This window comes from Neoarius graeffei, chromosome 17 (genome assembly GCF_027579695.1).
Source record: "Neoarius graeffei isolate fNeoGra1 chromosome 17, fNeoGra1.pri, whole genome shotgun sequence".
NCBI classification, from domain to species: Eukaryota; Metazoa; Chordata; class Actinopteri; order Siluriformes; family Ariidae; genus Neoarius; species Neoarius graeffei.
The window spans coordinates 15,290,153-15,362,241 of NC_083585.1; the positions used below are offsets into that span (position 1 = coordinate 15,290,153).

General features: G+C 41.7%; 3 protein-coding genes and 1 long non-coding RNA gene across 6 annotated transcripts in view; 1 reads left to right on the forward strand and 3 right to left on the reverse strand.

Moving 5' to 3' along the window:
* Positions 1-6,535: 6,535 nt before the first annotated feature.
* auts2b (activator of transcription and developmental regulator AUTS2 b) lies at positions 6,536-19,556 on the forward strand. 2 transcript variants are annotated; one of them, XM_060943766.1, is made up of 13 exons: positions 6,536-7,267; positions 14,403-14,715; positions 14,820-15,037; positions 15,253-15,297; positions 15,481-15,576; positions 15,846-15,917; positions 16,172-16,201; positions 16,286-16,357; positions 16,525-16,666; positions 16,966-17,046; positions 17,135-17,218; positions 17,337-17,526; positions 18,204-19,556. In XM_060943766.1, exons 2-13 carry the CDS (start codon positions 14,622-14,624, stop codon positions 19,300-19,302), a joined length of 2,223 nt encoding a protein of 740 aa, XP_060799749.1. In that variant the 5' UTR covers positions 6,536-7,267; positions 14,403-14,621; the 3' UTR covers positions 19,303-19,556. The 2 variants fall into 2 exon arrangements, with proteins under 2 accessions (XP_060799749.1, XP_060799750.1); XM_060943767.1 differs by having other exon boundaries at positions 14,820-15,016.
* Positions 15,722-19,517, reverse strand: LOC132901408 (uncharacterized). Its single transcript, XR_009656851.1, has 2 exons — positions 17,317-19,517; positions 15,722-16,691 (listed from the first exon to the last, which is right to left on the reverse strand). It is a non-coding gene; the product is annotated as an uncharacterized LOC132901408 (long non-coding RNA).
* A 48-nt stretch (positions 19,557-19,604) lies between the features above and the next one.
* Positions 19,605-35,616, reverse strand: zgc:112083 (uncharacterized protein LOC550461 homolog). Of its 2 annotated transcripts, none has more exons than XM_060943769.1 (10): positions 35,096-35,446; positions 31,890-32,046; positions 30,310-30,536; positions 30,067-30,178; positions 29,822-29,974; positions 26,182-26,256; positions 25,606-25,726; positions 25,364-25,502; positions 25,144-25,271; positions 19,605-20,418 (listed from the first exon to the last, which is right to left on the reverse strand). In XM_060943769.1, the coding sequence occupies exons 2-10, from the start codon at positions 32,038-32,040 to the stop codon at positions 20,016-20,018; spliced, it is 1,509 nt and encodes a 502-aa protein (XP_060799752.1). In that variant the 5' UTR covers positions 32,041-32,046; positions 35,096-35,446; the 3' UTR covers positions 19,605-20,015. The 2 variants fall into 2 exon arrangements, with proteins under 2 accessions (XP_060799752.1, XP_060799751.1); XM_060943768.1 differs by lacking the exon at positions 35,096-35,446 and adding an exon at positions 35,477-35,616 and having other exon boundaries at positions 19,606-20,418.
* Positions 35,617-58,696: 23,080 nt separating this feature from the next.
* The window catches only part of map6b (microtubule-associated protein 6b), a 22,850-nt gene continuing 9,457 nt past the window's right edge, over positions 58,697-72,089 (reverse strand). The window contains exon 3 of the mRNA XM_060898040.1: positions 58,697-58,928. Coding sequence (XP_060754023.1) covers positions 58,725-58,928 — 204 coding nt within the window. The 3' untranslated portion in view covers positions 58,697-58,724. The remainder of the gene's footprint in view (positions 58,929-72,089) is intronic.

The window sequence follows — 72,089 nt, forward strand, 5'->3', positions numbered from 1 at the left end:
GGACCTTGAAATTGATATTGGGCGGGAGGACTCACAAGCTCTTTTATTCCCCCATCCACCCACCTACCCCAAAATCCACAGGCAAAACGCAGAACTAATTTCCAAAGGAGTTTTTGTTATTTCACATATATCAGCCTGTTATTACCATAAATGGCATGCTAAAATGGATGCCCAGGTTTTTGTAATTGTAGACTCTATCACTGAGAAACATTCAATATAGCACTGACCTTTACAAAATTCATTGAACAGAAAGAGGATGAATGGAAAAGTTCAAGGTCATTCATAAGAACTGGTTGAAGTTGATCATTTCTTGTGTATTAACAAGAACCTAAACAGGCAAAAACTGGGAACAACTTCAAGATCAATATGGTAAATCTACTGGGATATACAGTGATATATGGTGATGTCTAGTCCTATCTGGTCAAATCCATTTTGTGTGTGTGTGTGTGTGTGTGTGTGTGTGTGTGTGTGTGTGTGTGTGTGTGTGTTTCTCACAGGCTTCAGTTCACAGAGTATGTGTGCTGCCAACTGACAGAGGGGAAGAAAGAGCTTTCCCAGTCTGTCAGTTCATGATTTTTCCCCTGTGTTTTCATCGACAGTACACCAGAGGCCATTGTCACAGATGACATATCACCATTTGCATGATTTTGTTTTTTTCTAGGGCTATTTGAATGTACTTGGACCATAATTTGTTCTTGGCTGATAATATGACCCTTAGCGAAGCAAGATCATGGGGCGACTGAAGTGATATTTTCTGTTAATGACGGTCATAGATCATTTTTGACGGCAAGGGTTTAGAGGCTAGCACATCGCCGTGGCCTCCTCAGGGACTCAGCTGCCATAAAGCAGCGAGACATAAGGACCCTGCGGAGAGCAGAGCAATTTCACAAGCTTATCCGGAGACCTCAGTGGCTTGAGGCTGTGCCTCTCACTGTCCTGGTGATTAATACCTCCCAAGTCCCATCATCTTTCTTCATGCTCTCCCTGGGCTGGTGCACTGCATTAGCGCTGGTCTAGATGTCCTCAAGGTGGAATGCTGCAATCATTTTCAGCATATAGGGCTACTAGCAGGGGAATGTGCTGGGATGTGAAATATGGAGAGATCAAGCCATAGCACTTTAACTCCAGTGGTGGAAAAGGAAGAGTGGGCCACCTCCATATGCCAAAGAGCAAGGGTACATAGCATCCCAGATTGAAAAGCTTAGGATGCAAAGGTGAGGGTTAACTAAAAAGCTTTATCACAGCCTGCAGCAACAGTTGCTCAATCTGCAGTTTACGGCTTCCCACTGATTGATGATCAAGCCCAGACTGGAGTGTGTGTGTGTGTGTGTGTGTGTGTGTGTGTGTGTGTGTGTGTGTGTGTGTGTGGGTGGGTGGGTTGCAGCCAAGATTTAACTGCAATGGAAAGGTGAAGGTGTACCTTACAACCAAAATGACTTTAAAATATTACATGGTTGATAGTATTATTTATGGCCTGCCTCTTTTCTAAGCTTAAAATCTCTTATTCTCTATCTTTCCCTATCCACATTGTCTATTGGGTTGTTGGTTTTTTTTCTGAAACCTTACTATCCGGGGGGGGAGCTGAAGATTTCATCTCTTTGCTGTCTCTCCTCTTCTATCTGCACTCATGACTGCAATGGGAGCTGCGTGATTATGATGGAAATCTCACAAGCCATTACCATGAAGAGGCCAGGCCCGATGCAGACAGCTTAATGGGCTCATTTGTAATTGGTAGGGGGCAATGACTAAGCTACCATGCTCTTTGTCTGATGGAGTATAGAGGCATGCATGCAAATGTGACAAATGAATAGGGATGGAGCCTCTCAGGTTTTTTTCCCCTTCTTCATCTTTCCAAGCCAGCAGAGTGACCTTGAGAGACTGTGCAATAGGTGTTAAGAATCAGCATAAAGGGCTGTTAACACTGGGGGTAATGAATGGAAAGGAGCAATTCAGGACATCTAAAGGGCCATATTCATTAGCTGTCACATGTACTACCTCCAAGAAGATGGCTGATGTGCAGAGCAGCCAGTAAAACACGATGGTCATACATCTATGTTCATACTGCATATGCCATCAGATTGTCACATATGCCTGCTGCAACACGTCAAATGCCAATAAGTTAACAGATTCAACACTGAATATACAATTGGACACGTCTGCTTCATCTGATGGCAAAAGGAATGGGGTGAGGTCCTCACAAAAGTTAGAAATATTTCACTTGTCAAAGGCGCACATAGCAAATGATTAAAATAAGACCAGCATTTTTTTTTTATCATTATGCTCCAAGGAACATATGGATTGGTGAGAATATTCAGGGTTTATTTTTTAAACTTCGTCATGAATAATCTTGTAAATGTTGTTCATCAGCCTGGCAGGCAGGAAAAATACGCTCCGTTGTGAGAAGTGCTTTTTTGTGTGTGTGGCATTGGAAGAGAGCCTGTTCATCACAGATGTCCAGGGAAAATTACACAAGTGGCTCGTTAATGAACGGCTGAGCGGTCTCAGGAGGAGGCCACTGAGGCAGTTCTTTAATGAGCTGGGAACCTAAACACTGCCAAAGTTTACGCTGACCCTGCCTCTTAGTCCCGGGTCAGTCGGAAGAGCGATTCAATTCAGGGCCACTGAAGCAGAGGGGAATGGCATCACGCTGATTTTCCCCTTTCAGCTCCCAAGGCAGGAATAATGCACTTTTGTGCCACGCATCCTTGGGAATTATGGCTCCTAATTTGATTAGGTGAGATTTGATTAACTGGAAAATGGGGATTTCACTAAAACTTTCACATGCTTAATTTATCCCGAGCAGAGCAGACGCAACATTGTATCATCCAAACCAAAGGGCATATGGGAAGCCTTTTCAGTTGTTAGATGGGCTTTGAAATCCAAGAGGACTGGCGTTTCGCTATGGTTCTCAAAGAAGTCCAAATTCCTTTGATTTACTTAGGCTGGCGTTGATAATCATTTGGCAGTGCCATTTTCTGTAGGCCAGAGATGCTCTGCAGTCATTTATAATGCATAAAAGAACCTTTGCTGACCAGGGTCTTAGCGTACATTCACTCCTGATGATGGATTAGGGCAAGAATTTTAATTTGTAGGAAGCTAGAAAAGCAGGTCATTTGAATCTTGTCCTGAGTTTAGCCCATGCCTTACAATACACAGGGCTGATATACTTCTTATCAAGGCTGACTGGCCATTAATAATAGTCAATAAGAGTCACAGGCCATTACAGCAGAGCGTTTATGGAGGACATGTGCTACTCCAGAGGGCCACTATGTCCATTAACAGTTATCTACTTTAATCAGCTCTCCCTCTCTTTGGGCCATCAGGCCAGACCTGCATGCTGAAATTAATAGCCAAGCTCAAGCTGAAGGCTAAGACATCAGTTTACTCCTCCTCCAGACAGAAAATCGGTGAAAACAATCAGGCCAAGCTGCACTAATGACTTTGCCTTTGAGGCAGGTCTATAAGATTTGCCTCATATTTTTTTCATACAGATGAGTATGTTGTGTTTTTTGGTGAGTTTGAGGGTGTACTAAACTGCATGCGACATTGTTATGAGACCATTCTGGTTCATTATCATAAAAACATGATTTAGAAAGGATTCATGCAAATGGGCACTCGGCTCATCAAGAGACTTGCGTACTCTCTCTGCAGCTCAATTTCTGTGATTATGTGTGCCTCAGGTTTGCAGCCTTTGAGAATAATTACACATTTATTAGAAACTGACAGTTTTGAGACATGCAGTTGTTTCCTTGAGGTATTAAAACAAATGTTGAAGAAATAGGGCTATTGGAAAGTTTTGTCCTTAAGCCTCAGTGTGTGATGAATAAACCTAAACTTATTCAAGGTCTAATAGCTAGTCTAAAAAAGATGCTAGCTTCAAACTAGCTGGTTTGCACACCAGTTAAGCATCTTCTCTGCTTAACATACAGATAAGATGAATTAAAAGTCACTGAACTTCATGTCTTGGTTTCTGACCAGACCAGAGTTAGGATGCAACACGAACATAAATGACTATTGTTTTAGTTGCCAAATGCACCAGTTGTATTCACACAGTACAAGGTTGAGGGGTCTTTAGTTTATTACTCATTTGCATTTCTTTTGCATACAATCAGAACAACCAATGCCAACAACTGATTGAAAAATTCTGCCTTCAATTATTTACTGATGTTAATGTTCATTTTCAAGTGTTCTTACACAAGCACTCTCCAGCATAGAACCTGGCTGGTGAACATTATCCACTTTTATCCCAATCACATGCACAAAGAACAGGAACAAAGTTCAGCATACAGTATAACACCACTGTATAACAGAATGTGGTGTATTGACAAATAAACACTTGTATGTTAAAATGCACATTTGCCATGATAGGAATAAATGCATCCTCTATCAGAATATTTTTGTTAGATAGATGTGTATTTTCCTTTTACAAAGAAAAGATTTTGAATGATCACAACCATGGTATTATTGCTAACACCTTTTATTGTTAATTGTTAATATTATTATGAAGTGACAGTTTTTATAAGATGCAAACCGTCATGCCATCAGCAGCACACAAGGTTTTGTATGCATGTTCATTTATTGTTTTCAATAAGGTATTTATGATTAAACTCTGATTATAGCAGATCTGATGATGCTGGACAGACTGGTTTCAAATCCCTTGTTGTCACTCTGATCTTTTCCACTCTAAAAGCTGAACAGCAAATCAACTCTGCCATCAGTCATGCCTCCGGCAAATAAAATTGGAACCATTTTCTTTGGTGATGGAAGGAAATGGCAGCCACCTGCCGTTCTCTATCCTTTTTTCCCCTCCCTTCTTGATCAGCCTCCCGGTGTGCGCCATCAGCCGAAGGAAGTGGAGGCCATTTTTCCTCAGGCCTGCCGACTCGCCGAAACTCTGCGTCCCGCTGAGGAGTCGCGAATAACAGCCCCTGTCTCAGCAGGAGAGACCACGGCGCCTCCAACAAGGCCTCGCTCTGTTCAGGGCCTTGGCGAGATGCAATTAGACACCCCCACAGGGCCTGAAAGAGAGAGAGGGAGGGACCTCCCTGCTGGCCTGGACAGCCTGAGGGCTTTGAAGTCCTCCGCCATCTCTCTTCTGCTCTGAGAGGGGCGCCATTCGGGACGAGAAGCCGTGGGCAAACTGCTGCGCATGCAGCTTGCCTTTAATCTTCACCTACGGCCTTTTTTTGGTTCGATGTTATTTGACCACAGGCTCATTTCCCTGTGGAGAAACTGAGGGGGTATTGTGTGATCATGGCCTACTTTGTGTTTTTATATGCAAAGTCTAGTAGGAAGGAGTCCAGAACTTGTGGCCTGATCTTTAAGAGAGTTGGCTACTCATCCAAGGAGTTTCATCAGCTCTGCATGAATGAGTGGTCTTGCATCTTTCAGGTTACACCTCAAGTCCAATAAAAATCTAAAAACGCCTTTTGGGTAACTACAACCTTCATTAGCATATTTCTGAAATGCCCTTTTCAGCCAGAAGCCACTATCATAAGTCATACTTCAGTGAGAAGAAAGAGTATGTGTATGTGCAGGGCTATATGAGTGAGTAGTTAGGATACATAGGAGTTATATCGGCTACACAGCATGCTTGAATGCCTTGGTGGTGGACATACAGAAACACATTACCTTTTTCACTGCCAGCTCAGCACACCACTATTAATTATCGTGTGACGCTGGGTCACTTGACTGAGAGGTGTCTTTTCTGAGTGAACCAGAATGTCCTCATCACCATATGATGAGGCTGTAAACACTCCCCTCAGGCCATCACCTCCCTCTAATGAAAGAGGACAGACCCAGTCTACAGTGTACCTGTGTGTGGCATTGTTTTGTTTTTTAAATATATATTGGTGGGGGGGCGGCACAGTGGCGTAGTGGTTAGCGCTGTCGCCTTACAGCAAGAAGGTCCGGGTTCGAGCCCCGTGGCCGGCGAGGGCCTTTCTGTGCGGAGTTTGCATGTTCTCCCCGTGTCCGCGTGGGTTTCCTCCGGGTGCTCCGGTTTCCCCCACAGTCCAAAGACATGCAGGTTAGGTTAACTGGTGACTCTAAATTGACCGTGAGTGTGAATGGTTGTCTGTGTCTATGTGTCAGCCCTGTGATGACCTGGCGACTTGTCCAGGGTGTACCCCGCCTTTTGCCCGTAGTCAGCTGGGATAGGCTCCAGCTTGCCTGCGACCCTGTAGAACAGGATAAAGCAGCTAGAGATAATGAGATATTGGTGGGGACCAAAATCTAAAAATGTCCCCACAAGGATAGGAAAATCTGACAGGTGTAGCCCTGTGGGGACTTCACGTCTGTCCTCTTCCTTATTGTTACTGAGATTAGGGTTAGGGTTTGAGTCAGGTGTAGACATATCATCAATTAGCTTCATGTCAAAGGAAGATCCTCATAAGGAGAGAGAGAGAGAGATAAAGGGCATGACTCGGAGCAGGTGTCTGCTGTGCGGCTCGGTGTAGTGCGCTGTCTGCACCCTGCTGGGCGGAGTGAAAGAGGAAGAAAGAGGGAGGGAAGAGCACTAGTGAGGGTGGAGATCGAGACGGAAGTGCAGAACGAAGCACGGTTTTTTCACCAACCGATCGTTTGTCCGTCTGCGTCCAGCAGCCCGACCTGCCCGCCCGCCCGGCGGAGACACGCTTCGGCGGGAAAAGCGCTTCCTCGAGCGTTGGGCGCACGCGCACCTTCGCGTAAAAGAAGGAGGGCGGCCTCACGCGCTGCCTCTGCCGCTTCTTCTTCGGATCCGTTTTTAATCTGTTTCACTTGTGAGCGAGCTGTGTGTCTGAGAGAGAGACCCGAGTCTGCGCCACTCCAGGGAATATATATATATATATATATATATATATATATATATATATATATATATATATTTTTTTTTTTTTTTTTTAATTAAATGGATACGAGCTTTCTTCACGATGGACGTGGTAATATAAAACGCCGTTTTCCGGTCACGATGTCCTCGTAAACCCGAGGAATAACCGAAGGAGGAAAAGTCATTTAAGAGTCTGCGGAAACTCTTCGACTTCTGAGCGGCTTCTTTTGTCCTTCTCACCACCGCACCAACTTTCTTTCTCCACTCGTGGCTACGTGGGCTAGCTCGAGTCAGTTCGCCTGGAAAACACACACACACGCGGGGAGCCACACCGAAGGCTTGAGAATAAATCTCCAGCCCACTCTGCTGGAATGAGTTGTGTGTTTGTGGATTATAAACGCTGAGGAGGAGCAGCCGGGACGTCATGTTCCTCTTTGTACTGTTTTGTCTGTGAACTGGGTAAGTAAACATAATCAAAATGGCTTCAGTCAAGTCGAGAAAACTAGACGGTAATGGTAACCGGAATACATCGGTATTTTAATATCGAAAGAATCATATTCACGTCATCAAGCAGGGCAGAAGCTAAAGGAGTGAAAAGGCTGAAAGAAAGCGGTTTTGTAAGCAGCATCAGACCTGATGTGCAAATCTACTTCAGTTTACTTGACAGTTCAATGTGCTGAAAACCCTGTACAACTACTAACCTAACCAATTTTCCTGTCTACATGTTCTACATTATAATAATAACAACCTATAGATGTATCCTTTGACTCTCAACCTGCACTCCTTTTCTCTTTTATTCAATGCCATTTCTTTGTCGTTAGTTTTCCTCCTGACGGCATGCTGTAATAGTAGATCATTTCTTACAGCTATGGGAAATTTAAGAAACCACTTTTAATGATCACCATTAAAATGGATCTTTTCATTTTTTTTCCATGTCTGTGTATATTTATGCACAATTTTTTTTTTTACTTCAATGTCTGGTAATACTTTTGTTATAAACACCAAAGAAAGCCACCAATCTTGGTTATCTAACTGCACCTTGCATACACGGTGCCTTTCCATGGATTCAATAGGAAGCAGTGTATTGTATAATCTAATGGCTCGTGTTTAACCGATTTTTACACATGCAGGTCATGACTTGGTTTGAGTTTTATTATCAAATCAATTCAGGTACATGGAACTCCAACACGCCCTTATTTCCCAAACAGGATTTCACTGTATGTGACATGCATCATATTAGAATAACATGCGAACTTACTCGTTTGTTTATTAAAAGGTTTGTTTCTTCTTCTTCTGAGAATAAAGAAATGCACACAGCCTGTCAAATTGTCATCTCACAAACCCAGTTAGCTGAAATTGTCATCACATCTGCAGTCAGTATTAGCACAGGTTTTCATGTAGCACACAAGATTCCTTGTTATAACCTGAACATCCATTAATGGTAAGGTCTTTCAGTAGTTCTTCATTATGGTCAGTTATTTTGATTCTTGTTAACCAAGGACAGCGCTTAGCTGAGGTTTAACCTTAAATAAACAGACTAGTTATGCATAGACAATCATTTAATCATTGTTCCTTTCGGTGTAATTTATGAGGCCCTGAACCCTCACTAAAAGCTGTAAACATGGTGCTACTTAGGATGTGTGATGTGTTTTTATGAAGGCATTTAATATTTCTGTAGATTATGAAGCAAGGACTAATGGTTTGACATGGCTATAATAATGTTTCCACTTGATTGATTGATTGATTGATTGATTGATTGATTGATTGATTATTCACCGGACAGCTTATTGAAGACAGTCTCTCAAAGTACATAACATGGCGGTTCTTGCCCTGACTAAAGAAAAGCCAAACTCAGACACCAGACATTATTCCATTCGACTCAAAACATTTCAGATCTGTAATGTTATTGTATGCCTGAGTGCTGCTGAAATACAGAAACGTTATATCTCCTATTAGCTCTGAACAGATGGCATGGTGAGAAATCCCCAAGGACCAAGGAGAAGACTGCAAAATGCAATATCTTGTTAACCAATTAGTGTCCTGATAACTTAAGGAAGTGTATATGGTGAGCTAAGTGTATGCTAGTAATCGCTAAAATAATTGGATTAGAAGACAGCACCATTACCATGAATCATGTCAACATTATTGAAGGTTACAGAGACTGTGTTACTCATGACATTTTGATAAATGCAGTTACTAAAATGCATTTAATAGACAGTCATAAGAGGTAAAGTACGACCGCTGATGTAATACATTAACATTCGCTTTGTGTTGCCTTTGCCCTTTAAGACTGTGAAAACTGAAGCACTTAAGAACATAAAAAAAGATTATGGTTATACAGTCTCCAGTGTTAGTTAATGGTATTTAGGTCTCTAATTTAGAGACGGTGCTTTAGAAAAGGTGCTGCCTAGCGCACATTTCAGCAGGAACCCAAGCCTGGCTTGCGACCCCAAACACCGATGGCGAGGCCTGCTGGGATTCTGGGGTCAGGGGTGATCGTTGACCTGCTGAGCCAGGGCTCCAAATGAAATACTAGTAGATGTGGACACCTTTCTTTCGCAGATGACACCTCAGAGGTGTGAGGCATTAAAGCCCTTCCTTGTGACTAAATGCCACTGTGCATATTCTAAAACTGGAGGCAGAATCCAGGCTAACTGGAAAGCGTTTTTTTTTTTTTTAATGGATGTATCCAGTTGCATCATATGGTGCATCTGTGCCTTGCAAAGCCTATGGGCCATAATCATTGTGCACTTGAGTTAAAGGACACTTGCTACAATTGCAAGCGGATTCCCCTCCTCCTCCGAGTAGTTCTTGGAATCCACTTTAACAGGACAGCTGGGACAATTAGCAAGTTTTAAATCTAACTAACAGTAACCATTTCTCAAATGTAATCTTGCATGATGTAACATTTTACTACCAAAGTTGTATGACTCCAGTTCAATTATCCCCAGGTTTTGATATCTAATATCACATGGTGCAGCAACTGTAACAGCGTAACTGAGCAATGTTGCTCGCTCTGTGACTGATAGCACTGATCTCTAAAGCATGTAAGCTTTAAAAGGATTAAAAGTCATGGGTTCGTGCCCTGGTTGGGGATGGCCTAGTTACATTAGCATGTTGATATGGGATACGTGTCTGTGCTGTTGGTATGGTGCTTCTGCTGAGGTACCATTAAAGTAAGATAAGGTCCCAGCGGAGCTAAACTGCAGCTCATCCACTTGGCTGAAACCCAGCTGTCAAATGCTGACAGCTTCCCTCAGCGCAGAAGTCTTACCTTGTCAGTGCCTGGAATAACTGGAGCGGCTATTTGTGGAGCTGTTTTTGGCCCCAGCCTCGGTAATGCTCACATTGTGTGGCAGCCAGCCATGGTCAAAGGTTTTTGCACCTTTGTAACTCCTGTCATCTATGTTTATAAAAAGGACATCCCAGAATGTACACATTCATGCAGGCACACAAGGTTTCTACGTAATCTGCTGCTTTAGGAATTGAAATCTCACATGTCCTGCCATGGACACCATCGATGTTATTGCAGCCCAATTGTAGCTGCTTGTGTATTCTATTTTTGTTTTATTACTTTGTCAACATAAATTCTTTGCAAAGGACTTTTGAAGAGCTTGTTAAATACCGTATGTCTGAAAGCTTTTGATGTTAAAATCCATTTCCTGCACATTCAGGGCTCAAAATTTTCCAAGAACTATTGTGAGGCATTCCAAGAAAGTGAGGCATTTGGCCTCTGCAAATTCATAGGCAGAGCTCTTAATGCGGAAAAACCAACATGCAGTGGAATGTCAAACCTCATTTAAAAGCTATGAATGGCCTACTCATACTGGAACTGGTGCAAATATGTACACCAGTAAAACGTATGCTTGAATGTTTAACGGGGGGATTTTTTTTTAATACATATATATACGTGTATGTGTTTATATATATATATATATATATATATATATATATATTTTTTTTTTTTTTTTAATATTAGTGTGTGTGTGTCTCCAAAAATCTACATACATGTATATGTATGCATATTGCTCACAAAAGCTTTCTGTTGCCAGGTCAGGAAGGCAGAGCTTTAAGTGCAGACTTAATTGCAACTGGCTCATAGATGATGCATAGGAAATAACCCATCCAAGGCCACTGCATGATATATTAATTCGCAGTCCAGCACAGACATGGGTATGAATGTTAGTACAGACAGGTCCTGAGAGACTGGGGAGCCTGCACAGGGTTCACATTGTTCTCGTGGTAACCTGAGCTGAGCCAGGCATGAGTGGAAGGGAGGGAGGAATGGTGTACAGCCAAGGTGGACTCTGTTGAGAGATCGGCAAGACAGCTGCCCATTCGGGAGCTTTCAACGCAGCTCAAATAAATACTTTGACTACCCAACTTACGAGCATTAAGATCCCACACACACGTTAGAGCTGCAACTGCAGCAGCTCGTCATGTTGGCCCTGTGGAGGCGGCCCAGCCCTTTCGCATTTGTAAGGTCATTCTTTAAAGCCATCCGTTATAGGGAAGGAGTGGAGGGAGTCCCTGGGGTCCTCTGGGCCGCAGATTGTTATACTACTGTGCTAGGGGGATTGGTTTCTAGGAAGCAGGCGGCATGACATATCCCAGAGGCATTGACAGCTATTGTGTGCATGCCCGCCCTACATCACTGCCGCTAATCTCTAACTGAGAGAAACCTGACCGCTAAATAATGGAAGAGCTCAATGCCAGCGCACTCACCTATTTCCTGGCATGGACCGATTTGCTTGCCGCGATTCATGTGTTCTTTTCAAAGTCTGCTGTCTTACATGGTACATTGAGAAAAGGATTATCTTCGATGCCAGGGCTGTCTTGCTCAAATAACACAGTATGTTTTATTGAATGCAGAGTTATCTTAGATCTACACATAAGGTTCGAGACTATATTACATGTTAATCTGTTAACAACTACAGGACAAGCTTGTTAAATTGTTTGAAAATTTCTTATTTAAAACATTATATAAAAATGTGGAAGAACTCGATGCCTTATATGTGATGATTGATGTTAGTAATGTTCTGTGGTGCATTCACCATCAAACAGGTTGGGGGGGGTGTTTGCCAGAGAGAGAGAGACATAAAGGAAGTCTTCGCTTAGACTGTGTGTTATCCTACACCACAGACGGTGAACTTTCAGACAGAAGTAGAGTATACAGAAAGGGCTCCCTGGTGCCTTATTTGAGAGCCATAGAAATCCACTGGAGGAAAATTTCATTAACTCAGCTCGTTACACTCTAGCTGGACTGCAGACTTTCCGCACTTAAAGTGGTAGCGCTGCATAGATGTATAGGTTGCATTGCAGTGGATATCTGTGGAGGACTCATAGCTGTTGATTAAAAAAAAAAAAAAATGTAAAGCCTCGTGTCTCAACACATTTTCTTCCTTACTTTTTAATTTATTTCCTCTTGTTCTCTATTATATTTTGAAGTGTAGAACGAAGGTTATTGTACTGTTTGAAAAAGAAATGCTGGGAAGTATCTGCTGCATTGGAATGTTGTAACTTTGTGTAATAGTCAAATGCTGGACTAATGTTGCTGCATATGTGAGCACAGTTATGGACCAGATGCCCCTTTAGCTGCCTGGGCCTTGTTCAAAGCTAAACTAAAAGCAACTTGAGAAACTATCAGTGTGCAAGAACAACTGTTTCTCTGTTTCAGTCATTTGCCAGTTAGACTCAGGCGTTGCTATCCACAAACCGCAATGTTGCGGGAGAATTTACAGGCCGTCCTTTGTCTGCCATTGCCAGCGTAAACACTTTCTGACTTTTTCCTCTCTGTCTTTCTGCAAGCATACCTCAAACCATTCCTGAATCCTCCATCTTTTTTGTGTACACACAAACCTCTTCCAGTGGCTCCGTCACGATTTTCCTGTCACTCTAAGCAGGACAAAAACGTCAAGAACAAGAGTATTTAACCTTCAGTTAATCTCACCTTTGTGTGTTTTGGAGGGATTAGGCCATTAGACTCAGCATGCCTGGGAGGTTTAGCTCAGTAATGGGGTTGATGAATGACAAAAACTGCTTGGACAGGAGAGGTGCTGATTGAAATAGGAAGACACATTTGCTGGTGGGCTGACAGCTTGAGAAGCTTAACCCTAATACCTAACCTGCATCAAAGGAACATTAATGTACCATGACTCAAACTGGAAATAAGCACTTAGTCACAATCAGGAATTTCAGTAAGAGAAAGTGGCAGCTTTGAATTTTCTAAATCACTAAAATGGCTGTAGTAATATTTGTCATACTGCTTGGTGCTGAAAGTAATGCATAGAACTCCATTTAAAATGTTTAAATGGTTTGTTAAAAAAAAATGCATGATGTTAGCTCAAACTATATTAAGTAAATGTCATACATTTTTCAAAATGTCTATTAAAAACCCTAATTGGGCTTGATTAAACATGCATATTTAAAAAAAAGTGCACTTTATAATTCGTCTGTACAAATCAGTTATTTTATTAAAAGGCAGTGTAAATGCCACAAATTAACCAACGCCACAATTACACAAGCACCACAAATCCACCAGCTCAACACTTACACAAGCGCCACAATTACACAAAGACGCACTGAAGATTATTCTGTGGTCTATATCTCAAGTGCTTTGTCGCACAAAGGCATGTTCCTTGAGGCAGCAGTGCTCTTGTCTGCTGTTCTTCCTGGCATTACCATGCTCACCCCCCTGTGGTTGCATCACCCCGCTCAATACAAACTGTTCACCAGGGGAGAAGCGACGCTCTGCTGAGGAGGAATAAGTTGTTCCTACTACTCCCTCCTCCATGGACCCCTGCTGCTTCCCAAAAGGAGCTTTACTCCAAGAGAGCCTAACCATCCATTATGGACCTCTCAAAAGACCTTTCACTCTAGATACAACAGGCTCCAGGGGGGAAAAAGGCCCGAATTGACAGCCCTACACAAAGGAGATTTACTGCTTATCTTCATGTGCATGAGTGGCATTCAAAAAGAGGTAATTGCAGGTTGTATACATCGGCAATCCTCCTGGGATTTCAGGCCTCCGCCCCATTTGCATTCACTATTGCCGCTCCCCTGGGAAGGTCCAGTAAATGTCAAAGTGACACCAACATTAGCCATTAAATGCTAGGTTTACTTTGAGTGCAGCAGAATTAAAAAGAGCACAGCAGCATAATGTCATGGAAAAGGTGCTGCAATAAAAGCAGAAAGGCTCGCTTTTATTTTCCTTAACCCCTGCTTTATTAGCTCTTTCAAATGACATGGCCCTCCCTGCCATACGCTACTCTCTGTTGCTTTTGTTCTGGCTGCATTACTGCAATGTGCGCTGCCCTGTTTAACAACATTAAACAGATAGCATTATACTGACATCCTTTCTTGGAACAACATGCTATCAAATGAAATTAGTAGATTATTAGTGGCCTCATCCTAAATTAGTTTATTGTCCATAATGCAGTCTGACTACACTGGATGTATTTTTTTTGTTGCAATACTAGTCCACAGAGATGGTCAGTAAACACAATGAAGGGAGATAAATTATGATACTTCACTAAAGTTGCACTGAAGGTTGTAAAATGTTTCCACTGATGAGATCTCGTTTTGTCTCTTGCAGATATCCGTGATGTTAATGATACTACAAATACAAGTCCATACGAAATTGGGTTTGGAGATTTTACGAGAGGAAGACTAAAGTTCAATCCTCTTGCCTGGTAGTAAAAGGCAGCACGGGAAAGCGTAAAACATCTCTGCACACTAACTGTGCAAGAGAACCTTCCAAGTAAAAGCTGTCATACACCAGTCCCTGTGCTATTGGGATCAGCAGGATTACACCATGTTTTCTCCAACTGCAGCCTTGGCTCCTCCTCCACTCTTAACAGGAAATGCCCTCGCTGTGCCTGGTTCTTCTCCTGCAGGTCCCTACACAGGTGCATCACTCTGTGCTTTCGTTTACATATTCTAGACACCAGATATTTCAATATTTGTGAAATATTGCATTTGTGTAAGCTGTGCATTATTATTGAAATTACAGAGCAGGACCTGCTGCGCCAAGAACTGAACTCGCGCTTCCTGGCCTCCCAGAACGTGGATCGAGGAACCCCTCTGGCTGCTCCATCATACTTGCGCACCGAGTTCCACCAGCACCAGCACACACACCAACACACACACCAGCACACCTTCACCCCTTTCCCTCATCCGGCCATCCTGCCAGGCCCTGTAGCACCCCTGGTGCGTACCACCACCAGACATGTGAGGATGAGCTAACGAGGCTGCTTTTTATTCTCCTAATGGCCACATTTGTAAATGTAACATTTAATTTGATCATGCTGGAGGACTCATGTGACCATAGTTAGTGGTTCTGTAATAGTCACACTCTAGTGTATTTGTTGTTGCATATTTTTACTCCAGATACTTTGTATTGAATCTCTTCTGTCTGTAAAATAACCTTTTCTTCTTCTCTTCAGTTTGACAAATACCCACCAAAGGTTGACTCGTTCCACAGGCACAATGTACGTCTTGCACTTTTCATGCTTCGTATAGTGGGTTTTCATTAATGACGCGACCAGTGCATTTTTATGTTCATTAATCTTTCTAAACAGCATTTGTAGTGTTTTTTTTTTCTTTTTAAATGAAAATTTTTATTCTCCCTCACCTCATGGAGTAATGATCCACTGTCCCATCATCTTTTGCAGTTACTTCAGTCATATCCTTCGGTAATGCCAGGAATGTCTCCCATGGTACCCCCAACAGGGATGTTCAGTTCTCTGCAGGGAGCCTTCCAGCCAAAGGTACTTCAGCTCCATATACACAGATCAACCCAAGTTATTTTCTTTTTAAAATATTAAAAGAACTTGTTGCTCAAAATTAAGTTTTGCCATATTTAATTTTGGAAGTGCTTATAAAATATTAAAAGAATAAAGTTTGGAAGATTAATTCATAACCTTTCTGTGAGAAATTTTATTGGCTGGCCAAAAGAATCAAAAAGACCAATTTAAAAATATTTTGGTGTATTCCATTATACAGTATGCTTTGTGTGACTTGTGATTTGTAACACTAGGCCTCCAACCCACTCGATGTAGTTCCTGGACCAGGAGCAATGCCTCGTCCACTCATACAGAAGGAATCCAGAGTAAGCTTTTGCATAATATTGGCATGTAGCTACTTATAGCTTTAGTATGCAGTTACTATACACAGCTGTGAAATTGGCTCATTACCAAACTAAACTGATCATGGTACTTCTGCTCCGAGAACATGTTTAAATGAATAAATCTACTATTTGAACAATGTAATGTATATGTCAAGGAACATTTGGATAATTTCAGTGAAGTTGATTTAACGTACGCAGGGGCCACGGAGTAAATATTATTTATAATCCTTTTTCAGTTGTTGGATTCGGCGTGTCCTACACCAAAGGTAAGAGCTGTCTCCCAGATAAAGCTTTATTCAGCTGTCTGTACAAATTGGAAATACAGTAATTTCCTTGTATTTGTTTTACAGAAGCCGGGGAAATGGTGTGCGATGCATGTTCACATTGCATGGCAGGTGTACCATCATCAGCAGAAAATGAAAGTATGTTAGCAGATCAAACACTGGCACTGTAGCACGACTCTTATGTTTGTTTTGGAAGCTATTGTTCCTTCCGCCTTTGTCCATCTGTGTTTACCAGATCGCTGAGCTTGGGATTCTGTCATAGCTACTAGAACGTTAAGCCCCTTTCTTGTCTGTGTGCTTTTCAGAAGCAGATGCAAAATGAGCCACACAAGCTAGACTTTGGGTTGAAGCCAGAGTTCCTGATTCGACCTTCTGGTTCAGGCCTCTTAGGAATGATCCAGCACCCACGTGACTTACCCCGCCCTTCCACCATCTTTTCCAGTGCTGGTAAGTCATGGGGCTCTGTTATATTCTGTGACACAAAAGCAGACAATCAGTAATGGGCATTTACTCTGGGAAAGGATTTACTGCAGAGCTAATAAGTCAAGATAATTTTCACATTAGCCTTGCAACATTTCTAGATGAACAAATCTCAGGATCACTTCTCTGCTGCCCAAAATGTTCAGTGAATCAGACATGGAAAATGATTTGGGCAAAATATTAAAATATAATCTGTCTGGTAAATATAATAAATGATAGAATAAAAATACATTTTGTTCTATATTTACAAGGGTTTCTTTTGTCAGGTTCCACACACCCTTCAGTTTCTCCCTATGGATACTTACCCCATCCTCACACCAATCTCCACACCCCCCCCTCTCATCATGGTAAGACTGGATTCCCATGTGATTACTGTGTCATTCTCAGGTATCACTGAACATACATTAAAACAGTGTATCGTTTTGAAATACGTAGACCCTCTGAGTAAGCCACCAGCATTTGGAGGTTTAGGAATACTGAGCTCCACAGCATTCGGAGGGCTTGGAAATCCAACAATAAGTAAGTAATCAAAACCTGCCTTTTTTTTTTTTTTTTTAAATAGGCCTTTATCTATGTTATTGGATCTAAAGCAGAAAGTTGAATCTAAAAATACTCACTCAATCTTTGTTCCAAACAGCACCAAGTTCTGCACATGGCAGTAAAGATAGTAAAGCAGCTCCATCTTCAGCAGGACCCCAGGAGCCCTGGAACAGGCTGCAGCAGACACCCTCCTCTTTCCCTACACCCCCTGCTTGGCCCCAGCCCCCTGAACTGGAAAGAGTAATGGACAAAAGAGACTTTGTATTTAACAAAGAAGAGCATGAAAGGTCTCAAATTATTATTTTTTTTTACCCATTCTGTTTAGTGGGAATGGACACCATAGGCACTCATCTGTACATGTTGAACATGACATCACATTTAGTTCCCTCTTTGCTGTTCTAATCACCTCCTCTATTCTGGGAAGGCTTTCCACTAGATTTTGGAGCATGGCTGTGGAGATTAGCCCATACTGCCATAAGATAATTCATGGGGTCAGGTATTAATTTGGGGTGAGGTGATCTGAAGGGTGTTCCAGTTCATCTCAAAGGTGTTCACTGGAGTTGAGGTCAGGGCTCTGTACAGGTCACTTGAGTTCTTCCACTCCAACCTTTGAAAAACCATGTCCTCATGGGCTTTGCTTTGTGCACAGGTGCACTGTCCTACTGGAATAGGTTTGGGCCTAGTAGTTTCACTGAAGGGAAACTGTAAAGCTACAGCATGCAAAAAGCATCCTATACAATTTTGTGCGCATATGCTTTCAAATTTGTGGAAACAGTTTGGGGAAGACCAGCATATGGGTGTGATGGGAAGGTGTCCACAAACCTTTGGCCATATAGTGTTTGTTTCCTGTTTGTACTTTTGACACAGCTCAGTAATATAGAATTGTGTATATAGGTTTTTAGTAGTATTAATAGACTTTGACCCACACATATTGTGCTTATATTGCTTTACCTCCTTTTTGCAGGGACACAAAAGAGAAGTTGAATGTGAGACACCTGTCACCTGCTAACACAAGCCCACAGAGTCATAAGCAAACAGTACCCTCTTCTAGAGACACTCCTGAGCCAAAAGACAAAGACAGAGCTCGAGAACGAGTACAATCCCAGGAACCCCCTACTCAGAGTGGAGAGACAGAGGATCAGAGGCACAAGGACAGTCAGCCAGAGAAGAAGGAGAAAACTGCTAAGGGTGATCAGCATCCTACAGAGGAGAAGGCTACTTCTGAGAACACATTGTCCCCACAGCAACAAAGAATTCGAGTTGAGAGGCGCAGTAGTGATGGATCACAGTGGGAGCCAGATGCAAAGAGGAGTAGACTAGAACATGAGCATACAAAGAGTGTCCATGTTAAAGTAAAGGAGGAGAGGAGAGAGAATCGGGACTCTCCTGAAATTAAACCACCTTCTAAAGTCTTGGAAAAACCAGTGCAGGACCGAAGAACCCCAAGCATGCATCCTTTGTCCATGTCATCCATTCCTGTGCCTCTAGGAATGACAGGATTTCCAACCAGCCTGGAAAGGACTCGCTTAATGACGCCCCTTGTTGGGATGAGCCCACTGTCTGGTACTGAGCGATTTCCATACACTCCACAGCATTGGGATCCAATTCGGAGTATGAGCCGTGGTCTGGACATATCTCAAAAAGACCCCGTTGCCAAGGACCTGCTGCTGAGGGGTGACCCACTGCAGCGTGTTTACCCACGTGAGCCGCTCCTCCACCCGCTGGTGCTGGAACAGCAGCAGAGGTGCCAGCTGGAGGAGCGCCATCGCCTGGCACTGCTGCGTGAGGAGAGCGAGAGGAGCCGCCTGCTGGCACTGCACCACCACGCCACCCTTGAGACCCAGCTGGCACATCCCGGCCTCCTGCCCGCACCCTATGCCAGCCCGCTGTTCCCACGCCTGGCACTGCCTCATGCTGCACCCTATGGCACTCTGAGCAAGACTCTGCCTCCTGCAGGCTACATCCATGCCCCTCCGCCCCCGCTGTTGCCTGGAATGCCCATGCGGCCCCCTTCTCCCAGACGGACTACGCCATTGGCGGACAGAAATGTCGACGCGCCATGAGTGGGACATAATGAGGGTCTCACTGAGGCCAAGCCAAGCACTTCATGTCAAATATGTGATAAATATGGAAATGTACAGGGGCAAAAGCATCTGGGCTGTTGCCTGGATCCAGATTAAGTCTAGATTTTCATTTAATTGCAGTGTCAGTGGTGATTTCAGAGCGTTTTTTTTTTTTCCCCCCTCCCCCCAAACTTCTGCTACTCAATTCATTACCAGGAAACTGGCCCATTTTTTTGTGAAAAAAAATTAAAAAGAATTTTAAGGAAAAAAAAAAAAAAAAAAAGGCTCATTTATTTTATTTGTTTTTTGGTTGGATTAATATTGATAACAATTGTTGTAGCATCTACAAAAAGAAAGTCAGCAACTGTAAACTGACTTAAATTTCTAACTTCTTTTTTTACAAGTATAACAAACACTGTAAAAACAAATCAGCCATCAGCTAAAACAACTGCAAAATGAATTGATGTAGATGGATGGACTGTAAACACTAAATTCTACAATCAGCATTAGAACCAGAGGTTATTTCCAAGCTGAAACAATTATAAAATCAAATTTATCAAAAGAGCATTTAAAAAGGGAATATTTTACCCTAAAATTGCTAACTTGCTAACAATCCAGAATTTTTGCTTTGCTTGTCTATGACTTCATGTGTGATGCAAATCAGATACAGTACAACAGTAATGGTGGTTTGGAGTGTTGTGTGGAATTTCTCCTCACACTACATCCATACCCAGCCCTCGAGCTACAGCAGTCAGTGCTCTCACTGCCCCCGACTCTGTCCCAGAGTCTGCAGTGTTCCCTTGATCCCCAGTCGCCGTGTTCAGTATACAATACGCTGGTGCTCTGTCCTTTACTGCACCATCATCTTCATTCACAAGCATGGTCATTGAAGAGGAGGAGGAGGAGGAGGATGAAGCAGAGGGGTAAGGAGACGCTGTAGGAACATCATTCATGCTCTCGGTTTGTAGCGCTGGTCTCTTAGTCTGAGCACTAGAGCCTGAAAGCTTGCGAGGAGTGCGTTTCTCTGCCATGTTCTTTATCAACTCTTCTGTTACCTCAACAGTCTCGAAGCGAACCATGTTCAGGCGCAGGTAGCCGTCCTCATCTTCTTTATACCTGATCATCAGAGAGAAATTATTAGTCAGCTGGAGTACAAAATTACAAAATCAGACTTATTACTACATAAACAGTACACAATGTGAAGTGTTTTATTTTTATTCTAAAGTGATGTACTAAAAGTCAGCTAGTGGACCATGGTCCAGATGCAGACCCTGCAAAGTATTTCAGTGGTGAAACCCAATAAATAAAACTCCACCACACCTCCTAACACCATACTGTATCAGAGCTGATGAACACTTGAAAAAAAATGGCCACAATACAGGAACCCTAGGTTTTGTGTTTTGTTTTTTTAAATATGAGGTCAGCTTGGTTTCTCTGTTGCATCTTGTCTAATCTGCTTATCATCTAACATGTCTGTCAATTATTTAGCTGAAGACAACTCATCAGACCAAACAGAGTAGCTACAGTGCTGTGACACTGCCTGACCAGAAAGCGAGAGGGGGAAAAGAAGAAAAAAAAAAAAAAAAATCACGTGCACTAATTTTGTTAACCACGTTTAGCTTTAATTATGGTGCACATTCACCATAGCATTGTTTCTACAACCTTGTGCAACAGCACATTTATTTTCATCCATTTTTCACAGAGATCTTTTACTGATTATAGAGTGGTTTGATTCTCCCACCAAGTCTTCTCCAGCACATCCCAAAGACTTTCAATGGGGTTGGGACTCTGTGGTGGCAAGTGTGTGTGAATCCTCATACTACCTGAACCACTCTTTCACAATTTGAGCCTGATGAGTCCTGGAATTACTGTCCTGGAATATTCCTGATCCATCATTCCACTGATGATTCGGTACATTCAGGTCATCAGCTGACATCACTTTATTACCACATTGTTGTTGAGCCTCAACCCGATCAACTGAAGCAACCCCAGATCATAACACTGCCTCCAAAACGCTTGTACGGTGGCCACTATGCATTATGGATGCATCACTTCATGTGCTTCCCATTGACCCTGACACACCCATCACTCAGGAAGAGAGTAAATCTGGATTCAGACCACATTACCTTTTTCCGTTGCTCTGGAGTCTGATCTTTATGTTCCCTAGCAAATTGAAGCCTTTTCTTCTGATTAGCCTCACAAACAAGTGGATTTCTTATGGCCATACAGCTGTTTAATCCCAATCCTGTGAGGTCTTGTCACATTGTGCATGTGGAAACTCTCTCTATTAAACATATCTGTGAGTTCTACTGTCAATTTTTTACAATTCGACTTTAAGCATCCAAGTGACCTCCAATCATAGTCAGTTAGGATTTTTTTTTTTTTCAAACCATGCTTCTTCTGTGAAGTTCACGGTTCACCACTAACTTTCAGGGTTTTTTTTTTAAAAATGTGTGTTGGACAGTTCTTAACCCAATTCCAGTCATTTCAGCAATTTCTTCAGGTGTTTTCTTTACTTGATGCAGGCTAATAATGTGATATTTCTGAAACACAGTAACATCTTTTCCACAGCCAGGGGATACACCTTCTGACGTGGTTGTTTAAGAAATGAGAAGCTACTCACTGCATCAGTTAGGCTTAAAAGAACTGTTGCCAGCTGAAATGTATATTAAGTCACTGCAGCAATTATCCAGTACTTAATTGGATAAGTATTAATACTTAAGTACTTAAATATTTGCTTATTTAAATCCAAATGGCAACATGTATCAAGACATCTGATTATCTTGTTACAGTGGCATATATTACACACACAATGATTGACTGGGTAACTGCATCAATGAGCAGGTGTGCAAGTGTATTTGTGCACACAAGTGTTCTCTCTCTCCCTCTGCGTGTGAGATCTATATCACACACCCTCTCCATGATTATAGGCACCAAGCATATTTTTATATATATATATATATATATATATATATATATATATATATATATATATATATATATATATATATATATATCTTTTGGTAAAGTAGCTTCATCTTACACTTAAAAAAAATGAGAAAAATCTAACCTTTCACTGAAAAACATACTCAGGGAAAAACAAATCCCATCAAGAAATAATTATTTTCAACAAAAACCATGTGCCACTATTATTTCAGACCTAATAAATAAATTGTATCCCTTATCAATTAGTTCAAAGTCTTAATTTTTCTGTAAAGCTGCTTTGCGACAATGTCTATTGTTAAAAGCACTACAAATAAACTGATGACTATCGGCACACCTGCATTTAATACTTTGGGCAACTTTCCTTCAGCAATAAAACAGCACCAAGTCTTCTCTTATACGGCTGGAGATACAGAGCAGGGCATCTGAGACCATTCCTCTTTACACAATCTCTCCAGATCATCCAGGGTCCTCGGCCTCCTCTTCAGCTCACCCCACAGGTTTCAATGGGGTTAAGGTCAGGGGACTGAGATGGCCATGGCAGAAGCTTGAGTCTGTGGTCAGAGAACCATTTTTGTGTTGATTTGGACACATGCTTCAGATCATTGTCATCAAGTGATGACCCAGTTTTAGTTTCCTGGCAGAGGAGCCAGATTCTGATTTAAAATGCCCTGGTATTTCATGGAGTCCATGATGTCATTTACCCTCACAAGGTTTCCAGGGCCTTTGGAGGAAAAACAGCCCCACATCACAGAACTTTCATCATATTTTACAGTTGGGATCAGGTTCTTGGGCAGCATGGTGGTGTAGTGGTTAGCGCTGTTGCCTCACAGCAAGAAGGTCTGGGTTCGAGCCCCATGGCCGGCGAGGGCCTTTCTGTGTGGAGTTTGCATGTTCTCCCCGTGTCCACGTGGGTTTCCACCAGGTGCTCCGGTTTCTCCCACAGTCCAAAGACATGCAGGTTAGGTTAACTGGTGACTCTAAATTGACCGTAGGTGTGAATGTGAGTGTGAATGGTTGTCTGTGTCTATGGCTACGTTTACACTAGACCGTATCTGTCTCGTTTTCTTCGCGGACGCACTGTCCGTTTACATTAACCCCCCTGAAAAAGCGGGGAAACGGGAATCCGCCAGCGTCCACGTATTCAATCTAGATCGTATCAGCTCCGGTGCTGTGTAAACATTGAGAATACGCGAATACGCTGTGCTGAGCTCTAGCTGGCGTCTCATTGGACAACGTCACTGTGACATCCACCTTCCTGATTCGCTGGCGTTGGTCATGTGACGCGACTGCTGAAAAACGGCGCAGACTTCCGCCTTGTATCACCTTTCATTAAAGAGTATAAAAGTATGAAAATACTGCAAATACTGATGCAAATACTGCCCATTGTGTAGTTATGATTGTCTTTAGGCTTGCCATCCTTCCACTTGCAAGTAATAAGTGATCTGCGCTGGGATCTCACACACAGCGGCTCAGTCCCGAATCGTGGCTTGTTCACTTCACTCGCGCGCTCTGTGAGCTGCGCAGGGCCGGAGTGCACACCCTCCAGAGGGCACTCGCTGTTCAGGGCGGAGTGATTTGGAGCGCAGGATGCCTGCGGAGCCGAGCGTATCCGCGTATTGGTGTTGCTGTGTGCACGGCTAACGGTTTTAGTGTCAACGCGAATCGTTTTAAGAACGTTAATCTGATGATCCGCTGATTCGACGTAATGTAAACGTAGCCTATGTGTCAGCCCTGTGATGACCTGGCGACTTGTCCAGGGTGTACCCTGCCTTTCGCCCGTAGTCAGCTGGGATAGGCTCCAGCTTGCCTGCGACCCTGTAGAACAGGATAAAGCGGCTAGAGATAATGAGATGAGATCAGGTTCTTTTCATTATATCCATCCTTTTTACACCAAACCCACCTTGAGTGTTTATTGCCAAAAAGCTCCATTTTTGTTTCATCAGACCATAAAACACAGTTTCAGTCAAAGTTGTAGTAGTGTTTTGCAAACTTCAGATGCTCACGTTTGTAGTTCACGGACAGAAAAGGATTTTTTTCCTGGCATCTTCCAAATAATCTGTTGGTATGGAGGTGGCATTTGATGGTGGTTTTGGAGACTTAGAAACCCTAAGACTTGACTTTTTCTTGTAATTCACCATCAACAATCCTTGGGGATTTTTTTTGCCTCTCTTACCCTCCTCCTCACTGTACGTCAGGGCAAAATAAACTTGGGTGCTCTTCCAGGCAAGTTTTAACAGTTCCAGTTGATGTCCACTTTTTTATTATTGCCCCGACAGTAGAAATGGGCATTTTCAGGTAAAGAGCTTTTAAAAAAAAAAAAACCCACAGTCAGTCAATCGGAGACGTGGACCTACCATCTGGTCGGGACTGCTTACACTTTGACCTACTCTGCAAACTCAGCCAAGATGGCAGATTTCAATGCAACCAAATTTAGGCTTCAAAACCATATAAATGGAGTCAATAGTGCCATGATGTCTACTCATATACAGCCATTGAAATAGAGACATTAATTCAGAAAGGGCAGAGTTTTAATTTTAGAAATCGTGGACATGACTTGTTAAAATTAAACAACGAAAACTGCATATTTAAATGTGAATAGAAGTATGCGTTCATGCTCACTGCATCACTTTCAAAGCGGATGTGTCTCATCTGTCCAGAGTGTGTGGGGCTTGTGTGATGTGCCACTACAAAAAAAACAGCCACTTCAAGTTCATTTGTGGCTGTAAATAAGGCAATCATTAATGGTTAAGCATTAAAAGGTAAAGGTTGTCACCATTCAGTCAGGTTAGTTACTTATGTGCACCTTTATAAGCAAAAAAAATGTAACTGAACCATCACAAATTCGTTGAATACCACACAATAAGCTGAGGCAAATCACAATCACGTGCAGCATACCTGAAGCGGGAGTGTCCCGATGGCCATTTGAGCTGATGCTTCTTTCTCAGGTGAAGGGTCAGGGTGTAACACCATGAAAAGTTCTTGTCACACAGATGACATTTATACCTGGACACCGTGTTCCCTTCCTGGAACAGAAATAACATGCCACTTATAAAGACTGGTATGAGAAATGGAAGAAAACTGACATGCGAGCTTATGGCGCCCCCTGTTGGCTGACCTCGTGTACTCTCTTATAATGCTGCTTCATGGTGTGAGCCATGCGAGAAGAGTAACCACAGCCCTCTACTGTGCAGTGGTAAGCTGCTCCTTCATTGTGGGTCTCCATATGCTTCCGTAAATCATGCTGATTCTTGAAGCTGAAGAACAAAAGTAAATTTTTTCACTCCAGTCCCGTTCTTTTTATAATTTTACAGAATAAGAAAGAAAGGAGGTGAAAATAAGTTGAACATAATTTGCTACCTGCTCTCACAGAAGTCGCAGGCGAACGGGCGCTCGTCACAGTGGCGGAATTTGATGTGTATCTTCAGGGTGGAGAGAGATGTACAGGTCATGTCACACAGTGGGCACTTTATGTGATTCACTGGACGGGAAAAAAAAAAAAGATAAAGGACAAAGGTTCATACAAGGAATGCCCATATAAATACTTTTTATTTTTAATTTCACTGAAATGGTTTAATACAGTGGTTCTCATTTCTGGTCCTGCTCTGTAAAATTTAGTATTTTCACCTATTATTAGTCATACAGTCAACATTTACATATGATTACACAACATTTCTGCAATAACAAGGAGAGAATAACATCAGGAGATCATTACGTACCTAGTTTTGTATACATTTGATAACTTATTGCATGCTGACTTGCCATGTTCAATCAGGTGGCTGGAAGCACCATTGTTTCATCTCAAGTTTGATGATACCATATTTCTACCAAAGACATCCCCAAAACACCATAACCCCCCCATATCCTATTACTTGAATCACTAAGAAATAATACAAAACGTTCTAAACTGAGGATTAACACGCCCTGGGAACACACCATGCTGCCGAACGTGGTCTCTCAGCAGTCTCTCATTAGCAAAGCCTTTGTCACAATGGGCACATGTAAGAGAATCTGAAACAGATCAAAGTTATTGTACAACCAGACCATTAATATGAAAACATACAAAATGGAAAAAAAATTAGTGGATTTCACAACAACTTGTGTTCATGATTCAGATAAATAACTTCAAACTTTAATAAAACTCATCTATAGCACTGAGAACCTGTCCCAGCCCACCATACTACACTGTAATATGGAGTTATAATCATTATAGTTAGAAAATCTTAGTACTGGGTCATTCCATGCCAAATCAACAAATATCTGACAAGTTTATGCTCGACCATCTCAGATTTCAATGAAATTTGGAGGGCTCAGAGATACTATTAAAAGAAGTTAATCCCCAAAATTTGAGCTTCCTATCTCCAACGGTTTCAGAGATACAGGCATTTGAATTTTTCGATTTTTTTTGCATTTTGCTCAAAACATACATATTTCAAAGTGTAATATAATCTTTATTATGCAAGATAGAAACCTAAAATTTTGCACAGAGACTCAATGTCTTGTACTACAAGCTTCAACTTAGAATTTCAAATGGTCATTGTATATTAGATGGTGATTTTAACAAGGAAATTAAAAAGACAAATTTGCATTTTTAATTCATTCTGGAAGCTTGCCTGTGGCAGTAATGCTTAAACTAAGAATGTTATTCAAATCTACACAGAAATATCTACTAGTTTCAGTTTTACCAAGTCTCCACTATTCCTAGTTTGTCTGTAATAGGGTTTTGAAATTCACCGATTTCTAAAACATGCCATTTTCAGTAGCATGGATTCCAATGTGGGATAGCAGTTAGGAACTTGTAAATTTTTTTCAGTAATCTCCTAGACCCATATTTTATATTTCCAAGTTTTTGTTCTGTGTCTCTCAAGTATTTCTGAGCTACAGGCGTTTAAAAAATCCATTTATTCCAAATTCGAATTTGATATTATTTCCATTTTATTGATGATTAAGGACTGATAAATACAACTAAATGATTTGTATAGATAAGGAAACATTTTACTTTTCATGTCACAGAAATATGGTTTTAAAAATATTATTTTGAAATAAGCTAAATAATATATGAACATTTCATATTTTTCAGTAAATATATATAAACTAAAGAAGTCAGTCATTTTTCATATAAATCACTTAACTTAATTTCTGTTGTATGTTAGTTTATGGCAGTCAGAATCTTTCTTTAATCTAATTCCTATAGAACAGGGAGGAAGTTCAGCCATTTCTAGATGTCTAAGAACAAACTCGTTTATACTGATCTCAAATTGAAAGCAACTACAATTAAATTCCCTAGTCAACTATTCAAAATATCCAATCCTTGCAAAGAAACACATTCAGTTAATAACATTGGTAAATTTTTTCAGTGCTCTGTATTACAATGCATTTAATATAATCCAAGCAATATAAATGTTATCTGAACAAGTATGCAGTTTACAGACTCTAAAACTATAAGATATGAGCCACCTGTTCTGATATCAAAGGTCACCTATTGTGCTGTGTTGATATTGATAAGGCTGGCTGTTGACTGGTACACAATAGCTGGTCATTGATTGCTAATGTTACACAGTCTTAGGTTAAAAATCAATTTACAAATAATTAAATACTGAGCATTAATTGAAATTTTTATTTAAAATTGAGGAAGAAACATGTCTCCTAACCTACTTGAGCTTTATTGAAGCATTTATTAACCCTCAAATATCAGTTATATGAAAATATATCAAAAATTCGAATTTGGTGAAAATGGATTTTTTTAAACCCCTGTAGTTTAAAAAAATACTTGAGAGACACAGAACAAAAATTTGGAAATATAAAATATGGGTCTTGGGGATTACTGAAAAAAAAATTTACAAGTTCCTAACTGCTATCCCACATTGGATTTCTTGCTACTGAAAATGGCATGTTTTAGAAATCGGCGAATTTCAAAACCCTATTACAGACAAACTAGGAATAGTGGAGACTTGGTAAAACTGAAATTGGTAGATATTTCTGTGTAGATTTGAATAGCATTCTTAGTTTAAGCATTACTGCCACAGGCAAGCTTCCAGAATGAGTTAAAAATGCAAAAAATGCAAATTTGTCTTTTTAATTTCCTTGTTAAAATCACCATCTAATATACAATGACCATTGAAATTGAGTCTCTGTGCAAAATTTTAGGTTTCTATCTTGCATAATAAAGATTATATTGCACTTTGAAATATGTATGTTTTGAGCAAAAAACAAAAAAATCGAAAAATTCAAATGCCTGTATCTCTGAAACTATTGGTGATAGGAAGCTCAAGTTTTGGGGATTAACTTCTTTTAATAGCATCTCTGAGCCCTCCAAATTTCATTGAAATCTGAGATGGTCGAGCATAACCTCTTGTTGATTTGGCATGGAATGACCCTACTTTTACATTCATTTTAACATTTCATGTTCAGTTGAAACATCATTTTCCATGAAGAACCCATTTAACAGTTATTCCCCGAAATCGAGTCGTACATGAGCTGATAGCTAATGAGGCGCGTAGCACTGAGTTGTCTATAAGCCATGTATGATGAGATTGAGTGAAATAACTTTTATTCTATCCACATTCACTGGATTTTGAGAAAAAGAGCATGTGTTATTTTTATCTAATTCAATAAATAAAAACTTTACGCAAAACGTCTGACAAAATAATTTTTGCTTAGTCAGACTTCTTAAAAATCTATTTCTGCACGAACTGACTTTTGTGTTGTTTTTTGTAACAAGTGCCATCTTGCCGAGGTATAGAATACCTTTAGACATTCAATTCTTCCTTGGATATTTCAGTTATACAATTTTCAAACTTCTCAAGCTTTTGAACCAGTCTTATTTTAAAAAAAAGGAAACAAATTTTAATGCTTAAAGATGAAGAATGTAAACAAACCGGCAAAATGACAGTAGCAATTTGTGAAAAACGGGATAACGGGGGGGGGGGGGGGGGGGGGGGGGGGTCAACAAATACTTTTATTCCATATTTTGTTGCTTTTTTTTTGTATTTTTATTTTCGAGTAGAGTTTTTATTTTGTCCTCAGTCGGTTCAGCAACACACTCCGCCATTTTGTTTTTCTCTACTCACAGTATATAAGCAGATATCCTAGTAGTAGAGTAGCCAATCAGATTGCTCATATCCAGTGAATGTGAATAGAATAATACAGATTAGTTAAAATGTACACTTTCTGTACACAACATTTTCAGCTGGATAAAATCTTTGGGAGTATTCCACAAGTCACATGTACAACATTGAATTTCCTGAAGATCATGTAAAGGAGAAAAGTAATCCCTCTTTTTTTCTTTATTTTAACTTATATTTTGAAATTGATGAGCTGACTTTGAAAGGATAGGCCTGTTACTCAGACTGTCACTTTCAACCCTGTTATTTGTTTAAGAGCAAAGTGCAGCAATTGGCAGCAAAGAAACTTTATAAAATTATATATTGTTGCCTGAGATGGGATAAGACCTTACTGGATTGGTTAAATGCATGTTTTCTTAAAAGCAATGGTGAAAAAAAAAAAAAAGAAGTTAATTTGGAAGCATTACATGGCACGCATTCATGAAATCTCCTGTACACTTGTAATTACTGACCTTCTGGCTCAGCCTGTCTCTGAATGTGATCGAAGAACTTTGTGTTGCTGGAGAACATGCAGCCACAGGTTGGACAGGCCACCAGACGCTCCTGTGTGTGACTGCGCAGGTGCTCACGCAACCGATACTTGATCTTAAAGAAGGCATCACAGCCTGGAGTGTACCAAACTTCAGTTAACGTCTAACAAGGCAAATATAATAAAATAACATTAGCCATGGTTACCGCTCAGCAACATGCACATTACCTTTCCAGCTGCAGAAGAGAGCCTGCTGTTGATCAGGGAGTGGCTGTAACTCGGTGCAGTGTGCATGCATGTCCACATGGCGGTAAAACCACTCTGGATTGTTAAACGAACTCTGCCGAAGGAGAAAACAACCCATTTGCTTGAGTAGGCGCCCACCTTTACTGTTTATCCCGTTTCAGAACTCTTAATGAAAAGGATAAATACGTAAGTGTACAGGTGTTGAAGAAGTTAGCTCATACTAACATCACAGTGTTCCCATTGACACACAAATCCTTCAGAGATGTCTGTGACCAGGTTGTTACTATGCAAATCCTGAGTACAGCTGGGCAGCTCAGGATGGGACTGGAGCAACTGAGTCCCAATGAACTTCAGTTTGCTGTGGAAGTTATGGAAGTGTGCATGGGCAATGAGCTCATTAGGACTTCCCATAGCCAGGAACTCACAACCCTGCCAGAGACACTGATAATCATCTGAAAGCGAGAGAAGGGAAAATTAAATAAATAAATAAATAAAGAAAGAAAGAAATCATCATGCAGCACCGTCACACTGAAAGCAAAAAGGAGGAAATGTGTCCTGAGATTTCTCTGGCCAAGAGTTTTAACTTCTTAGCAGAAATGGAAATGCAGGACACAGTGGGACCAGAGGGTTTGTAATATTGCTTTGCTTTTTGTTTAGGATCGCAAATGAAAAACTAAACTTTTTGCAAGTAGCTTGCTATTCCAGTAGTTTGGAATTGGTAGTGTTGCACTGCTGAGAACACGTCATACACGTGCAATAATAAGACTCAGATAGCTAGTGCAGACATATTAAGTAAGGGATCATGCACAGTGAGCCGGTCATTATTGCAAAATAAACTCCAACAGGGTGATGGTGATGTTGAATCTCCCTGAAGGGTTTTATTTTGCAATAAATGACCAGCTCACTGGACTTTACCCCACTTATTACACAACTACTTAAAAAAAAATCAATAATTTCACACAAAATATTGATTTAAAAATTGATTTTAAAATAACATGGTCCATACAGTCTGTAGAATGCCGTAAGTGACCAATCAGACCAATCAGCCAGCCAATATTATTTAAATAGCAGGAATACGTGATTTCACTGTAGGCAGAAGTAACACAGCTCTAATGCAATGAGAAAAAACAAGAGATCCAAAATGGGAGTTATGTGATTAACTGTACAAATAGATTGAACTAGAAATCAGAGCTCTCTTTTGACAGACTGCTGAAAGTTAAAGAAAAGCAAAGGAAAATGGAAGTAATACGTGTTCATAAAAGTTAATTAATAAAAAGGCCCATTTGTTAACTTTTTTCATTTTTAATAAAAGGAATATTTTTGTTAAAAGGAATAATGTGTTAGTATTTTACTCCAACCTTTGCAAATATGGGTTGGTTTTTATGGGTTGCAAATATTATTGGTTAAGAAAATAAATTTTTACATTTAACAAAAGGAATATTTAAGTTGATTAAGAATAGGAAAATAAATGTTGCGTTTTTTGGTAATAAAATTCTTAATTTAATATTTTTTCAAAAATATCATGGGGAAATCTAATCATGAACCAAATATCATGAATCAAATCAAATCATGAACTTCGTGAATTCATTACATGCTTAGCCATTGCTGTACAAAAAAAAAAAAAAATACTGGAGGTAATAACTTTAGTGCGTTGCTTCTTTTTTCACTGTTGGATGGCTGATAAGTTGCACATAGAAACAGATGGGCTACAATCAGTAATTGTATGCCAACACAGTGCCTCTATATGGTAGGTTTACCTATCAAGAAGCAGTTTATGTGGCATTTCTTAACTTTAAAGGACTTACCAAGCTCCTCCATGGTGTCCCCATCCCCAAGATGCTCCTTCAAATGTAAAGACATGTGATCACTCAGTTCCTCCATAGTCTGACCTTTAAAAGTACACGAGGCCCACTCGCATGTAATCACCATGTTGGAGAGAGTTCTGTTTTTTGCCATGATCACCTAAAAAGGCAGGAGATAACTTAGTAATGAAGCAACAACTCTAAGACTTTTCTAGGCATGGTACATTATATATAACCAAAAGTCTATGGACACCTGACCATCACCATGTCTACTTTTTCCCCTTCCAGATTTACTTCCTCTTTGCTGTTATAATAACCTCCATCTTCAGGGAATATTTTCTACTAGATTTGAGGATTCATTCTGATTCAGCCACAAGAACATTAGTGAGATCACTGGTGTAAGGTGAGGAGGCCTGGGGTGCAGTTACAGATCCAATTCATCACAAAGGTGTTCAGTGGGGTTAAGGTCAGGGCTCTGTGCAGGACACTCGAGTTCTTCCACTCCAGCCTTGCAAACCATGTGTTCATGGAGTCTGCTTTGTGCACAGGGACGCTGTCATACTGGAATGACTGGGCACCTTAGTTTCAGTGAAGGGAAACTGTAATCGTCCTACATACAAAGGCATTCTATACAATTGTGTTCTTTTCTACTTTGTGGCAACAGTTTAGGCAAGGCCCACATATGGGTGTGATGATCAGGTGTCAACTTTTGGTTATTGATTTTGTCCATCTGTACAAATAAGGCAAATATTAAAGTAAAACAGAAATGAATGGGATGCCAACCTACTGCATGGTACCATACACACACACACACACACACATTCACACTTGGGGAAATTTACTGCACCCAATCTATCTACTGGGATGTTTCAGAAGGCAACCAGAGAACCTGGAGGGAACCCACAGACAGAGGGAGAACGTGCACAGAAACTCCACACTCCAGGATCCTGGAGTTGTGAGGTGGGAACGCTACCGATGGCGACACCACATTCTAACCAAGTACAGAAATCAACGAAGGTCACCAGGTGATACCGGCACCTGATCCTGACACACTTCTACTGCTGTGGTTCTCTTTGCCCACCAAACATGCCCAATTCATCCTGATGCTCTACTTCTGCTTGGAGCTTTCAGCACCTCTGACTATGAGTCGACTGACCATCAGTCCAACCAATAACAGTTCAATATTCAGGACTTTTCTGATTATCAGAATCAGCAATTGAACTAGTTTCCTTGCTGACAAAATAACTTTATGCATGCATGCATGTTTAATTGGACTGCTTGAAAGGTGGATGACGCATCAAGCACAACCAACAAACACTTCTGTCGTCTGTCTTTATGCCCCACCTACAGTGCTATTAGATTGCTAGAAATGTGGACCATGTGTCGAGTAAATCCAATCAAACATGCTTTTTGGTATTTGTAAGAAACATGGGAATGAAGCAGCACCTGAATTCACTTCCAGTGAGAAGAAAGGTAAGAACACGTCAAGGTTGAAGAACTTACAGTAGGTGGAAAAATCACAATGGAGTCAGTCCCTTGTTCTCACACATGCAACCTGAGATGACAACATTTTTCACACCATTTTCATTCAAAGCACTTTATTTTTAAAATACTTCTTTCAGCTGCTTCCCTTCAGGTGAGCCACAGCAGGTCTGTTCTGCATATTTGATCTGGCATACAGTAGATGCCAGTAGTTTTACACCAGATGCCCTTCCTGATGCAACCCACCCTAATCTATCCAGGCTTGGGACCAGCACAAAGTATGCACTAGCTTTTACAACTCCAGTGGCTGGGTATTTTACCTACAGTAATCTACATGTCTGAACTGTGGGGGAAACCAGAGAACACAGAGAACACAGGGAGAACATGCAAACTCCACACAGAAAGGCCCTCGTTGGCCATGAGGTTCAAATCCATAACCTTCTTACTGCAAGGCAACAGTGCTAACCACTGCACCACCCAAAAGCAATTTGTTTTTAATAATGTTCCAATATTAAAACATTAAATGAACAATGTTGGCTGCACATAAGAGGTGAATTCTTGAAGTTTTTAATTTGCAAATATCAAATTGATTTGTATTGAATTGTAAATGTATTTGGGTATTGGTTATCTGTGTCCTTCATTACTATAATAATGTAACAAATCAGTATTGACCCAAAATTTTTATTTTATATAAATAAAATCTCATCTCATTATCTCTAGCCGCTTTATCCTTCTACAGGGTCGCAGGCAAGCTGGAGCCTATCCCAGCTGACTACGGGCAAAAGGTGGGGTACACCCTGGACAAGTCACCAGGTCATCACAGGGCTGACACATAGACACAGACAACCATTCACACTCACATTCACACCTACAGTCAATTTAGTGTCACCAGTTAACCTAACCTGCATGTCTTTGGACTGTGGGGGAAACCGGAGCACCTGGAGGAAACCCACGCGGACAACATGCAAACTCCACACAGATAGGCCCTCGCCGGCCACAGGGCTCGAACCCGGACCTTCTTGCTGTGAGGCGACAGTGCTAACCACTACACCACCGTGCCGCCCATATATATATATAAAAATAATACACTATATTGCCAAAAGTATTCGCTCACCTGCCTTGACTCACATATGAGCTTAAATGACATCCCATTCCTAATCCATAGGGTTCAATATGACGTCGGGCCACCCTTTGCAGCTAGAACAGCTTCAACTCTTCTGGGAAGGCTGTCCACAAGGTTTAGGAGTGTGTTTATGGGAATTTTTGACCATTCTTCCAGAAGCGCACTTGTGAGGTCACACACTGATGTTGGACGAGAAGGCCTGGCTCTCAGTCTCCGCTCTAATTCATCCCAAAGGTGTTCTATCGGGTTGAGGTCAGGACTCTGTGCAGGCCAGTCAAGTTCATCCACACCAGACTCTGCCATCCATGTCTTTATGGACCTTGCTTTGTGCACTGGTGCACAGTCATGTTGGAAGAGGAAGGGGCCGGCTCCAAACTGTAAAAACAGTCTGCATGCCTAGGTGCTTGATTTTATACACCTGTGGCCATGGAAGTGATTGGAACACCTGATTCCGATAATTTGGATGGGTGAGCAAATACTTTTGGCAATATAGTGTATAAATAACTCCTACGTCTGACTCACCTTCTACTGCTGTGGCTCCCCCTCCAGACATACCCGATTCATTCTGATGTTCTGCTTGGGGCTTTCTGCAGTTCTGACTCACCTTCTACTGCTGTGATGCTCCCATATCCAAGACGCTAAACATTTGCACTTCCCAAAAAGTGACCAAAAGGTCACAGGTTCGATTCCCTGGACCAGCAGGAATAGTTGAAGTGCCCTTGGCTTGAGCAAGGTACCTAACCCCAGGCTACTCCTGGTATCTGAGCTCTGTACGCTAAATGCCATTAATGTAATGTGTTCTTCTAAGGCATCTTATTCACAATATACTCATACTGAGCAATAATAATAATATATTCTTTGACAGATAAATTAAAAACGCCAGTGTTTTTCAGTTTACTGGCCGCAAATGTTAGTTCTGCTTTTAGTTCACTGCTAAAAGTCTAACAGCAGATATATGAGCTGACGAGACAGATTAAATACTTACCGTTACTGCGCTGTTGTTTAAAAAAATTAAATTAAAAAAAATACGAGCACAAATATCTAAAATATTGTTCTACTGCACAAAACGAACAGGGCAACTCAAATCTTATGTACAGTCACACATCCCTTAAAACTGAGATTGGGCGCGGGATAATGGCCGAATATCAATTGCTCCATATGTACATAAGTAGTGCACTATGTAGAGTATATATATGGCATTATTGTCTACCGCATGTAGTCCACTTATATAGACACTTGCGAGCGATTTGGGAAACGGATTGTTTTTTTCGGTCGCAGTTTGATTACGTCACCGGGTCAGAAAACAAAATAAGAGTCTTTCGTCTTCCGCTGATGTAAAGAGGAGACACTACAAACAGTAAGGTTTTACCTGGAGCTGGGCCTCAGTATCTCTATCTTGCGAGGTGTAATAAGTTCATACAGAAAAAGTACAGCATTTTTTAAACAACTAAATAATTTAAAGGCAAATTATACGCACACAGATCCCCAAATCTCAACCCTGGTCCTGCAGTCTACCCTGTCCTGCTCATGTTAGTGTTTTTACTACTCTAACACATCAATTTCAAGTCAAGAAGGGCAGTTAATTAGCTGAATCAGGTGTGTGAGAGCAGGGAAAATACTGTACACTAATATGCAGGACATGAGGTGCTCCAGGACCAGAGGAATCATGTCAATTTATTCGTATAGCACTTTTAACAGTAGACGTTGTCGCAAAGCAGCTTTGCAGAAATAAATAAAGACTTGAAACATCTCATCTCATTATATGAATTAATAATTTTATCCCCAATGAGCAAACCTGTGGTGATGGTGGACATGAGTAGGAAACCTTGAGAGGAACCAGACTCAAAAGGGAACCCATCCTCATTTGGGTGATAACATGATTATAAATAACTCGCTTCTATAACTGTGTACTATAGAGTCACAAAGTATAACTGTGAAACCAGGAAATTAATTATAGTTTTAACATGAAGTCTGTTTTGTTGAAGTTATCAACTGTTCACTGATGGAGACTTGAGTGGAAAACTGTTTATGACAACTGCTAACTAAAGTTATCGTGACAATTGTAGTCTTCAGCCATCATTGCAAAACTGTAAGTGTCCAGGGCATCTTCTAAGTGCATCTTTAGACTGTTCATATAGGGCCGTCCTTCACAGGAGCGGTATGATGAGACAAGCAGAAGTAGGACAGCAGAATGGATCAGGCAGGTCAGGAGAGCAAATATCCAGCGTCACTGATATCTCAGGACTGATATGTAACTCGACAGAGAAGGAGAGGGACCCTGATGTGTTTTAGCACTTCATCCATTTTCTTACTTACAGTACCTGTCTAGGCCGTTTTAGTAAGTGGGTCTGTCTCAGAAACTGGGTACTGTGGGGGTACCCCACTAAATATATTCACAGTCAATAAACTATACGGTTTTGAATGGTGATGTTGGTTTTAATTTGAAATAAAATGATGAAAGAAGGGCGGTGGTGTAGTGGTTAGCGCTGTTGCCTCACAGCAAGAAGGTCTGGGTTTGAGCCCCGGGGCCGGCGAGGGCCTTTCTGTGTGGAGTTTGCATGTTCTCCACGTGTCCGCGTGGGTTTCCTCCGGGTGCTCCGGTTTCCCCCACAGTCCAAAGACATGCAGGTTAGGTTAACTGGTGACTCTAAATTGACCGTAGGTGTGAATGTGAGTGTGAATGGTTGTCTGTGTCTATGTGTCAGCCCTGTGATGACCTGGCGACTTGTCCAGGGTGTACCCCGCCTTTCGCCCGTAGTCAGCTGGGATAGGCTCCAGCTTGCCTGCGACCCTGTAGAACAGGATAAAGTGGCTAGAGATAATGAGATGAGATGAGATGTTCTATATCACAGGGCCAGCACGGTGGTGTAGTGGTTAGCACTGTCGCCTCACAGCAAGAAGGGTTCAAGCCCAGCGGCCAACACCTCTGTGTGGAGTTTGTATGTTCTCCCCGTGTCCGCGTGGGTTTCCTCCAGGTGCTCCGGTTTCCCCCACAGTCCAAAGGCATGCAGGTTAGGCTAATTGACGGCTCTAAATTGCCCATGGGTGTGAATGTGAGTGTGAATGGTTGTCTGTGTGTTGGCCCTGCAATGACCTGGCGACTTGTCCAGGGTGTACCCCGCCTCTTGCCCATAGTCAGCTGGGATAGGCTCCAGCTTGCCTGCGACCCTGTAGGACAGGATAAGCGGCTACAGATGATGGATGGATGTTCTAGATCACTGACTAAATGTTTCATATTAGAAGTGGTTCCAAGTAAAAACCTTTTTGGAACTTAATTGAGGAACAAAACACAGCATAGCATGCTGCTATAGGAAAATTATTAACAACAGGGTGGTGTGATGTTGCCTGATGTGAAACAGTGTTACTGTTACCACCTTGAATTTTATTTTACTATGACAGAGAGTCCCTACATATTATATTATTCTTGTACCACAGCAGTTTGCCAACAGTAACAGTTTTTTATTTACAACCCCGATTCCAAAAAAGTTGGGACAAAGTACAAATTGTAAATAAAAACGGAATGCAATAATTTACAAATCTCAAAAACTGATATTGTATTCACAATAGAACATAGACAACATATCAAATGTCAAAAGTGAGACATTTTGAAATTTCATGCCAAATATTGGCTCATTTGAAATTTCATGACAGCAACACATCTCAAAAAAGTTGGGACGGGGCAATAAGAGGCTGGAAAAGTTAAAGGTACAAAAAAGGAACAGCTGGAGGACCAAATTGCAACTCATTAGGTCAATTGGCAATAGGTCATTAACATGACTGGGTATAAAAAGAGCATCTTGGAGTGGCAGCGGCTCTCAGAAGTAAAGATGGGAAGAGGATCACCAATCCCCCTAATTCTGCGCCGACAAATAGTGCAGCAATATCAGAAAGGAGTTCAACAGTGTAAAATTGCAAAGAGTTTGAACATATCATCATCTACAGTGCATAATATCATCAAAAGATTCAGAGAATCTGGAAGAATCTCTGTGCGTAAGGGTCAAGGCCGGAAAACCATACTGGGTGCCCGTGATCTTCGGGCCCTTAGACGGCACTGCATCACATACAGGCATGCTTCTGTATTGGAAATCACAAAATGGGCTCAGGAATATTTCCAGAGAACATTATCTGTGAACACAATTCACCGTGCCATCCGCTGTTGCCAGCTAAAACTCTATAGTTCAAAGAAGAAGCCGTATCTAAACATGATCCAGAAGCGCAGACGTCTTCTCTGGGCCAAAGCTCATTTAAAATGGACTGTGGCAAAGTGGAAAACTGTTCTGTGGTCAGACGAATCAAAATTTGAAGTTCTTTATGGAAATCAGGGACGCCATGTCATTCGGACTAAAGAGGAGAAGGACGACCCAAGTTGTTATCAGCGCTCAGTTCAGAAGCCTGCAGCTCTGATGGTATGGGGTTGCATTAGTGCATGTGGCATGGGCAGCTTACACATCTGGAAAGACACCATCAATGCTGCAGGGCTTTCCACAAGCGCCGGCTGCCGGCCATACAGCTGACTACACAATTAAGTCCAGCCGGCTACTTAATGACTATTATTTTTGTAGCCCACAGGCTCTAAATATTAATTTTCGATTTTAATAAAATTCAATGTTTATCTAACAGACTAACAATAATGTCAAACTGAACCGCACTCATTTAAGTTGTGATTCGCACTGTTTGTACCGATAATAACCACAAATTCCCCGCCGACTTCGTTGATCAAGGGAGAGTAACTCATCCGCAGCCCCGACATGCGGTGTGTGCGCGTGCACTCGGCGGAGGCAGTAGTGTGTCGGGGCCGTCGGAGGGAACAGAAGCAGAGATGACGCTTATTTTGTCTCCAGTAAACCAGTCTTCTCTCATTCAATTACGTGCTGGCATCAAAAGACACCGTTGGTTGTAAATGAAACCAAACTGAGTCGTTGGAGTGTATTTTCATACACAAATGGAGAAATGTTCGCTGAGTGTTTAATTGTGTAGCCACCACTGCAGACCGTTGTCGTTGTTAATTCATAGCATGCTCAGTTGCGTGAATGTGTCCTGCACCGAAAATAAGAGATTTACAAGCCAGGAACGCCTCATGATGCAATATGTGAGCTTGTATACCCTATTACTGGTTATTTTCGGTGCGCAAATCAGTTTACATTGGTGCATTAGCGTCTGGCATACACTAATGAATAAAAAAGATGCAATATGTTGTAGTAATAATAATAATAATAATAGAGCAAATGTCTGAGAAATTAATATAGCTTGTCTATTATGCAGGCATACTTAGGCTAATAATATGAACGGTTTTTGAATAATGCTCTCCTGCTTTGAATGTTCATGTTCATTGTTTATTCCTGCCCATAGGTGTGGGAAAGATGCCACCTAAAAGAAAACTTAATCAGCAGACTCTGGAAGGCTTCTTAAAGAAGAGAAGTGGTGGTCAGTTGAAGTGCTTCAGAATAGTATTAAGATTCAGATTCAGATTCATTTATTCATCCCAAAAGGGACATTCATTGTTGCCATTTTTTTTTCAGATTATTTATTTCAATTGTAGCACTTATACCATAATTAATGTAGGCCTACATGTGTTATATTGTTACTGCTGCAGTATGTGATTTAGTAAATACTGCAGAGTATTTTTTTTTTGGGGGGGGGGCTTTTTTCACCTTTATTATTGGATAGGATAGTGTAGAGACAGGAAATGAGCGGGGGAGAGAGACGGGGAGGGATCGGGAAATGACCTCGGGCCGGAATCGAACCCGAGTCCCTGGATTTATGGTATGGCGCCTTATCCACCTGAGCCACGACGCCCCCTACTGCAGAGTATTTTTATTTGTACATTTTCGGTTATATTTTTGTTGCTCTGACTGTTCTTCAGCAGGTTATAATGACCTGCAACCTCAGTTTGTCAGTTGAACGCAAGAAAAGAAAGATTTACTGCCATTTTACTTTGTATTTGAGTAAAGTGAATAAATAAATGGTCTGTGGAAAATACATTTAATCCTGGGAACTGTATGCACAGGAGTTTTTTGTGTTTACTCCTCCCCCCCGGGCTGGCCACTTATTTGTCATGGCTGGCTAGTATGAGCCTTAGTGGAAAGCCCTGTGCTGAAAGGTATATCCAGGTTCTAGAGCAACATATGCTCCCATCCAGACGACGTCTCTTTCAGGGAAGACCTTGCATTTTCCAACATGACAATGCCAAACCACATACTGCATCAATTACAGCATCATGGCTGCGTAGAAGAAGGGTCCGGGTACTGAACTGGCCAGCCTGCAGTCCAGATCTTTCACCCATAGAAAACATTTGGCGCATCATAAAACGGAAGATACGACAAAAAAGACCTCAGACAGTTGAGCAACTAGAATCCTACATTAGACAAGAATGGGTTAACATTCCTATCCCTAAACTTGAGCAACTTGTCTCCTCAGTCCCCAGATGTTTACAGACTGTTGTAAAGAGAAAAGGGGATGTCTCACAATGGTAAACATGGCCTTGTCCCAACTTTTTTGAGATGTGTTGTTGTCATGAAATTTAAAATCACCTAATTTTTCTCTTTAAATAATACATTTTCTCAGTTTAAACATTTGATGTGTCATCTATGTTCTATTCTGAATAAAATATGGAATTTTGAAACTTCCACATCACTGCATTCCGTTTTTATTTACGATTTGTACTTTGTCCCAACTTTTTTGGAATCGGGGTTGTATTAAAGAAAAATTTTTTAATCCCTTTTGTCATGCTTAATGTTTAACATTTAATGTTTAATGGTTCATCTGCAAAGGTTAGATTTTGTTATCACTTCTGTTATAATAAACATTCTCTTCAACACCTGCTTCTCTTTTCTCTATTTCTTGAAATTAATAAAACAAAACCACAGCTGGTTTCTGAACAACCACAAAGCCATCCACACTAAAGACTTTCCTCTGTTACAAAACACTGACCCTGAAGACTTCTAAAAGTAGGCCTACTTTTAAAAATTCTTTCACAGAAAGCTTCATCATATTAAAAATGACATTTTTTTAAAATATCACCAGTTTCTTGTTTCTCTATCTCAACACATTTTTAATATCAGTTAACGTGGTGCATCCTCCATAGAAATCTCTAAGTGGGTTGTTGACATGACATAGCAATTATGCTGTCCAACGATCTAAAATGTATTTTAATTCATTCTTTCAAAATTTAAAATGTTGTAAATGGTTAAACTTCTATCTATTTAATAAAACAAAGTAACTTTAAGAAATCCATACTTAAAATAAAAAACTAAAAAATTGAGCGAAACATTGAAATTGTCCTATGGTGTGACTGTCCCAAGCTCAATTTAACAGGTAGTAACTTAAATAATTAAATAATAAGAAGGTCAGGCCTTTCTATAAAAACCCTGGCATAATTGTGAAAGTGTCTATTTTAGTAAGTGTTAATGCATTTTTCTATACATACTTTTCAAAAAATGTAGGGATTTGTGAAATGTCACTAAAAACGACGTCCTATGGTGTAACACCGAATTCCTATTTTTACATGGGCAATTTCATAGACAACTATATCTTGTTGAAGCTCCGCCTTGAAATGTATGTTTCTGAAGACCCCAAAGAAGCCCATGACATGTTCACATGGTAAGTTTTTCTGTCAGACTTGATCAAATATTCAATAATGTTTTCACATCAGTGAAAGTGTTAAGTTTTGTTGTCCTTTGGTGTGACACCCTTAAATTACATTTTTTGATAAAAAATTGTGTTTTTATTAACCTTGTTGTGGAGAAATATGCAAATGTATTTCACTAAATGCTAATGGAGAACTAAGCTAGCAATGACAGGGGTTTCAACTGAAGCTAAATGCCAAATGTCCTTTGGTGTGACAGAAAATATCCTATGGTGTGACAGATTGGACTGTCACACCAAAGGACAAACTTGTCACACAAAAGGACTGCATCTCTGAGAATGTGCTTTGAAAACAAGTAATTTTAGTTAATTTATAGTTGAATTTTGTATTTATAGTTTATTTTATTTCTTCTTTTCACTGTTTATTGACCATTGGCATACAGGCATTGTTTTTATGGATATATGATGGATATTTGCTGTTGATTACAGAGACTGTCTAGTGTTCTTTAATTAAAAGCTTTATTGATGAGATTTCATAACAATATTGATGAATTGTGACCTTTTTTAGAACAGTAAGATTTGAGGGCGAGATGAGTGGGAGAGAAAGGACGAGAAAGTATAGAGACCGAATCAACAGTGATCCACAGAGAAGGGAGGCAATCCTTGCAGAGTGACGGAGAAAGTAAAGGAAACTATTGCAGCACAACACATGATTTACATACATTTTAGAATTCCTTCAGCACAGAGTTTTTGAGGTCATACTGAATGAAAACCAATCATAATGTGTTAGGACGGGCAGGTAATACAGGTCATGGCCTTATAATTATATCTCATAATGACTGTAATATTACGTGTTTTTCCCCAAAATAATGCTAAAACATTTTGCAATAATACAAATATGTGAGATATTAATAGGGATATCATGTTTGAACACAAGTTCCTGATTATTATCTGTTACATTAATATTAATCTACGTATTTTACAAATCTATTTTCTACTTTCTTTTAAAACAGATATCAACAAAGGAAGGCTGAAGGAAAACTGTGTGCCTTTGATATCAAATCAGTACCAAAAAGGAAGCAAGAACATTTGCGAAAGATATGGAAGGAATCCAAAAAAAGATGCAGAGCCAGGGAAGAAGCATTGAATGCTATTCTGGACACCACCCCACAGTCTCCTGAAAGCATACTGGTGGAGCCAGTGGTGGAACCAGAACGTCCTCCAGAAGAACCAGGGGTGGAACCAGAACATCCTCCAGAAGAGCCTGTGGGAGTAGCAGAAGAGCCGGGCCCATCTCTGCAGCCAATTGTGCTCCGAAATGTAGAAAATGTACATTCAGATTTTAAAATAAACAAGTTCAAAATCTATTATCTCTCCAAGTCTTGTATTTGTTTTTCTCTCCGTCCTTTAGTGTGACTTGGATGTCCTATGGTGTGACATTTTTAAAACCTGCATAATTTTGTTTAATGTTATCAATGTCTTTATAAAACATTATATATTGTATGTGGGGACACAAAATAGTCACCTCTGAAAATTTAGTACACTTTCCAACAAAATTGTACAATTGACAAGAAAGTTATCTGAGCATTTCCAGGAAAAGTCTCATCAGTCCCATCTGTAAGTAGGAAAAATGTCTTTAATGGTGATTTCATGTGAAATAAAAACTTAGAAATGCATAACAAGGGTGTGAATATGAACATAAAACTTTCTCAAGCCATCTCTGTATTAATAAATATATATATATTTCTGTATTCTTTGCATGTCACACCAAAGGACATATTTGCCATGCATTGAATTACAAATGTAAAAAAATAGGTAATTAGTTGTCTTAAGATTGTGACCGGGGCGGCACGGTGGTGTAGTGGTTAGCGCTGTCGCCTCACAGCAAGAAGGTCCTGGGTTCGAGCCCCGGGGCCGGCAAGGGCCTTTCTGTGTGGAGTTTGCATGTTCTCCCCGTGTCCGCGTGGGTTTCCTCCGGGTGCTCCGGTTTCCCCCACAGTCCAAAGACATGCAGGTTAGGTTAACTGGTGACTCTAAATTGACCGTAGGTGTGAATGTGAGTGTGAATGGTTGTCTGTGTCTATGTGTCAGCCCTGTGATGACCTGGCGACTTGTCCAGGGTGTACCCCGCCTTTCACCCGTAGTCAGCTGGGATAGGCTCCAGCTTGCCTGCGACCCTGTAGAAGGATAAAGCGGCTAGAGATAATGAGATGAGATGAGAAGATTGTGACCACTTGTATTTTTTGAAAGATCGGTTCTCATACTACATAAATATGTAATTTTTATCTTTATTAATGATGTTTCACAAAAAAAACTTTTTTGGGGGTCTATCTGTCATCTACCCAAGTACAGATTTGATAAAAGATGATAACAGATTAAAATGAGCACATTAATACTGTATAAACTTTTCAGCAGGCACTATTGTCAGAACTGCTGTTTCAGAAAATTAATCAATGCCTTCTCGTCAGGCAGAACTCAGCATTCAATAGTAGTATAAGAATTTATAGTCCTGTATTCAAAGAACCATTAATAGTTGAGCAAAAACATTGACCGTACAGTCCAATGCAGTAAATACACTGGACAGGACACTACACAGGACACTATAAAGGACAGCAGGAGCTTCAAGTGGAGGCAGTATGAAGTAGTTCACACCCATTTTTAGATTTTACTCCTAAATAATTATTTTGTCAGCACAAATGGAGCACATTGGCTTCCTGATTTACAGATGTGCCCTTTAGAATCACTTTCATTAATAATTTATATACAATTAATACAAAATTAAAAATTTACAATGATGCAATATTTAAACTGTCCAAAAGATGTCCTCATTTTCAACTTCTTCACAGGTGGTGCATACTCATCTCATCTCATCTGATTATCTCTAGCCGCTTTATCCTGTTCTACAGGGTCGCAGGCAAGCTGGAGTCTATCCCAGCTGGCTACGGGCGAAAGGCGGGGTACACCCTGGACAAGTCGCCAGGTCATCACAGGGCTGACACATAGACACAGACAACCATTCACACTCACATTCACACCTACGGTCAATTTAGAGCGGCCAGTTAACCTAACCTGCATGTCTTTGGACTGTGGAGGAAACCGGAGCACCTGGAGGAAACCCACGCGGACATGGGGAGAACATGCAAACTCCACACAGAAAGGCCCTCGCCGGCCACGGGGCTCGAACCCGGACCTTCTTGCTGTGAGGCGACAGCATTAACCACTACAGGTGGTGCATACTATTTTTAATAATAATAGTATTATTTAGGGCAGTACGGTGGTGTAGTGGTTAACACTGTCGTGTCACAGCAAGAAGGTTCTGGGTTCGGGCCCAGTGGCCGATGGGAGGCCTTCCTGTGTGGAGTTTGCATGTTCTCCCCGTGTCTGTGTGGGTTTGCTCCAGTTTCCCCCACAGTCCAAAGACGTGCAATTAGGTTAATTGGCTACTCTAAATTGCTCATTGATCAAGCTTGGAGAGGGATGAGCTCTGCCAAGTTTAAATGCCCTAGACACATCAATGATGGACTGTTAAAATGTCATCAGTGGTGCCCTCACAGCCCTTGCCAGGTATGAGACGAAGAAGAAGTATAATTTAAAAAATAACAATCAGGTATTTTTGGACATCAGTAAATTGGACAGAATAAATTAATAAGTGACAAACAAAAAGTATGTTATTAAGCCATTGCGGTGGAACTGCTTGATAGAAGCAACATGATTTAAAGTGCATATTCTGGACCAATTTCGTGTTTTTTTTATATGAAAGTATGTCCCTTTACACACTCATCCAGAAGGATAATTTTGCACAAGGCCATCTGTCTACAGCAGAAAAAAATAAAATAACAAAACGAGTCTGGAAAAATCCCAAGGGAGTCTGGAGCCAGATTCGTGACGTTATCTGCGGAAGCGCCAGCAGGCTGCGCAAGCTTTGCACGGTTTCAGTGCACAGCCTGTGTAGACCAAGCGCTCCCATTTCTCTCTCATTGTCCAGTCTTTTGGAAAACGATGAGTACTAATCCCATCAAGATTGGTGTTGCTACACCCTCCTATGATACATCTTCTTCTTCTTCTTTTGGCTGCTCCTGATTAGGGGTCGCCACAGTGGATCTTTCATCTCCATTGCTCCCTGTCTTCCGCATCCTTCTCTACCACACCTGCCACTTTCATGTTCTCTCTCACCACATCCATGTATCTCCTCTTTGGCCTTTCTCGTTTTTGTTTGCCTGGCAGCTCCATCCTCAACATTCTCCTTCCAACATGCTCTGCATCTCTTCTCAGGATGTGCCCATACCATCTCAGTCTCATCTCTCTTAGCTTAATTCCCAAGCTCTCCACATGTGCTGTCCCTCTGATGTGCTCGTTCCTTATCCTGTCCGACCTTGTCACTCCCATCGCAAACCTTAACATCCTCAACTCCACCACCTCTAACTTTGCCTCCTGTCTCTTCGTTAAGGGTACGGTCTCCAATCCATACATCACAGCTGGTCTCACTACTGTCTTATACAGCTTACCTTTCACTTTTGCTGGGACTTTCCTATCACAAATGACTCCTGAAATCCTTCTCCAACTGTTCCACCCTGCCTGCACTCTCTTTCTCACCTCACTATCGCAGCCCCATTTTCCTGCACAGTTGACCCCAGGTACTTGAATTCACCAACTTTCTTTACGTCTACTCCTTGCATCTTCACTACACTCTCATCCCCATTCTCACTGATGCACATGTATTCTGTTTTGCTGCTGCTCACCTTCATTCCTCTTCGTTCCAATGCATACCTCTATCTCTCCAAACCCAACTCAACCTCCTTTCTACTTTCACCACATATCACAATATCTTCCGCAAACATCATGTTCCATGGTGACTCTTGCCTCACTTCATCTGTCAAGCTATCCATCACTATGGCAAACAAGAAAGGACTCAAAGCAGATCCTTGATGGAGTCCCACCTTCACCTTGAACCATTCAGTTGTTCCAACTGCACACCTCACTGCTGTTTCATTGTTCTCATACATGTCTTGCACCACTCTAATATACTTCTCATTCACGCCACTCTTTCTCATACAATACCATAACTCATCTCTTGGCACTCTATCGTATGCCTTCTCCAGGTCTACAAACACACAATGTAGCTTTCTCTGGCCTTCCCTGTACTTCTCCATTAACATTCTGAAAGCAAAAATTGCATCTGATGTGCTCTTCCTTGGCATAAACCCGTACTGCTGTTCACAGATTGCTACCTCTCTTCTCAATCTCACCTCCAATACCCTTTCCCATAGCTTCATGGTGTGGCTCATCAATTTTATTCCTCTGTCATTACTGCAGCTCTGTACATCTCCCTTATTCTTGTATATTGGGACTAGCGCACTCTCCATTCATTTGGCATTTTCTCATTCTCTAGGATCTTATTAAACAATCTTGTTAGGAACTCCACAGCCGTCTTACCCAAACATCTCCAAGCCTCAATCGGGATACCATCTGGTCCGAATGCTTTCCCAATCTTCATTCTTTTCATGGCTGCCCTCACCTCATCCTTACTAACCAACTCTCCTTCCTGATTTGCTGTCTCCAACAAATCTGACCTTTTCTCTCTTGGATTCTCCTCATTTAATAAATCCTCAAAGTACTCTTTCCACCTTCTTAATGTAGTGGGTAGGACTTATGCAGCTTGAATTGCACCTTGATTGGATCAGGTGGGCGCCGCTTGGTGCTGCCCTTTTAAATACAGCCGTGTTTTCCGGTGTCTCATTAGTGTCTTTCGTTACACGGATTCTGGGAAGCTCTTTGTTGTGCGAGTGGACCCTGGCCTGGTGTTTGTGCCCAGTCCTGTATTGGAGTGTGTGCGTCCAGCCTCTCGTCTTCACAAGCCCTTGCTGCTAAAACCGCTTCGCTTGCTGCGAATTGTACCTGTGTGTTTCGACGAAAACGTAAGTTCCCTGCTTTTACACATGAGCAACCTTCAGCTCTTTAGCTATAGGCAGTTGCCCTATGAAGTCACGTTGATCCGCGTTTTTGTTTACATTATAGTCACCTGGGTAGAGTGTGGTCATTACGAGCCTACTGAGTGCTGTTTGTTGTGCTGAGAATGCAAGTTCACCGGCTTCCTTTCTCCCTCACATGTTTATCTTTATTGCGGAGTGCTTGTTCGTGTGTGTTCATGCTGGTTCGATACTGTGTGTATTGTAGTTTTGCCTGCGAATGTACAAGTAAAAACAGGCCCACTACAAGATCGCTATGAAACCACAATAGTCTCCCGGTTCAGCACTGCGGCCTGCGTTTATACAGGTTGGTAATGTATACATGTGTATGTCATTTTAGCTTCTTGTCCTGTTCCAATTGCCTATAGCCAATTGAAGACCCTTGCAGCCTAAGTAATATTATCGGCTTATTGATGAACGGGCTACAAATTAAATATGATGGCTTTGATCTGATATTTATTTATATGACTTTGTGGCCATGTTTTGCTTGCAGGAGGACCATCATCCGCTACCTTAGCCACTGTTTTTCCTGTGCCTTGATTTTAGTGTTCAACTTTGGTGAGCGTGCGTATGTGGGGGGGAGCCCACCGGTTTACTTCATCAGTTTTCCCCACTGTGTTTAATGTTTGTATGTTTATTCTATGTACTATTCGTGTTCTAGGCCATTGGGTTAGTGCAATATTCTGGAGGGGCAATGATCTTGCTGTGGCCACTGGTTTGCAGAGTATAAATGCTTTTCTGTGTGTGACTTATGATGTGCCCTATTCATTGAGTGTTTGCTTATCAAGTCTTACTGACATTTAACCGTGTGTTATTTATTCAAACACCTTTATTGTGAAATTTATTGCCCCTGTCTTTGAATTGGTTGCCCCGAAGGCCTAATGTATGTCTTTCATGTGTGTTTCATTTTTAAAAGAGAATAATAAACATTGTCTCTATTTTTATAATACTCCAGTCCCTCTCTCTCCATTTATTTCCCTTTGTTGGGATAGCCTGCTTGGTTGTTTTAGGGGTTTCAAATTTAAATTGTTTAAACTTATAGTTAACTAGAAAACTCCCCCTAGGGGTCACATTTGGCATAGCCAGCAGGATTGATTGGGACTGGTATAAGATCTTTTTTGTTGTTGTTGTGTTTGTTTTGTTTGTGTGTTTGAGTGTGAATAGGGTACAGGAAGAGCAGTGGTTGAGGATTGAGCCTGGACAGCACTGCAAGTGATAAGTGGTTTGTATCTGCAAAAATTTAACCTGTTTGTTTCTCTTTTTGGTCTTGCCCTGTTTAAAATGTCTCAGGAGCTGGAGGAACAGGTTGGGCAGCTAATGGAGCAGATTAAGAAGTTGCAGGCTGACAATGAAAGACTACGACAGGGAAATGTAGCATCTGCTGTGGGTGTAGAGCAGAGAGAGCCAAGTCAGCAAGAGTTAAACCGTCAGGAGCCAGGGTCTTCTGGACTAAGGTATGTTTATGTCCCACGAGAATGTAAATACGCTAGGTTCTCTAGTAGTTCGGAGGCTCCTCCAGTGGAGGAATGGATTGAGGAGGTCCGTCGATGTTTACAGGTTAGGCACATGTCCACTAGTGAGCAAGCGAAGCGGTTTTAGCAGCAAGGACTTGTGAAGACGAGAGGCTGGACGCACACACTCCAATACAGGACTGCGCACAAACACCACGCCAGGGTCCACTCGCACAACAAAGAGCTTCCCAGAATCCGTGTAACGAAAGACACTAATGAGACACCGGAAAACACGGCTGTACTTAAAAGGGCAGCACCAAGCGGCGCCCACCTGATCCAATCAAGGTGCAATTCAAGCTGCATACGTCCTACCCACTACATTAATACACTCTTTGTTTGTCAGCACATTTCCATTACCATCTTTCATCACTCTTACCTGCTGTACATCCCTCGCTTCCCTGTTTCTCTGCCTAGCTAGTCTGTACAGGTCTTTCTCTCCTTCTTTGGTCTCCAGTCTTTCGTACAACTCCTGGTATGCATCTGCTTTCGCCTTCGCTACCGCTCTTTTTGCCTTCTGTCTCGTCTCTCTGTATAACCGCCTGCTTTCCTCGTCTCTCTGATCGTCCCAATTCTTCGTTGCTAGCCTCTTCTCTTTTATAATTTCCTGCACTTCTTTGTTCCACCACCATGTCTCCTTGTCTTCCTTCCTGATGACCACCCTAGCACCTTCCTTGCTGCCTCTCTTACTAGTACAGCAGTAGTATTCCAATCTTCTGGCAGACTTCCATGACCACTCAATGCTTGTCTCATTTCTTCCCTAAACTCCTTCTGATGTACAACCTCTTTTAGTTTCCACCACTTAATCTTCGGCTCCACTATTTCACGCTTCCTCTTTTTCACTTTCAAGCTCATCCTGCACACGACCACTTGATGTTGTCTAGCTACACTCTCCCTGCCATCACTTTACAGTCTCCAATCTCCTTCAGGTTACCCCTTCTGCAGAGTGTGTAGTCCATCTGTGTAGATCTTCCTCCACTCTTAAACGTCACCCTGTGCTGCTCTTTCTTCTCAAAGTATGCATCGACTATTGCCAAATTCATCCTCTTTGAAAAATCAACCACCATTTGCCCTTCCACATTTCTCTCTTACACCATATCTGCTCATCATGTCCTCATCTCCTCTGTTTCCCTCGCCAACTTGTCCACTGAAATCTGCTCCTATCAGCACGTGCTCCTCCCTTGATATACTTTCTACCACTTCATCCATCTTTTCCCAGAAAGACTCTTTCTCTTCATTTTCACATCCAACCTGTGGGGCATACACACACAACATTGATTACCACTCCTTGAATCTACAACTTCATGCCTATCACTCTATCTGATGCCCTCTTCACATCAATCACACTGTTGACCAACTCTCCCCTCAAAACAATACCAAAACCATTTCTCTTTCCATCAACTCCATAATAAAACAACTTGCATCCATCTCCAATGTTCTTGGCCTTGCTTCCTTTCCACCTTGTCTCCTGCACACACAAAATGTCCAACTTCCTTCTTTCCATCATACCTGCTAACTCTCTCGCTCTGCCAGTCAATGTTCCCACATTCAGTGTTCCTACCCTCAATTCTAAGCTCCTTCCCTTCCATCTTTCACGCTCTCTTCTAACACACCTCCCCCCTCTCTTTCTCCTCCGTTTTGGCGCAACAGTAGCACACTTTCCACCGGCACCCTGTTGACCAACAGTACTGGAGGCGGTCGTTGTTAACCCGGGCCCCGACCAATCCTGTATGGTATTTCTCTTTTCATTCCACATGTTAGATTATGTTAACCATTTTAATAATTACGTTGAACGTTGAAGAAATTTGCAGAAAACCACCAGATCGTTTTCTCATAAACAAAGCAGCGCTGACGTAGGATTCAGAAGGAGGCATCCCGCACATGATGTCACGAAAATCAATGTTTGCCGGGAAATTCAAATGCAAAGTTTTTTCAGAGGCAGACCAATTCGCCTCAAATGGCTTGATTTCAACTGAATTTTTCTGGTATTGCGCAAGGTAAAAAAACTGCAGAGAATGCAGAATGTTACAGATATTTGACCAAAGTTTAATATAAAATAGGAGAATTACATTGATCTTGCTCCTGAATTTACCCGTGATATGCACTTTAAAGAGGCTGGCTCAGCCTTGCGGAATCCAATTTGTTGGTTTTGTTTTGAAAGCACGTGACCACTACCTGCTAGCCTTCTGTGCAGTAAAACCTCTGCAAATGTACTGTTAGTGATCCCTTGGAAACCTGTCTCAAACATTGTCTTCATCTATCTGTCAGACGTGGAAGCTTTGAACAAAAAACCAAACAAACAAAAATTTCTTTCCATCATGGCCATGTGCTAGATGGCCGAAGCCGCTTTGGGTCCATTACAATAGAATAAACATATGAAAATGGAATGGGTCGGTCAAAACAATTTAAAATATAGATACTTTGATAAAACATCATCAATTTCAAATCACATTGCAGTTAAGCTTTATGGCCTTGGATGTCAACAAAATGTAATTGTTTTTGGAATATCGCTTGCATAGAAAATGGCAACTCGTTATTTGGTGTAGAGGTTTCAGGAAGGGTGAGATGGCCCCTTTAATTCATGTGACATTATACGAGGGGGTGTGGTCAATATCAAACTAGAAGTTGACTCCCCAAAACAGTTGAGGTAGGTAAAATGACAAATGCTTTGGCTAGCTGTTTGTCTCATCTCATCTCATTATCTCTAGCCGCTTTACCCTGTTCTACAGGGTCGCAGGCAAGCTGGAGCCTATCCCAGCTGACTACGGGCGAAAGGCGGGGTACACCCTGGACAAGTCGCCAGGTCATCACAGGGCTGACACATAGACACAGACAACCATTCACACTCACATTCACACCTACGGTCAATTTAGAGTCACCAGTTAACCTAACCTGCATGTCTTTGGACTGTGGGGGAAACCGGAGCACCCGGAGGAAACCCACGCGGACACGGGGAGAACATGCAAACTCCACACAGAAAGGCCCTCGCCGGCCACGGGGCTCGAACCCGGACCTTCTTGCTGTGAGGCGACAGCGCTAACCACTACACCACCGTGCCGCCCCTAGCTGTTTGTAATAAGGTTATAAAATGTACAATTCATACATAGATCCTCATACCACTGTGACAAAATAAGTCGTCAATTTATTTGTATAGCGCTTTTAACAGTAGATATTGGCACAAAGCAGCTTTACAGAAAAATTTAATATTTAAACATATACATGGTGGTGCAGTGGTTAGCACTGTTGCTTCACAGCAAGAAGGTTCTGGGTTTGAACCTCACGGCCTTTCTGTGTGAAGTTTGCATGTTCTCGCCATGTCTGTATGGGTTTCCTCCAGGTGCTCCGGTTTCCTTCCACAGTTCAAAGACATGCAGATTAGGTAAAATACCCAGCCACTGGGCTTGTACAAGCCAGTGCATACTTAGTGCCACTCCCAAGCCTGGATAGATTGGGGAGGGTTGTGTCAGGAAGGACATCTGGTGTAAAAACCTTTGTAGAACAGATTCGCTGTGGTGATCCTTAATGGAAGCAGCTGAAAGAAGAAACACATGCGCTAATACATTTATCCCTAATGAGCAAGTCTGAGGTGATGGTGGCAAGGAAAAACTCCCTGAGATGATGCAAGGAAGAAACCTGCAAAGGAACCAGACTCAAAAGGGAACCAGACTCATCCTTATTTGGGTGATAACAGGTAGCATGATTATAAATAACTCACTTCTGTAACTGTGTCCTATAGAATCACAAAGTATAACTGTGTAATCAGGAAATTAATTACAGTTTTATCATAAAGTCTGTTTTGTTGAAGTTGTCATCTATTCACTGATGGAAACTTGAGTGCAAAACTGTTCATGACAACGGCAGTCCTAAAGTTATCATGACAATTGTAGCCCTAAGTCATTGCAGCAAAACTGTAAGTGTCCAGAGCATCTTCCAAGTGTATAATAGTGTAAAATAAACACAAAGTTGCTTCAAATCATGTATACATGTTTATCATTTTTAAGATATCCCAAATTACCAAACATGGTTCTGGGGTTTTCCAGTGAAGTAAAATACATTAACATTAATGTAATCTACTCTTGCTGTTTTATAACCCAACTCTAACCATCATGTATTTATTGCAAATTAGAATGGCATCAAAGAGAGAGAGAGAGAGAGAGTACAGAAAATAGTTTGCAGAGATTTTTGATTAGTTTACTGTATTGTCTTGATTTTTCTTCAACCCTCTCCTACTGCAATAATTTAATTATAAAGTGTTACATTTTAGTGATATTTTACTATGATTTTTATTTAATCTGTTCATATAGAATAATTAGGAAAATAATTTTTGCTGTTGTCAGAACTTCTTTTTACTTTTTACAACAATTTGCTGTGTTTGTATGTTGATGATGAATTTGGAGTTATTATATCTATGATGTCATGAATAAGTATGCTATAAATAACATTTTAATCATGCTATTGAGGATGAAAGTAAAGACTTAACCCAATTAAATGTGTCTAAAAATATCAAACACATTGTCACAACTTACAAAATGTCAATAAAATGGTTTTCAGGTGCTATTTTTTTTAATAAAATGGTAAGCCATGCTTCATAAAATATGATATAAAAATGTAGATACACACTGAGGATTGTAGAAGTGTATTATGCATTGAGGTATTTTGTTGTACTAACAGCAAGAAAGCTGGATATTTAAACTGCCCCAAAAAGGGAAGCCATGTCCATGTTGCAATATGACTCTTCACTCCAGAACTGAGGGTGGCATGGTGGTGCTTCACATGCTGTCGCTTCACAGCAAGAAGGCTCTGAGTGTGAGCCCAATGGCCGACTTTTTGTGTAGAGTTTGCCTGTTCTCTTTGTGCCTGCGTGGGTTTTCTCCCAGTGCTCTGATTTCCTCTCACGGTCCAAAGACATGCAGATTAGTTCAATTGGCGACTCTAAATTAGGTGTGAGTGTGAATAAAAGGTGTCTGTGGTGGTCCTGTGATGGATTGGTGGCCTGTTCAGGATGTACCTTGTCTGTTGGCTGAGATTGGCTCCAGCTTCCCCGCGACCCGCAAATACATCTTCTAGAAAATGAATGACCCCAGAACTGACAGATCATTGCTCAATTGGAAGTTTCACCGTGAGTTGGCCTAGTGGTTAGCGTGTCTACCTCTTGAGTGGGAGATTGTGAGTTCCACTCATGGTTAGGTCATACCGAAGACCATCATAAAAATGGTACCTACTGCCATCTGGTGAGGCATGCTGCAATACAGATGTGAGTAGGGAGTCCAACTCTTGCAGTTACCAGAGGACCAGCCCCCCACTGTAACCCTGGCTATGTAATAGTCGAGAGGCCAAGGGCTATAGGAACGGAGATTGGCACCACCCGATGTGGCATGGGAAGGACTTTGATCAGTTGGAAGTTTGAGGAAAAAGCTTAGTTCCATCATGATGCAAATTTTCAATGATCATGTGATTCCTGGTATCTTGTTTATAAATGAGCTTGTCCTGTCTTTTTTTTAATCATTGCTCAGTTGGAATAGAGAAAAGGGATAGACAATGGATAGTTGGATAGAGAATATGAACAGGTAAGACCAGCTTAATCTACTGTATAGTAGGTTGACTTTAAGTCAAACAGGGCTTTTTTGATATGTTATTTGTTTCTGAAAAGATTTGATGAAGCTTTCAAATCATATGATACAGTTTTGCTAGTCATTTTTCATCCAAACTGTATATAAACATCAAAGCTTTCTCTTTCCTGTGGTGATAATACAAAGAGCTTAGTGTAAGTGAAAGAAAAACCTGATTCTCATCTAACCTTTAAAAAATAAAAATATGCATATTTCTCCTCATATCTAATACCCAGAAGTTACACTAAAAGGCTGTGTTTATTCTTCTGATTATGTATGTGTTAATATGCACAGAGTAAGAAACGTTTGACATGTTTACATGAGGATTATGCAATATTCCTCCCTTACAGTGAAGTATCACGGGGAATCATTTCTTTGTAACCCTTGGGTTATTCCATCTGAGGCTGAAATGACAGATAAGCACTCAGTAGTTTAGGTTGTTATTGTGCTAACTGTGCTACTGACTTGAATGTTGTGTATTCAAATCTCAGGACTGCTAGAAAGTCACTGGCACCTTAATCTACAGTGACTCGGCTACGGTGGTGCTTGAAAGTTTGTGAACCCTTTAAAATTTTCTATATTTCTGCATAAATATGACCTAAAACATCATCAGATTTTCTCACAAGTCCTAAAAGTAGATAAAGAGAACCCAGTTAAACAAATGAGACAAAAATATTATACTTGGTCATTTATTTATTGAGGAAAATGATCCAATATTACATATCTGTGAGTGGCAAAAGTATGTGAACCTCTAGGATTAGCAGTTAAGTTGAAGGTGAAATTAGAGTCAGGTGTTTTCAATCAATGGGATGACAATCAGGTGTGAGTGGGCACCCTGTTTTATTTAAAGAACAGGGATCTATCGAAGTCTGAGCTTCACAGCACGTTTGTGGAAGTGTATCATGGCATGAACAAAGGAGATTTCTGAGGACCTCAGAAAAAGCGTTGTTGATGCTCATCAGGCTGGAAAAGGTTACAAAACCATCTCTAAAGAGTTTGGACTCCACCAATCCACAGTCAGACAGATTGTGTACAAATGGAGGAAATTCAAGACCATTGTTACCCTCCCCAGGAACGGTCGACCAACAAAGATCAACAAAGAGCAAGGCGTGTAATAGTCGGCGAGGTCACAAAGGACCCCAGGGTAACTTCTAAGCAACTGAAGGCCTCTCTCACATTGGCTAATGTTAATGTTCATGAGTTCACCATCAGGAGAACACTGAACAACAATGGTGTGCATGGCAGGGTTGCAAGGAGAAAGCCACTGCTCTCCAAAATGAACATTGCTGCTCGTCTGCAGTTTGCTAAAGATCACATGGACAAGCTAGAAGGCTATTGGAAAAATGTTTTGTGGACGGATGAGACCAAAATAGAACTTTTTGGTTTAAATGAGAAGCATTATGTTTGGAGAAAGGAAAACACTGCATTCCAGCAGTGAAACATGGTAGTGGTAGTATCATGGTTTGGGCCTGTTTTGCTGCATCTGGGCCAGGACGGCTTGCCATCATTGAGGGAACAATGATTTCTGAATTATACCAGCGAATTCTAAAGGAAAATGTCAGGACATCTGTCCATGAACTGAATCTCAAGAGAAGGTGGGTCATGCAGCAAGACAACAACCCTAAGCACACAAGTCATTCTACCAAAGAATGGTTAAAGAAGAATAAATTAATGTTTTGGAATGGCCAAGTCAAAGTCCTGACTTTAATCCAATGGAAATGTTGTGGAAGGACCTGAAGCGAGCAGTTCATGTGAAGAAACCCACCAACATCCCAGAGTTGAAGCTGTTCTGTACGGAGGAATGGACTAAAATTCCTCCAAGCCGGTGTGCAGGACTGATCAACAGTTACCAGAAATGTTTAGTTGCAGTTATTGCTGCACAAGGGGGTCACACCAGATACTGAAAGCAAAGGTTCACATACTTTTGCCACTCACAGCTATGTAATATTGGATCATTTTCCTCAATAAATAAATGACCAAGTATCATATTTTTGTCTCACTTGTTTAACTGGGTTCTCTTTATTTACTTTGAAGACTTGTGTGAAAATCTGATGATGTTTTAGGTCATATTTATCCAGAAATATAGAAAATTCTAAAGGGTTCACAAACTTTCAAGCACTATTGTACATACTGTATGTATTGTATGCTTGGATGGGATTCTGCTTCCTGGATTATTATTCATTGTAAATCACATTAGTTAGCAATGAATAAAATGTAGAGATGTAATTCTGAGCTCACCAAAGGCCTGTTAGCATTTAAGGGGTTAAAATCAAATAAATAAATAAATAAAAGGCACTATTTTAATGATTTTATTCAAGGCAAGCGAACACCACAAGCACATCACACATACAAATACATTGCAGCTGCAGTGGCATCAAGTGGTGTGTTCAGGCACCATATTCTCAAATGAACAGCACAGCGTAAAGATAGCACCCAGTGAAGTGTACACAGCATGTTTGGAGGACAGTCCAGGAAGAATAATGCACCACAAAGTTTGCAGCTTCTCCCAACTTGTGACTTACATGTCTGGGCTGATAATTACAGAACAACAGTTATCAAAAATGAAAACTCATACTGAAGCCATGCGTCCACCTGTAAGAGTCTTTGCAACATTTTTACGGCAATCGCAACAAAAATGGCTTCATATATCATATTCCTTAGAAGACCAAACAGGAGTGAGGTTAGCAGCATTCTTCCATACAGCTTAACTAACTATAGCAGGCAGCTTTAAGCCTAAAATAGTTGCTTGCTTCTCATTACATAGCATAGCACACAGCAGATCACACTGGCATGTTGACCCTTTTGAGAATTCAGTTTTAAGGGATTAATGTTTGACACAACAAGGACACAAACACACAGCGAGGTTGTTTAAGACTCACGTACTGAAAACAGTGGTGTATGTATTTTAAAACACGTATATTTTGTTTTTATGTGTATCCTGAAAGACTATGGGCCTGATTTGGTTCAGCAGCAGTTTTGATGACACGATGAAAAAGCAGTGCACTGGGCAATGAATTATGACCGTGGAAGTGCATGCACTAATCATTTTATCATGTGCTAAAAGCCATTATAAATCTGGCTCATTGTTAGTGTTTGATGCTGCACTTGCTATATGAAATACCGATTCAATAATTAGTTAGTGGGATGCTGGGAAGGAAACTACTAGGAGCCAGATATATGTGCAATTTAATTAATACCTCTAATCAGTACATATTATATGTGATTTAATCCAGCTGGGGTGTGTAATAAATGTTTGTAACAATGTTGTGTGATTAAAGCCCAATGATAATAACTACAAATTTCTAATAGTACATTTCTAATCACATATTTATGAGCAGAGTTTGCTCGCAAATTTCATGCAATAAAGCTTAAGGCTTGTGTAAAAAGATTGGAGATCATTATAGATTATGCAGTGATGCCACATTCAAGGCAAAGCAAGCTGTCAAACCCAAATCTAAAATCCATACTTGAAAGCCTAAAAGACTGAAATTGGACTTAAATAAAAGTGAGTCTTTTAGCAGCAAAGCACAGACCCCTTTCACTCAAATCCACACACAGAATTTCATCTATTCTTTTCCTTCAGCCAGTCTGTTTATCATTTCTTTACTTTTCTTGGTGACTCCTCCATCTGGCTTTATCTCCAGTTTGCTCACAGAGCTTTTCTTCTTGGCAGGTTGGGTTCCAGTGTTTGACCTTTTAGCTTTACTTGCTGTTTTACTATGGCTTGTCGTCTTTTTGGGTTTGGAGTGGGGCACACTGGGCTTCTCTGGCTATAGGCACAAAAATCAGATATTTGCACATCAGCTGTCATCACAAAGACATCTGGAAGTAATATCTTAAATTAATAACCACATACAGGATGTGTAATGTAAACATATTACTTGCATTAAGCCTTCTGATTTAAATACAAGCAACCTGTTTGTTTGTTTTTTTTGGTAAAACATCTTTGTAACGTGATGACATACTTGTATGATTACACACACACACACACACACACACACACACACACACACACACACACACACACACACACACAAAATAAAAAATCCATCCACCCTTGGTAAAGCTAAAAGGGACCAAAAACATCACAAGGGCAGGCAAATGTTTCCTGTCATGTGGGTGAGTGCAGGCGGTCAGATATAAAGCTTGTGGGACCAAGAAAGATCACATGAATGTGAGTTGGATTGTGTTTATCCAACCAATAACTGATTTATTCTGGTCAGGCTAAGTTTTATTTTAGTTGAAATGACAAATTTGTATTTATATTCATGAGAAAATATCACAATCAGGTACAAACAAAAATTGCGGGAACGGGTGGGACCCAGTTAAAAACAGCCCAGCACACACCTCTGCTTTGTGTTTAATTAGCTGAATCTTAAAAATCCTAAAAATATACACACAGTACCAGTCAAAAGTTTGGACACACCTACTCATTCATAGGTTTTTCTGTATTTTGACTATTTTCTACATTGTAGAACAATACTGAAGACATCAAAACTATTAAATAACATCTGGAACAGATATGGAATTATGTCATTAACAAAAAAGTGTTTAAAAAATGTTTCATATTTTAGATTCTTCAAAGCATCCAGCATTTACCTTGATGGTGCTTTGCACACTACTGGCATTATCTTAACCAGCTTCATGAGGTAGTCACCGGTGGTGCAGTGCTTTTCAATTAACAGGTGTGCCTTGTCAAAAATTAATTAGTGAAATTTATTGCCTTCTTAATGTGTTTGAGACCAAAACAGTAAATAATAATAATAATAATAATACAATAAAAAACCCTATTCAATAACTATAATCCATATTATGTCAAGAACTGCTCAGCTAAGTAAAGGGAAACCACAGTCCATCATTACTTCAAGACATGAAGAAAAAACACTGAATTAGAAGGTGTGTCTAAACTTTTGACTGGTACTGTATATATTTTAACAAAACTACACGTGTCACAATAATTGTCACCCCTGCTTCTTCTTGTTTTTAATACTATGTGCAACCTTCCTTTGCTGCTGAGTCTTCTCCTATCATGGTTGAATATCTCCAGATCTTCCAGGGTCCTATATCCTCTCTTGTGGACTCTCCTCTTCATCTCACTTCACAGGTTCTAAATAGGGATACAGGTCAGGGGACTAGGGTGGTTCTGTCGAAAGCGTGATTCCACGGTCATTTAAGCATTTCTGTATGGATTTGGATATTATTTTGGATCATTGTCCTGGTAGAGGCAACGAGAGATTGATTGAAAACCTCTTGGAGCATCATGGGGGGTGGCATGGTCGTGCAGTAGTTAGCATTGTCGCCTCACAGCAAGAAGGCTCTGGGTGTGAGTCCAGTGACTGATGGGGGCCTTTCTGTGTGGAGTTTTTATGATCTCCCTGTGTCTGTGTGGGTTTCCTCTGGGTGCTCTGGTTTCCCCTACAGTCCAAAGACATGCAGTTAGGTTAACTGGCTACTCTAAATTGCCCATAGGTGTGTGTGTGTGTGTGTGTGTGTGTGTGCAGAAAGGAACTGGCCACCCTACTGCTGCAATTCTGGCCAAGTCAACCAAACATGGTTCGCCTCAAGCCCGGATCGGGTTCGGCAGTGACGACAACGACGGAGCATCATGGGGTCCATGATGCTACGTATCCCAACAATGATCTTAGAGTCTCAAGAGCAAAAACAGCCCCAGATGAGCCTATATCAAAATCAGCCCTGAATTCATTATCTGATGGTACTTTAATTGCAGCAAGAGTACAATTAAGTTACTGATGTCAGCAATTACATGGAAGTCCTTACGACACACTGATTGACACCAGTGCTGAGAGAAGCCATTGATTTGAAGAAGAAGGCCTTCCAACTAGTGCACATGGACGACTACAGTAAAAACAGTTGCGGAAGTGAAAGCTTGAGCATGAGAGGAGTTTGGAGAGGCCATGGAAAGACTTTTGGTTGGCCTAAAAGATGTGCCTAGCAAACCGTTCATTGGCTCATGAGAAGGAGATGAGACCATTCACAAGCTTTACTAAACAAGTGTGGGGGAGTGTTGACCTTCACTGAGGATATTATAGAGTAATTACAGGAGTACTTTGAGGAGCTCCAGTGGACATGCCTTTCCTTCAGGAGGCAATACCAGAAATATCTGGTGTTTTTTGTTTTTTTAAAAAATCCATCTAGAATTGCTTCTTTAATGTTGAATGAAGATCTTATTACTGGGGCCAGAGGCTGTGTTCCAGGTATCGGGTGTATAGGATATAAGTACAAGTATAGGGTATAGCTGTGACCACAGATGGCTGTGGCATATTCGAAACTTCTGTCCTGGATCCCCAGAAGATAGGGTGAACACTTCAATTGAGCCACTTCGGAGCCCCATAACAAAACTGTTTAAGGTGACTGACTTTGTCAAGAGTATGTCTTGTTAATCTACGTCCCTATCCTCATATATGATCCTGAGCTGCAAATAGTTACTGAAAGACACAACTCCAGGTGGTTGCTGGGTTTACTCATCATGATAGGGTGAGAAGCCCAAAAATTCGGGAGAGCCTAAGAATAGAGCTGCTTTTTCTGAGTATACATGTGATAAATAAAGGCTGCTTCTTCTAAAAAAAAATCAGTTGGAGACAGTTGAGTTGGTTTAGGCACCTTGCAAGGATTAGATATGTCCCACTGGATAGAGACACTGGGGCAGACCGAGGACCCACTGTCGAGATTATATCTCACAGATGGCTTTGGAACATCTGGGAATCCCCAGGAGGAGCTGGAATCTGTGGCTAGGGCTAGAGAAAATGGGCTGACCCTCTCAGTTTGCTGGCACAATGACCCCAACCAGGAAAAGTGGAAGGAAAATGAATAAATAAATGAACCAATGGTTTAACTAATTAACCACAAAAGCAATTCTTTTGACCACTTTTACCCATTTTTACCAAGGGTGCAAATAATTCTGGATTTACTGTAAATGTGGAATAAACACAAAAGTCCACACAGAATAGTTCTTTCATTTTATATCATTATTCTGTTAGTGTTAGTGTAGATATGGCAGTCATTTGAGTTAAGGTACGGGGCCCTATTTCAACATGCATTTGCAGATGACATTTTCATCGCAAGAGAGATTGGCTGTGCTGCATGTGCTATGTAAAAACTATTATGAAATATCTCTGAGAAAAAAAACTACAGGGTAACATCTGTAAAAATTAATGAACTACTACAGAAGAGCAGGACTGATAAATATTAGTAAATCCATAAATATCATCTCTTTTTTAGATGTGAATTATTAAAGTTATGTGTGCTTAATTAATTCTTGCGCTAGTCATTTGCATTAAAAGTAGGAAAATAGGGCCCATTCATAGTGAATATTGCTTTTGTGACGTGCAAATAAAGGAGTGGTCTTTTAATTGTAAAGTTGAGCATTCATAAAGTGTGCATTCAATCCTCCCGCATAAGTGCTAGCATTAAGTTCAATCAAATTTATCAGCACACATTACTACTTGCACATCCATATCAGTGATCCAGCAATTATATCTCAGTTAACTACTGCTAAAACCATCCATTTGTTAACCAGTGGTATCAGTGGTACCTTCCAGTGGTAACCACTTTACCATCCATCCATCAATCCAACCACCTAGTATAAAAAGGATCAACCTATCTATCCATTCACCAAGGAAGGAATAAATTGACTCTGAATCAATCCATTCTTTTAGTTTTGTGTTTAAAACTGTGAGATTGTACATTTAAAGCATAAGCAGCATATTAAGCCACTATAACCAGTTTTGGGTTGTCACGTTTGCGGGGGGATTGAATTTGACCCACAGCAAAAGGTCTAATCATCTTAGCCATGGTGTTGGTTTGCTGAGGTGCTTCATGTCCTCCATGCTTTGTGTATGAAACATTTGAAAACCCCCACACCTGACTAGAACAGACTTACAACCGAACGTCTGTCACTGTCTGAACAGCCCTATGAGGATAAAAAGATGGGCTGCATAAACACATCTACACACATATACAGCATTAGACTGACATACTGTATGTGCATACACAATTCCACACCTAGTTTATACTAATTAAATACAGTGGATACAAAAAGTCTATATACCCCTATTAAAATTGCAGGTTTTCTAATGTGTAAAAAACAACCAAGATAAATTATGTCAGTTATTTTCCTACCTTTAATATACAACCCCAAATCAAAAAAAAGTTGGGACAGTATGGAAAATACAAATAAAAAAAAAGAAGGCAATGATTTCAAAATTTACTTTGACTTGTCATTGCAGACAGCATGAACTCAAGATATTTCATGTTTTGTCAGGTTAACTTCATTTCAGTTGTTAATATACATACATCCATTCCTGTGTTTTAGGCTTACAACACATTCCAAAAAAAGTTGGGACAGTGGCAATTTAGGGCTTGTAATGAGGTAAAACAATTAAATCATGATATGATTTGAAACAGGTGATGTCAACAGGTGATTGTAATCATGATTTGGTACAAGATCAGTATCCAGGAAAGGCCTAGGCTTTGAGGAGCAAAGATGGGTTGAGGATCTCCAGTTTCTCAAGAAATATGTGAGAAAATTCTTGAAATGTTTAAAAACAATATTCCTCAAAGAAAGATAGGAAGGGATTTGGATATTTCACCCTCTATGGTGCATAATACTGTATCATTAAATGATTCAAGGAATCTGGAGAAATTTTGGTGCATAAAGGGCAAGGGCGCAAGCCTTAGCTGAACACCTGTGATATCTAAACCCTCAGACAGCACTGCATCAAGAACTGTCATTTGTCTATAGCTGATATAACCACATGGGCTTGGGATTACTTTGACAAACTTTCGTCAAGTACTACAATACGGAGTTACATCCACAAATGGCAGATAAAACTTTACTGTGCAAAAAGTAAGCCTTATATTAACTGTGTCCCTGAGTGCTGTCAGCTCCTCTGGGCTCAGAGGCATCTGGGATGGACAACCACACAGTGGCTGTTTGTAATATACACCTTGCAGTACAACCCAGACACATCATCAGTGATGTAACCTGGGGTCATCAGGTGTTTCGGGTCTTTCAACATCATACACCCTTGTCCAGGCGACCCAGCCAGAGATGATCAGTCCCCGACTTGTGTCTGGGTAGTTTGTGTGGTCCACGGATCGCTCCATTTAATCCACAGCCATCTGGATGCTTTATCCACAGCATCTATGATGTCCTTGATGGCTTTCTTGTTATGCAGTCCTCTGATCCCCAACAGCTTCAAGGCTCTGGAGAGTAACTGGCCAGTGAATCCACGGCAGCTGACCTCAATGGGGTAGCAGTAGGTTCTCCATCCCTTGCTCCAGCATTTGGCCCTCTTTCTCTCGAAGGCCTCTACCATCTGGTCTGCCAAGGGCACAGTCAGTTCCAGCAGGACCACCTGCTTTGATGCTTTGGACATAAGAACAATGTCCGGCCTGAGTGTGGTCACAGCAATGGTGTTGGGAAACTTGAGCTGTCTCCCCAGGTCGACCTTGAGTTGCCAGTCATGGGCTGTCGCCAAGAGCCCCCTGCTGTATTCTTGTGCTGTTGGGGCTTCTCTCTGGCTTTGACAAAGGCAATAGCATGCTTGGCTGGTTCTTGATATCTACTCAAAGAGATCCCTGTGCTGATAACCTCTGCTATTGCCCTCAGCACCTGGTCATGCTGACCAGTGATAACGGCCCTCTCCCAGGGCTTTTGGGCAACTGCTGAATACATGCTCCAAGGATCCTCTTCCATGGCACAGTGGGCATGCTGGGTTTTCTGCCAGGCCCCAGGAAAGGAGATTGGTTGGGCTGGGGAGGACCTCATAGACAGACTGGATCAGGAATTTGATCCAGTGTGGCTCAGCTTTCCACATCTCTGACCATGAGATCTTCCGGTCCATCACATGCTCCCATTGAGTCCATGCCCCTTGCTGTCACATCCTGACCATCTTGCTGGTGTGAGTCTCCTCCACCCCTGCATGAATTGCTGGCGTCTTTCCTTTCCCTGGGCCTTGTTGTATGGTGGTCTTGGGATGCTGCCCAGTCCTGCCTGACCTGATGCTACTGTCCCCACCAGCACTCTGTGCTGCAGCCGCACTTCAGCCTGGTTGACTACCTCCTGAGCCCTACACTTCCTAGCAGTAGCCAGAGGAGCCATGGCAGGATGCCATGCTGGTAAATTCAGGCTTTGAACTTTCTTGGGAGCTCTGACTTGTCCACCGCTGCAAGCCAAGTCCCCAGCTCTTGGCCAGTTTCTTGAAGAGCTGCTGTATCCCTCACTGTAATGTTGAAAGTCTTTCCCAGACTCTTAACTGATTTCTCGAGGATTGATAGGATCTGAGCTCCTCTTAGGTAAAACCAAAACTTGTCTGTTGCTTTCTCCTTCCTCACCACTAAGGATCGGGACTTGGCTGGCTTGAAATCCATCCAGGCCCAGCTGATGAGGCATTCGAGTCCTTGAAGGATCCATCTGCAGCCCGGAACTGATGTTGTGGTCATCATCAGGTCGTCCATAAATGCTCTGATGGGGGGGGCTGCTGCACACCTGACTTGATGAGTGGACCTCTGCATTCCACCTTTGCTGACGACAAGCTTGTTCATAGCCAAGAAAACAAAATCACTGAGATGGTACACCCAGTGATTATACCCTTCTCCAGTTGATGAAATGCAGATGTCACTGTTCTGGAGGTGACTCTCAAACTGAAGCAGCTGTAATAGTCCAGAATGAGGTCCCTGATCTTGTCTAGAACATGGTGTCGCACAAGCAAGGTCTCCACCAGCTGTCACTGTAGCTGGTGTATAGGTGTTTGTCAATCTCCTCCTTGGTACATGCAAGCTGGCCATTGCGCTTCTGTCCAAGGATACGCCTGGTAAAGCCAAAGGGATTTGCAATGAAGGATGTGTTTCCGGGCTCTCTCCTTGCCTCTCCTTCTGTGCCTTGATGGAGGGTTGTGAGCCTCTTCCTTGTGAGGTCATGGAGCTCTGCCAAGCCAGCTTTCTCCTCTTCTCTTGCCTGCTTGAACTGCCGTCTCAGCACACAGAGCTCCTGCTGCAGCTGGCTGACCTTTGCCTCTTGTCGGTTTGGCCCGCCGGAACCTTTGATCGAACATTGCTCCTGCGTAACCAAATCTTTTAGCTGCTATGCTGCTGCTGATGGAGCACATTGTCAGCAACCTCCAGTCAGCATCCCCTCTGGCTGTAACTTCAAGGATCTGGTCCACATCCTTGTTGAACTGACACCACTCCCTCTCCTTGTTAGCAGCAGGCCACTTAACCCATTGATGTTCTGAATGCCTGACTTGGGGAAAGCCTTGTGGGAGGGTCTTGGCACTGTGGTGTGATTCCGAGCCGGGCTCCTCCTGCATCTCACCAGGTGCTAGACCTGTGCGTTGCACCATAAGGTTTCCCGTCATGCATTTCATTGTGTTGAAAAATGTTATGGTCAGATGAATCAGTATTCCAGGTCTTTTTTGTATGAAATGGACCCTGTGTGCTCCGGACCAAAGACGAGAAGGACCATCCAGACTGTTACCAGCAACAAGTCCAAAAACCAGGTTGTGTCATTGTATGTGGTTGTGTCAGTGCCCTTGGCAAAGGTAACACACTTTTGCGATGTGCAGAAAAGTATACTGAAATTTTGGAGCAACATATGCTGCCTTCATGATGCCATCTTTTCCAGGGATATTTCACCAAACAATGCAAAACCACATTCTGCACACATTACAAAGGCATGGCTGTGGAAGAAGTGAGTGATTATCCCCTCTGTCACCAATAGAGAATGTGTGGAGAATTTTGAAATCAAAAATATGACAACAATGACCCTGTACTGTTGCACACCTTGAGATCTGTTTGCAGGATGCATGGGACAAAATAACATCCGAAATGCTTCATCACATGGTATTTTCAGTCCCTAAACATCTTTTAAGTGTTGTGAAAAGGAATGGCAACATTAAAAAGTGGCAAATGCTTTACCATCCCAACTTGTTTTAAGTGTGTTGCAAGAATCAGAATTGAAATGTGTTTATTAAAAAAAAAATAATGAGGTAAAACATCAAAAAATGTGTTGTTGTATTGTTTTTTGAGTGCAATACAGTTCAAAGATTACTGTATTTACGAATCATTGTTTTCAGTTTTAATTTCAACATGCCATCCCAACTTTTTCTGACTTGGGGTTGTAATGTCACAACCAACAAAATTCAAGTGAAAGACAAATACAAACAGGAAAAAACTAAAGGAAAAAACTTACAATGACCTGGTTGTATGTGTGTGCACGTCCCTTAACTAATACTTTGTTAAAGCACCTTTTGCTTGTAACAGTACTCAGTCTTTTTGGGTAAGAGCATATCAACTTAGCACAAATGTTTCTTCATCTTCAGCTGTCTAACACTGGCCTGCAGGTTTTGTGCCAAAATAGAATGGTATTTAGAAACATCCATGATTGCCAGTTGAAAAGAAGCAGCCCCAAAGCATGATGCTACCACCACCATGCTTCACCGTGGGTATGATGTTCTTTGTGTGATAAGCTATCTTGTTTTTGCTCCAAAAAAATATTTTAGAATTATGCTCCCAAAATTCTACAATGTTGTACTGATGTCTCATCAGACAATAGCACTTTTTGCCACATCGGTTCAGCAAATTTGAGGTGGACTTGGATTTTTTCCCCCTTTTGTGAGAAAGGGATTCCACCCCACAGGCCTACAGATAAGTGAAGAATATTAGAGATCGCTGTCCTGTGCAGGGAGTGGCTAGATATTCCTGCAGCTCCTTCAATGTTGCCCTAGGTCTCTTGGTACCCTTTTTGATTTCATCTTGCCTTTTGTCAATTATTGGGGGGTGTCATGTTAATGATAATGTCACTATGATGCCCACTTGTTAATGATAACCTTCACGTTGTTCCATGGTATATCTAATGTTTTGGAAATTCTGCTGTACTCCTCTCCTAATTGATACATTTTTAACACTGAGATCTTGTAAATGCTTTGTACATTCTTTATAAACAATGTCTTCAGCAGTTGGATGAAACCAAGAAAATCCTACAGAAACAGCTGAACTGACTATTGATTGACTACTGACTACAGTATACTGATCATTTCCAGAAAAGTTGGGATATTTTTCAAAATGCAATAAAAACAGAAATCTGTGATTTGTTAATTCACATGAACCTTTATTTAACTGACAAAAGTACAAAGAAAATATTTTCAATAGTTTTACTGACCAACTTAATTTCATTTTGTAAATATACACAAAGTTAGAATTTGATGCTTGCAACACACTCGAAAAAAGTTGGGACAGAGACAAAATAAGACCGAACAGTTAAAGGATATTCAAGTAACACCGTTTTAGAAGATTCCACAATGAGCAGATTAAGTAGTAACATGATTGGGGATAAAAGTGGTAACATGATTGGCGACTTCATGGCACCCCTCGAGGCAGACGTGTTTGCTCGCTCTGCTCTTGAATGCCAGTTTTTTCTTCTTTTTTGTGTATTTTCTGTTTTTTTCTGCCATACACAAATGTCATGCACTGCTAACATATAACAGACAGGCAATGCTAAACATCGCTAACACACATTGGAATTTACTGGCTTCATTGTTCGCTCCCGCAACCATCACCAGCCCCAGGAAGGCCCTGAAGCACCGGGCCCGAGTGAACATGCTGACCCCAGGAGAGTGCTCCGGAGACAGCGATGCAAGCGAGGCGGGGGGGTCCATGCTAGGCTAAAAGCTCGTGATAGCTGACCACCGCTACCCAGCCTCCTGCTAGCCAACGTGTGGTCTCTGGAAAACAAACTGGACGAATTAAGAGCCAGAATCACAGCTCAGCGGGAAATAAGAGAGTGCTGCACTCTAGTTTTCCCGAGACCTGGCTCTCAGACAAAATCCCAGAATGCGCCATTCAGCTACAGACTCACTCTGTACACCGAGGAGACTGGATCGCAGCCTCCAGGAAGGCTAAAGGGGGAGGTGTGTGTGTGTGTTTATTAATAACTCTTGGTGTGGAGATATACAGACTGTTTATAAGCACTGTTCGCCAGATGTGGAGCTGTTGCTGCTGAAATGCTGCCCCTATTATCTCCCAAGGGAATTTACTGCTGTGGTTTTGGCCACTGTTTACTCCATGGCAGCACTCAGTAAACTCCACGATGACATCAGCGTGAGAGACAGCTCATCCTGACGCTGTTTTTATCATCGCTGGTGACTTTAATCAGTGCAACTTATGGACTGTATTCCCTAAATATTATCAACATGTGGACATCCCCAGGGCGGCACGGTGGTGTAGTGGTTAGCGCTGTCGCCTCACAGCAAGAAGGTCCTGGGTTCGAGCCCCGGGGCCGGCGAGGGCCTTTCTGTGTGGAGTTTGCATGTTTTTCCCGTGTCCGCGTGGGTTTCCTCCGGGTGCTCCGGTTTCCCCCACAGTCCAAAGACATGCAGGTTAGGTTAACTGGTGACTCTAAATTGACCGTAGGTGTGAGTGTGAATGGTTGTCTGTGTCTATATGTCAGCCCTGTGATGACCTGGCGTGTACCCCGCCTTTCGCCCGTAGTCAGCTGGGATAGGCTCCAGCTTGCCTGCGACCCTGTAGAAGGATAAAGCGGCTAGAGATAATGAGATGAGATGAGATGGACATCCCCACCCATGATAAGAACACACTGGACCATGTCTACAGCAACATATACGGTGCATACAGGGCCGCCCCCCGCCCCCACTTTGGACACTCGGACCACATCTCTTTGTTCCTGTATCCGGCCTACAGACAAAGACTAAAACGAACAAATCCTGTCACCAAACAACTCAAACTCTGGAGCCCAGAGACTGAGAGCACCCTTCAGGACTGTTTTGCTCGGACAGACTGGGATGTGCTTAAAGCTGCAGCCACTTTGGAGGACTCTTCTGTCAGTATACAGGACTATGCTGAGTATGTGACTGGGTACATCAGCACATGTGTCTGCAACATTGTGCCCACCATACAGATCAGGAAGTTCCCCCAACCAAAAGCCCTGGGTAAACAGTCAGGTATGACGCATGCTGCGTGCTCGCTCTCTTGCATTTAGATCAGGCAATGAGATGGAGTACAAAGCGGCAAAGTACTGCCTGAGGAAAGCCATTACAGTGGCCAAGAGGCAGTACAGAGAGAAGCTGGACGGCTTCTATTCCACTGCTGACCCCGGGCGAAGGTGATGGGCCTGCAGTACATCACAGACTACAGGACCACCACCAGCACCATCAGCTCCACAGACAGCCTGCTGGATGACCTCAACACTTTCTACTCCCGCTTTGAGACCACCAGCTACAGCACAGAGAGGAGGCACACACACACCTGGACCACCCAACCCCCCTCCCCCCACCAACAGTCTCATCAGGCCAGATACGCAAAGCTCTGAGGGGGATCAACCCCAGGAAGGCAGCAGGACCAGACAACATCCCTGGGCAGGCCCTCAGAGTATGTGCCAATGAGTTGGCTGATGTTTTCACCACCATCTTCAACCTTTCCCTCAGCCAGGGCACCATTCCCTCCTGCTTCAAGACCACAACCATTGTCCCTCTTCCCAAGAAGAGCCCACCCACCTGCCTGAATGATTACAGGCCGATAGCACTCACTCCAATCATCTCAAAGTGCTTTGAGAGAGTGGTACTGGCCCACATTCAGAACAGCATAACGGAAACCTTGGACCCCCTGCTACTGCCCAACAGGTCCACCTCAGATGCCATCGCTGCTGCCCTCCATTATGCCCTCTCCCACCTGGAAAACAAAGACTCTTATATCAGGATGCTCTTTGTTGACTACAGTTCTGCCTTCAACATGGTCATCCCCCACAAACTCATCCATAAACTGTCCACACTTGGTTTGCACCCCACCCTCTGTGACTGGCTCCTCGACTTCCTGACTGGCAGGCCCCAGACTGTCAGGATTGGTAATAGGACTTCATCCAGCATCATCACAAACATTGGCACCCCACAGGGATGCATCCTCAGCCTCATCCTCTACACTCTGTTCACCCATGACTGTGTCGCCTCCCACAAGGACAACATCATCCTGAAGTTCATGGACGACACCGCAGTGACAGGACGTATCATTGGTGGTGACAAAATGGCCTACAGGAGGGAGGTGGCCAGTCTGGTGCCATGGTGTGAGGACAACAACCTCACCCTCAACACGGACAAGATGAAGGAGATAATAGTGGACATGAGGAAGGAGAGGAGACCTCATCGGCTACTGTTTGTCTGGGAGCTTGAGGTGGAGAGGGTGAGCAGCTTCAAACACTTGGGTGTTCACATCAGTGAGGACCTCACATGGACATTTAACGCCACACAGCTGGTTAGGAAGGCTCAACAGCAACTGTACTTTCTGAGGAGGCTGAGGAAGTTTAGTATGTCACCCAAGAGCCTCAGCAACTTCTACAGCTGCGTGACTTGAGAGCATCCTGACCAACTGCATCACTGTGTAGTACGGCAACACTACAGCAATGGACCACAAACGCCTGCAGAGGGTGGTGAAGACTGCTGAGAGGATCACCAATACTCCACTACTCTCTCTGCAGAGCATCTACCACCACAGAGTCCACAGGAAAGCTGCCTCCATCCTCAAAGACCCCACCCACCCCCAGCACGGACTGTTCACACTCCTACCCTCAGGCCAGAGGTACAGAAGTGTGAAATGTAAGACTGTCAGACTAAAGAACTCTTTCTTTCCCACCGCCATCAGACTCCTGAACAGCTGACAGGAGTCTATAACCATGGACTACCTCCCTGTAAACTGTCCTTGACCGTTTACATCTGTTTACATTTGTTTGCACATTACTGCCCTTTTTGCTGCTGTTCCTTGACTGTTTACATCTGATTACATTGTTTGCACATATTTGCACATTACTGCCATTTTGCTGCTGTTTCCTTGACTGTTTACATCTGGTTACATTGTTTGCACATTCGCACATTACTCCCCTTCTGCTGCTACGTATGATCATTGCC

Coding starts and splice junctions, on each gene's coding strand:
- zgc:112083 (XM_060943769.1), bottom strand. CDS start 32,040: ATGGCAAAAAACAGAACTCTCTCCAACATGGTGATTACATGCGAGTGG. Junction 26,257..29,821: donor GAGACAGGCTGAGCCAGAAG/GTCAGTAATTAC, acceptor GATCTGTTTCAG/ATTCTCTTACATGTGCCCAT. Junction 25,727..26,181: donor AGACCACGTTCGGCAGCATG/GTGTGTTCCCAG, acceptor TTTCCCGTCCAG/TGAATCACATAAAGTGCCCA.
- auts2b (XM_060943766.1), top strand. CDS start 14,622: ATGTTTTCTCCAACTGCAGCCTTGGCTCCTCCTCCACTCTTAACAGGA. Junction 14,716..14,819: donor TCCTGCAGGTCCCTACACAG/GTGCATCACTCT, acceptor TTGAAATTACAG/AGCAGGACCTGCTGCGCCAA. Junction 17,527..18,203: donor AACAAAGAAGAGCATGAAAG/GTCTCAAATTAT, acceptor TCCTTTTTGCAG/GGACACAAAAGAGAAGTTGA.